The sequence below is a fragment of the Ascaphus truei genome, chromosome 2 (assembly GCF_040206685.1).
Source record: "Ascaphus truei isolate aAscTru1 chromosome 2, aAscTru1.hap1, whole genome shotgun sequence".
In the NCBI taxonomy this organism is placed as follows: Eukaryota; Metazoa; Chordata; class Amphibia; order Anura; family Ascaphidae; genus Ascaphus; species Ascaphus truei.
This window is the reverse complement of record NC_134484.1, coordinates 80,781,146-80,842,842: the sequence shown is the minus strand read 5'-3', so window position 1 is coordinate 80,842,842 and position 61,697 is coordinate 80,781,146. Positions and strand designations below refer to the sequence as shown.

At 43.8% G+C, this 61,697-nt stretch overlaps 1 protein-coding gene across 1 annotated transcript; it reads right to left on the bottom strand.

Annotated features, from left to right (window-relative positions):
• Nucleotides 1-35,622: 35,622 nt before the first annotated feature.
• LOC142481945 (carbonic anhydrase 1-like) lies at nt 35,623-44,192 on the bottom strand. Its single transcript, XM_075582987.1, has 7 exons — nt 44,034-44,192; nt 43,529-43,726; nt 42,370-42,488; nt 40,564-40,659; nt 39,975-40,037; nt 37,336-37,491; nt 35,623-35,886 (listed from the first exon to the last, which is right to left on the bottom strand). Exons 1-7 carry the CDS (start codon nt 44,068-44,070, stop codon nt 35,767-35,769), a joined length of 789 nt encoding a protein of 262 aa, XP_075439102.1. The 5' UTR covers nt 44,071-44,192; the 3' UTR covers nt 35,623-35,766.
• Between the last annotated feature and the right edge of the window lie 17,505 nt (nt 44,193-61,697).

Below are 61,697 nucleotides of genomic sequence, written 5' to 3'. Positions count from 1 at the left end.
AAAATAACTTGCATGTTAACTCTTTTGTTCCCCCAAGATTTCTATCTTTCTTACCACTCACTCAAAGGCAGTTATTTAAAACTACCTTCTTCTATGTGAGAAAGCTTCTGTTTAATGCATGAGGCTGGCATCTTGCCATCTGATATGAGGCAATAAACAAGACTGCTTTCTGGTGTGATGCTGTTTTTTTAATATTTCAATTGTCTTCTACTGATTGGTTCCGCCATCTACTAAGTGAGAATACTTTTTGATGAATGTGAACTAATTTCATTTCATGAAGTGATAAGATAAAAGTGAACCCCCTCCCCACAACTAAATATACTTTACAGTATACTGTGATAGATATTAGCAATTAAGCGTAATTATAAAAATATATATATAACTAGTGGATTAATTTGCTGCTCTCCAAATACGGTCTCCTGGTCCATCAAAATGATAATCAAAATAATTATCAAGGTGCATAGTTCATTCAGATGAATTCGTACAGTACAATGTAAGAAAAGGCAATAGAGAATCCAGGAAATGCTGTGTCTGCCTCTAAAGATAGCAGGGACTCACAGTAAACACGTCTCGGTTGGAAGATCACACATCTCAATGATTTGATCAGAAACCTACAGGCTTTCTACTTTATGTGCAGGTCCACTTTTCAAACCTTTAGAGACATAAATCCCTGCAGCTGAAGATGTTTCCTGGTTTTCCTGATTGGGGTACCCTCTGATGATATTGAAACCTAGAATATAATTTTTCCATTGCAGCACAATGGTTAACAGCTTTGGCTCTTTTTCCTCAAGGCCAGAGATCCCCGATCTGTGCCCAGCCCCTTATTGTCTGCTGCCACCAGAGGTCTCTTCAGGATTCTATTCAAGCTGGTAGGGGACTTTGATAGAGCCCCTGTATGGAGTGCAGCAGGGGATCCATGGCTTTATTCAGCCTATCACTTTAAACAATGCAAAAACCACACAAATAAACAGCCTATCTCTGTGTATGGGCCAACTAATTTCCCCAGTCCCTATCTGCAGGGCTAACCGTCAGATTGCCCGTGCAATGCGGTGCCATGTGGCTTCGCTTCGTTATGGCAACACGGTGTCATGTGACATCACTGTGCTACGTGACGTCACATTGTCATGGTAAGGCAGCGCCATATGACATTGCGGCGCCATGATGAGATGCTGCAGGAGTAGATACTGCCGAACAAGGTAAGAGACATTTACAGAGGCCCTTTGCTCTCCCTTGGCAATCAATTTAATTTTTGGGTGCAAGAGAGCGTGGCCTTTGTATCCGCGATACTCAATGCAGTGGCACAGATTGCACTGTCATCAAGCCAGCCCTGAGTAGAAGGCCTGCAAGTTTATGATATCGAGGTGTGTGATCTTCAATCCGAGACATATCTTTGCTGGAAGCGTGTTCTGGATTCTCGATGGCCTTTTCTTACATTATATGCATTCATCTGGATGTGCCTCTGATAATTATTTAATTCATAAAATGTTTTTCTGATATACTCTCGTCTGCTGCCCTGCTGCCCTGCGGCCCTGCTGTGCCCCCACATATCACACTCACTGTTCTTGCTCTCTGATTAGTCTCTTTTGTTGATTCCACAGTTCAAACATTTTACTTCATCAGGTCTTTGCATGGTGCAGTGGGATGAGGTTTTGTTTGTGTGATTTTAGTAGAATCTAGAGATGGGCAACTTTTTAGTCGACATTCAACTTCATCTAAAAAAATGCACATTCACTTTTTTTTCCTATAACCGAAGCATTCGTACATGAATGTCTGCACATTCGCATTCACTTTGGGAGGTTCAGCCTCAGGTCTATGCCATTGTGCTCTTGGGCTTAGCTTGTTGGGGATTACTGTGCGACTGCTGCTATAATGCAGTTGACTAAATTTGTTGCATTATTTAATAATATTTACATAATAAAACTTGCAGCCTTTAATATGACTGACCTGACCTCTGTCTGTGTCTAACCACTTGTCTGGGATCTACTGGCTGTCTATTGTCTACTGTATTATAGCAGTATATTAATAGTCAATTAAGTTCAAGGAGTGTAACATGTACATTACGTTTTTGCACCCAGTTTATCATCCCAGCCACTGCCAGAGTGCCAGTTCCAGCAGCAACATCAGAAGCAGCGAGTGTGACAAATTCACCTGACTTCAATCTCACAGCTACAGTCACATTTATTACTATAATTTATAGATAGAGACAAGAGACTTTTCTTCTGTGTATATAGCACAGTTTACTAGTAACTAGCTCTATAGTTTGGTAATATTGTTAAGTAGCTTGTCTGTTACGATTATAAATATACCACCGTCCAGTGTCTACACACACCTCCCGTTAATGTCACACGAGTGTATAACTACCAGCTGTAGTTATTTATAATAAGAAATTGAATAACAAATTGTATTAATTTAATTACTACTTTACACCATCTGTGTTAGATTGACGGGTTACATCACGTGTATAGTTTTTTAATATATATATTTTTTACTACTATTTGTTCATATGCTATATGCACACTACAATTGATCATACATAGTGGAGTGGCTAGTTGCAGTGGAGGGGAGAGGCATGTGGGGAGGAGGACAGTGCTGCCAGGCTGTGTAGCAGTAGGCTTGCAAGCCTAGCATACACTGTATAACATGTTAACAACATGCCTAATACCAGCTTTAGTGGTTTTTAAGAAACGTTTGGAAAGTAGACGTGCAGGGGCAAGTAGTGGGCATAGTTTTGGCCATTAATGTTAACCATTAAATAAGACAAAGAATATGGTGGTAATTGCGGCAGCATAAATTTTAACATATTACATCGTAACATCAAACCTCCCTTGCGTCTCAGCCAGAAGGTAAATGTGCACAATATGTGCACCAAACATAACGGCACAAAGATAACAAGTTTCTATGGGATATTTTTTTTTAATCTATAGGATGTTGTAGTTGGACCTAGAATGAAGCAGATTAAGGGATTATGATAGAAGATTTCCCATTTCAATCTGTATATACTCTTATCTTGTTCTCCTCTGATCACTAGCTTATCATTTTAGTATTTTGATTGCCTCTTGCCTCTTCTACTACATCTTTGCTGAACATTCACAAAATGTAAACAGTCTTAACACCCAACAGGTTTTTTAAAATAATAATTTATTGCTACTAAATTTACATTTCTTGGTTAAAGGGGCAATTCCATGTAATAGGTAAGATTCACCCATCATTAAAATAACAATGTGACTTATTTGCATCCTGTGAATACAGTATGTTCTCTTTCTCAAGGTCTGTTGAATTCAAGCAGATCAACTGCTTACTGTATGTTTATCTGACTGACAGCTTCACAATTACTATAAATAGAGTGGACCAAACAGACAACAAATCAAAGTTTGAAGAACTGAAAACAGTCTTATCCCAAGAGTATTTAAAAATACTCATAAAATACAACGTATTACTTTTACATTCAATTGTTGGGTGTTATATATATATATTAGGATCCTCACCAAGCAACCTATTTAGTTTACTGAAAACCATTCCCCGTATCTAATCTCCCTCCATAGAAACTGAAACATATTCTACAATATAATAATTTCGCTTCCAGATGGTAAGCAGCACAATGCTTTGCAAGGTATTGCTGGCCCTCTGGCAGAGAAAGCTTTATGCAAATTGTACTTTAAAAATAAAAAATTATACAAATCAGATTTTAATTTCTATTGACCAGGGACTTCTCTCAAATAATATTACCATATTAGTAATCCATATTCTTTTTGGTGAAGTGGCAAATGCAGATATTTAGCATGCTATAAAGCATGCTGCCACTAGATGGCAGTGTGAGTTCTGTATGAGTTGTTATTAAAAGTAATCAGTAGCATGTACTATTAAATCTTTAAATTAAATTAGGCGAGGGTAAATGCATAACTTGTAAACATAAATACCTTGAGAGTTATTTCTGTTCCTTGACGAACAAGGAGATATTCAAAGTGAAGGGAAGGATCAACTGTCTCAGTACGGAAGACAAAGGACTTTCACAGCTACATTCAATTTGAACCCCTTCAGTGTTACCCCAAAGGCGGGTGCCTAATGGGGTACCAAGAGCTGCTCCCCTCTGCACAGAAACAGCGTGCTATGTGTTAACATCTGCTTTTGCTTGTACTATGTGGAACGTCATCTCCACCCACTGGAATGTAAATGAGCCAGGAAGACAAAGGACAGCTGCATTCAGTTTGAACCCCTTCAGTGTACATCTGCGTCGCCCTAAAGGCGGACAGCCTTTGGCTCAGCCGAAGGACAGATAAAGGGTGTGAGCTGTTTGCTGCCGTTCGCTGATGTGAAAGCTTCTCTATTTCAATCTGAAACGCCCCAGCCCTTTTATCCCCTGTACCCAATTTTCAAACTCTATTGGTCCATGAAATGTATGTGAATTGACTGTATAACTCTGTTCATTTAATGTAACCATGTATTGTTATACTGTAACTGTGCCCAGGACATACTACGGTATTACTTCCAGGTAAAACATTTTATAAATCAATAAAATAAAAGTTCATTTGTCACTTACTGTATCTTTTATATTGCACCTGTGGACCACAATATGTGGGATAGACCACACGCACTCTAGACCAGTTATTGTTAACCGGTGTTCTGTGGAATCCTGGGGTTCCACGATCCCCCTTCAGGGGTTCCACGGTCGCCAGGGGGGGGGGAAAGCTGGGACATCTCTCCCATACTGTCCCATGCACGGCAGCACCCCCCCCCCCACACACACACATAGCTCAGCTGCATGAACCGCCCGGTCACCACTGCTATCCTTCCTCTCCCTGCTCCTGCCAGCACTGGAAGTCGCATCAACTTCAGGCCCGAGAGGAAGGATCGGGTAAGAGTGCGCTGTCAGAAAGAGTTGTGTGTGTTATATAGATGACACATTCCTGGGTGTCCCTTAATTCATAATCACATACTGTAGTACTTTGGTTTTTTATTTCTTCACTTTCACATTAATTCATTACACATGTATTTTCTCTCTTCTGATTTCACAAAAATCTGATTTTTGTCATTATCTGTACCTCTATATTTATATAGTTATAATATTGAGCTATGTTTCCTTTTATTCCTTTATTCCTATGTAACACCTTCCCTCCCCCCCCCCCCAATCGCAGATAGGGACCATGTGGGGAAATCTACACTTGTGTTACCGGGTGTGGTGCATCACCTGATAGGCTCACAGAAGGCCTGAACCTCCGCCACTGGGAGCCTGGGGTTACCTGATCCGTCGTCGAACACAGCGCCTCCACCTGTAAGGGTTCCCACCTGAGTGGGATGGTCCTCTTACAGGAACCACAATAATAAAACACGCACACAGTGTATGCTAATAACTGCTTACTATTGTAACTACTAATAATAACTCCGGTACCTGCACCACACAGAATAATGCGTATACACACACACATGGAAGTGCACAGGGTGCACACATCACCATAAATATTCCCTCCTCCAAAGTACTTGGGTGCTGGGCATCAATCCCCCGATGTCCCTTTATGTCCACACCCACCCTCATGTGTTGGAGATAGCGCTATCCCTGGACGTGTTGGTGCACTCTTTATAGATACCTGCCCGGGCTCCAGCCACGGGTGCAGCTATACATTGAAGTGGATCCGCCTGATCCAACGTGATGTCCTCCTACGCGTGGGTGAATTCCAGCGTGGATAATATCACCGCAACTCCGCACCGTCTGTGCTTTGACGGGGATCCGTCTGCAACCGGCCGGCCGCAGTCACTGCTTGGTGGGGCCTCTGAGAAGATAGTCTCTATATAACTCTGGGGGGGTCTGAGCCCAGACCCAGTAATCAGGCTGCGCACTACTGAGTGGCTTCTAACTTAACCAAATAGCTAAAGGGGCAGAACTCCTCAAGTAGGGCCTGTCCCTGAAGCAACCACAAACTGGGGCAATGGTAACTTATCTGGGGCCTCTGGGGGTAACTAGGCCTAGTGCCAGGGGCTACTGCTCCCTGCACACACACCCTAACTCACCGAGCTCCCAGCTCCAACTGACACTTTTTAAAAACTGTCTAAACTGTCATCTCTCACAGCTTCACTGGTTGCCTAGCAACATGTAACTGCAGCCTCTCTTAACTGTCCCTATTCAAAACTGCCAGCGCAGGCTCCCTTGCACTGAAAAGGCCTTAATTGCAAATGCAGCCGCCCTATTGACTCAGCCGCAGCATGTGACAATCCCCTGAGGGATACCGGGGCTATACCTATATAGAAGACTAGATATATTCTATATTTTCTATTCATACGGACAGGTTTTTCTGTTTGGCCTTTTCCTATATGCTTTAGATTACTGTATTTAATCATTATTTCATTTAATTTTTTTTTCATTAACAATTCCTTGTATCATCTAATTGCATTCTTTTACATTTTTTTTATATATAACCACACATTATATAAGTCATTGGTGCGCAAACTTTGTGTGCTGCGCCCCCCTTGCCTGACAGCCCCCGTGCTTGCGCCCCCCTTACCTAAAATCCGGCGTCAACTGACGCAGCAGGTCACGTGACATGACGTTACTTGACCCGGGACGTCATTTGAAGCACGTTGCCATGGCGGTGCATCACGTTACATGACCCCGAAGACAAGGTAGGAGACACTTGCAGAGACCTCACGCAATCCCCCGGCACTTAATTTACATGCCATGGGGAAGAGTGCGGGGCCACTGCAGCCATCGCGCCCCCACCCCACTTTGCACACCCCTGATATAAGCTATGGTGGGTTAAAAAGTGATAAAAACCCTCCACCGTACAGTGTACAGCAAATATAAATATCCCTTGTGAGCAGATTAACCTCTCAGACAGGTCTGCAACCCTGTCTTTTCCCATTATCTCTTAGCACACAGTGATTCCACTGCAGCCAGGGTAATGACATGTACACAGTGTCACCTTTTACTTCATATCCATTTTAACGTGAACCCTTATAAGCATACGCCTACTGTGTAATACTCCCTGTCACAGTCAGAACGCCAAGGAGCACTCCATTTTGCATGAAGAAGGAGATGAGTGTATCTGCCTGTCAATGCGTACTGAGCCCCAGGAAGCCTAGGATAGAACACTGAAAAAATAGCATTACAAGAGAGAGGTTGTCTCTGACACGTAGCAGATGTGAGTGAACTCACTGCATCTCAGCACAGCTGCACAAGCCAAGATACAAGTCCCTCAGATCCACCCCAGTGCTACTGTACATCCCAACTACTATCAAGGCGACACTACAAACATCCAGCCAGGACACGGGTCAGAGACACGGACACGTGTGAGTACAGCTATCACTATGAGACACCGACTGGATCTAACTGAGACAGTCATCTGTTTTTAATGCAAGAAACACACTATGTAGTCATCATACACATACTGGTATATATATATATATATATATATATATATATATATATATATATATATATATATATATATATATATATACGTGTAGAGGTATCAGTACCGTGTTAGCCGAGCTTCAATAATCAAAAAATAAATAGATGATACCGTTCTGTGGCTAACGAAATGCTTTTATTTGTGCGAGCTTTCGAGATACACTGATCTCTTCTTCCGGCGATGTTACAATGAATGAAGCAAGGATAACTTAAAAACAGTGTCTCTTGGAATGTTATCTGTGCTTGTCCTTCCCCCGGTGTGGATGTGTTTTATGGCTAGAGGTGTCAAAGGGTAACTGAAAGCTAGTGAAGAAAGAGTGTGTATGTGTATCAGTGTGAATAAAAATGAATGGAGAGCCCACAGTATAAACATATATATATATATATATATTGTATTGTATGTCTTTATTTGTATAGCGCCATTAATGTACATAGCGCTTCACAGTAGTAATACACGTGGTAATCATATAAATAAAAAATAAATATAAATAACAAGTCATTGGAATAAGTGCTTCAGCCAAACGTAACATTTAATATATATTATTATATATTTATAATACACACACGCACATACACATGCATCTAGCCAAGCTGGTTATGGATACACAAGTATAATTATACAAAAGAGCCCAGTAGAAGAGAGGGATATGATGCAAAGAGGTATAGAAAAAAAAACACAGGAATGAAGAAACAAATAGAATGAGCAAAATCTATATAGAGAGAAAGAAAGAGACGAAACACCATGATGCAACTCACACGCTAAGAAAACCATTCACTGAAATATAAAAGCTTTCTCTTACATGAAAAAAATCCAGAAAACATTATTGGGGTTTCATTTTTCCTGAGCTAAGCTTCATGTAATTTTACCCACAATTACACCGCCATTACAGTACATTCATTCTGCTGTAGCAAACATAATACATGTTTCATTCTCCACTCTTATGTAGCCAGTTCCCGCTTGGTTCCCCTTACATCGCTGCGGCTGCGGGGGAGGCTGCGGCTGGTTGCGCAGGCGCTCCGGTGCAGGGAGCGATGCGGTGGGAGCTGCGGGCAGTCAGAGGGGCGACCGGGTCGCCGGAGCTCCTCGGTGGGACACTGCTCAGGACACCGCCATCTTCTGCATAGCCGCGCATGCGCAGAGGCTTCTCAGTAGCTGCGGCCATCTTAGGAAATACTCCACAGGGAAACTACACCTCCCAGGATCCTTTGGGGTGGTCCAATCTTGGGACATGGCACAGCCAATAGGGCTGTTGCATTCACGAGTCCCAGGGAGTACAGTTTGGCGCGAAGCAGGACCACGCTTCAGTCGGAGACAGGGAGATGCAGAGATGTACATTTAATACATTTCAACACAATAGTACCATGACAATATCCACTCGCAGCTGGAACCTGAATCTAATGTGAGTGGTACATGAGCTACCTCAGTAGTAGTGGGCCGGGTCGGGCTTCTTGACCATATTGCCCTCACTATCACGTACCTTAACGGAGTAGTGGCTCAGTGAGAAAAGACACTGACTTTGAAGCAAGGGAACCTGGTTCAATTCCCGGTGTCTGCTCCTTGTTACCTTGGGCAAGTCACTTTAATTTCCTGTGCCTCAGGCACCAAAAACATAGATGGTATGCTCCACGGGGCAGGGACCTGTGCCTGCAAAATGTCTCTGCAAAGAGCTATGTAAAACTAGTAGCGCTATACAAGAACATGCTTATTATTATTCTACCTGACTCAGAGATATACTCCACTCTGTCTAGGTGCGCTGCGGATCTCCAGAAACCCGCTCGCCCGGCAGCAACCTCTCTGCACCGGAGGTAAGAGGAGTGGGAAACCAGAGGAGACGGGGGACCTGGCTACATATCATTACTCTTACGCCACCCCGTCTGAATCCTGACACTTAGGGGTCACACGCGACTCCTCTCTCACATTCGCCCCTCACATTCAAAACATTTCTAAAACTTGTCGCTTTTTCCTCCGCAATATAACAAAGATACGCCCTTTCCTCTGTTGCTCGACTGCTAAAACTCTGACTCAGGCCCTCATTCTCTCCCGTCTTGATTACTGTAACCTCCTGCTGTCCGGCCTTCCTGCCTCTCACCTGTCTCCCCTACAATCTATCCTAAATGCTGCTGCCAGAATCACTCTACTCTTTGCTAGATCTGTCTCAGCATCTCCCCTCATGAAATCCCTCTCCTGGCTTCCGATCAAATCCCGCATCTCACACTCCATTCTTCTCCTCACTTTTAAAGCTTTGCACTCTTCTGCCCCTCCTTACATCTCAGCCCTAATTTCTCGCTATGCACCATCCCGATGCTTGCGTTCTGCTCAAGGATGTCTTCTTTCTACCCCCTTTGTATCTAAATCCCTCTCCCGTCGTAAACCTTTCTCACTGACTGCCCCACACCTATGGAATGCCCTTCCCCTCAGTACCCGACTAGCAACCTCTCTATCCACCTTTAAGACCCACCTTAAGACACACTTGCTTAAAGAAGCATATGAATAGCACTGTAGATATTCTGAACACATGATACATAAAGCTTGGCCCCCTGCAGACGCACTTACCAGAACTCCCTCCTACTGTCTCTGTACGTTCTCCCTACCTACCAATTAGACTGTAAGCTCCTCGGAGCAGGGACTCCTCTTCCTTAATGTTACTTTAATGTCTAAAGCACTTATTTCCATGATCTGTTATTTATATTATCTGTTATTTATTTGATTACCACATGTATTACTACTGTGAAGCGCTATGTACATTAATGGCGCTATATAAATAAAGACATACAATACAATACACCGTGGCACGGCCCTGAGGAAGGTCTCCCTGTGGGACCGAAACGTTGGCATTCGTGTAGACAGTGTGTTTTCCAATACATTACCTTTGGATTACTCCTTGCTGTATGCTGTCTCCTTTATTGGTTCTCGGACTGATAACTATACTATGTATATATACACATATAAAACAATTCTTTAATAAGTACAGTAATGCTGTGGGGCTCTGAATGAACTGTTGTACGCTTTGTAGAGAATATTTACATTTTCGGACAAATTTTGCAACAACAGATTTTTGTGTGTTAAGTGCATAGTTTTTTCTATAATAAACAGGTAAATGAGACCCTAGCAGATATATCAATTAACATATTTTGCATATTTATTGGGTGGCGGAAGCGTATAGATTTGATTGCAATCAAGTAAGGGGTTAATATTAACTAATTGAATGGAACATTGCAGAGGAGAATGTTGAGTGGACCAGCCATGTGTATTAACTCTGGTGCATACAGTATCTAAATCACGTGATCACAAGTGTGCTATTTGGCAGATGGTAAATAGGGACGGATTGAGAGGAGATATTGTTTATTTGAGGGACCTTTGTGAAGTGAAAAGTGGGCCAGCTAGAGAGCTGTGTCTTAATCCTTGTCACGTATACAGGTCACGTACTCATAGGTGTGCCATACCTGACAACTTGATAACAATGCAGTGAATTTGACTGGAGTGGCTTTAACCTGCAATTTGCAGATCTTATGTTTGTCTCAGTAAGTCAATAAGAGAAAACCAGATCAGTAGGTTAAAGGGTGAATTCGATGGGCATATCTCTTTTTTCAACCTATTCTACTATGGTACTATATAACTTTGTGGTTTAAAAAAAATCTTTTTTATAGGCATTACACTAAGACTTTATAGCCTGGTTTATTTGGCTTGTCTTATCTCCACATGACACATAATATACAATAAAAAAATAAATCATAAGAGAAAGCTAAATAGGAGGGTGACGTGACAAAAAGGTCCCACGAATATTTTTTCTAGAGCTCATGTTTTACATTATATAGGTACAGTCATGTGAAAAAGAAAGTACACCCTCTTTGATTTCCATGGTTTTACATTTCAGGACATAATAACAATCATCTGTTCCTTAGCAGGTCTAAAAATTAGATAAATACAACCTCAGATGAACAACAACACATGACATATTACACTGTGTCATGATTTATTTAACAAAAATAAAGCCAAAATGGAGAAGCTACTGTATGTGTGAAAAACTAAGTACACCCTTACTGCTTCCATAGGAATTAAGATGCTAAGTAGCAGACAGGTGCTGCTAATCAAATGCCCTTCATTAATTGATCATCAGCAAGTGTGACCACCTCTATAAAAGCCGAAGTTTTAGCAGTTTGCTGGCCTGGAGCATTCAGGTGGTCAACACAATGCCAAGGAGGAAAGACATCAGCAATGAATTTAGAGAAGCAATTGTTGCTGCCCATCAATCTGGGAAGGGTTATAAGGCCATTTCCAAACAATTTAAAGTCCATCATTCTACAGTGAGAAATAATATTCAAAGTGGAAAACATTCCAGACAATTGCCAATCTTCCCAGGAGTGACCGTCCCAGCAAATTTACCCCAAGATCAGACTGTGCAATGCTCAGAGAAATTGCAAAATACCCAAGAGTTACATCTCAGACTTTACAGGCCTCAGTTAGCATGTTAAATGTTAAAGTTCATGACAGTACAATTAGAAAAAGACTGAACAAGTATGGTTTGTTTGGAAGGGTTGCCAGGAGAAAGCCTCTTTTCTCTAAAAAGAACAGGGCAGCACGGCTTAGGTTTGCAAAGTTGCATCTGTACAAACCACAAGACTTCTGGAACAATATCCTTTGGACAGACGAGACCAAAGTGGAGATGTTTGGCCATAATGCACAGCGCCACATTTGGCGAAAACCAAACACATCCTATCAACACAAACACCTCATACCAACTGTCAAGCATGGTGGTGGAGGGGTGATGATTTGGGCTTGTTTTTGCAGCCATAGGACCTGGGAACCTTGCAGTCATTGAGTCGTCCATGAACTCCTCTGTATACCAAAGTATTCTAGAGTCAAATGTGAGGCCATCTGTCCGACAGCTAAAGCTTGGCCGAAATTAGATCATGCAACAGGACAATGATCCCAAGCACACCAGCAAATCTACAACAGAATGGCTGAAAAAGAAAAGAATCAAGGTGTTGCAATAGCCCAGTCAAAGTCCAGACCTCAACCCGATTGAAATGCTGTAGCTGGACCTTAAGAGAGCTGTGCATAAACAAATGCCCACAAACCTAAATGAGCTGAAGCAACGTTGTAAAGCAGAGTGGGTCAAAATTCCTCCACAACGATGTGAGAGACTGATAAAGTCATACAGAAAACGATTGGAACAAGACTAAATTTTTAAAGCTTCCAGCGACTGAGCTCCTGATTAGAACCAACGCTAACACCACCCTAACCCCTGTCACTAGTTTTAAATACATGGGCTTATGGTTTGACTCCCACTTAACATTCGGGATGCACATTGATACCCTGACAACCAAGACCTATGCCAAACTAGGGGTTCTTCACAGGAACAAATCCTCCCTAAGTCTCTTGGACAGAAAGCGTATCGCACAGCAGATGCTAATGCCAATTATTGACTATGGAGACATAGTATATGGTTCGGCACCTCAAACCCACCTTAGCAAACTTGACACCCTCTACAATTCATTTTGTCATTTTGTTCTCCAATGCAACTACAACACACATCACTGCGAAATGCTCAAAGAACTAGATTGGTCATCACTCGAGTCTAGGCGCAAAGTTCACCTTTCCTGTCTTGCCTTTAAATTCTTTATGGGCAAGCTACCCAGCTATCTGAACAAGCTCATCACCGCTACCACATGCAGCACTTATCACCTGAGATCAGACTCGAAAAGACTGTTCATGGTCCCAAGGCTCAACAAAGTATCCGGCCGTTCCTCCTTCTCTTACAGTGCACCCCAAAACTGGAACAACCTACCAGAGACTCTCACATCCACCACCAGTTTAAGTTCTTTCAAATCTAAGGCTGTCTCACATTTTAATCTGGTCTGTAACTGTTTCATATGCCCATAATATATATTTTCTTTAACAGTGCATGCAATGTCTTGTATATAATGTATACCCTGTTAATTTATGTAACTGTACAGTAGTTGTAACCATGTATTATTTGTCTGAACTCTGTGCCCAGGACATATCCACTGCCTGCTTACAATAACCATCCGGTGTTGCAGAGTGCATATTCAATCAACTGTGTCCTATTGTTTTTATGTTTATGTACACCTATTAACTTGCTATTAAATGTTTTTAACTTTATTAGTTCCTAATTGATATCTCAGCTGTATGTTGTCTTTATGTTGTTTGTCTCTTGTGTAACAGTATTACGCTATGTATTGTGCTTTCTTTATTTCAAAGCACACCACGAGGAGTCATTCCTGATCATCCAAACAGACCTGGTTTTATATCCTTTATATTTGGTATTGTTTGCACAGGCGCCTACTGATACATATTCCTTTCCATGTTCATGTTCTGACCAGGGGGTCAGTTTGTTGTATCACCGGGCAGCCCCTTAAGTGTGTACCACGGTCCACACCTTAGGTGTTAAACATCACATATTGTATATTATCCTTGTTCTTAGATTAGCGCTACCTGTTTAGCTGTTTGTTCTATGTAGTTGTAACCATGTATTATTTGTCTGAACTCTGTGCCCAGGACATACTTGAAAACGAGAGGTAACTCTCAATGTATTACTTCCTGGTAAAATATTTTATAAATTAGGGTTGGTTCTAATCAGGAGCTCAGTCACTGGAAGCTTTACAAATTTAGTCTTGGTCCCAAATACCATTGTTACAATCTTGTCAGTGTTTAAAAACAGTTTGTTTTGGGAAATCCAGTTTTGGAGTCTCAAAAAGTCAGACTGAAGTATGTGTTGAAGGTCAGAGAGGCTATGGCTGTGTGCATATAGGATTGTGTCATCTGCATACATGTGTATTGAGGCTTCCTTACAAGCTGTGGGAAGATCATTAATGAACACTGAGAAGAGTAGGGGCCCAGAACAGAGCCTTGCGGGACACCACAGGTGATATCCAGGGGGTTGGAGTTAGAGGCTGAGATGGACACATGTTGGGATCTTCCTGATAGGTAGGACTGAAACCAGTTTAAAGCATGCTTCCCTATTCCAGAGCTCTGGAGTTTGTTAAGCAGGATAGCATGATCAACTGTATCAAAAGCCTTTGCAAAATCTAGGAATACTGCACCAGTGAGTTGTCCCCGTTCCATATAATCAGCCCCGAAAACAATATATAAACTTTTTGCATAATACAATAAAAACAAATATTGGGAAAATTTGCTAGCTGGCCACTTTTGTGTTACAAAAGGGCTTATAAACCTACAGTACCACTAGACTGCATTCATTGCCCTTTCCAACCAAAAGGCTAAACTTTATGTAGTATCATTGGCACCAAATCAGTTAATTATAAACTAAAAAACACTTTCCCCATCTACAAAAAGGTTTTCCATGATCTTCAGACTCAATGACCCCCTGGAATTACTTCATAAATATAATTAAATTGCCTCAATTGAGGTCTAATCCAGGGCCTGATAGCCTATCTCCACCCTATGCCTTTCGTGTCCCTAGTTGAGCCATATTCATAGCATGTCTGCATTTTTTGGATAGCGTCGGGCACCTTGTTGAGGATTCCTCCACGTCGCCATTGGAGTCCCCACAGTTCCCTTGTGCCTTCTCACTGTCATTTCCACCTGGGTTGAGCTCAGCTGAGGTCATACAGACACAGGGCTTCACTGCAGAGATGTGTCATGCCTTCTCCTGGTTGCATTTTGGGACTCCAGCCAAGTAGCTTTCCCCACCTGTGAGCAGGTTTTATACACTGCGATTTTACTACTTATGTTAGTGAGTGTGCATTTTTAAGGTTACTCCAGCCTAGCATTTGTAATAAACTGTATTACACTATGGGTTATACACTTCTGGATAGATAGATCGTCAGATACATATAGATACAATTATACATATATAGTTAAATTAACTATTTTGTAATTTTAGCAACTTTTTTTAATAGAGGAAGAGAACTTGCAGAGCCAATTTAATTTGATAATTTTGTTGTAATGTTCAATGATTACGGAATTGCTGTATGGTGGTGGCAGTGTGCATTGTGATGCCTATGTAGAAGATTCTGATATATTTCTCACGCAGAGAATTTTCTACAGATAGATACAGGTATATTGGAATTTTTGAAAAGTATTTTTTAGCTTGTTTGATATATTTAAGTTATTTAAAAATGTACTGGGCAAATGTATTTAGCAGGAACTAGTCAATCATAAATTATGTCACGCGTTGATTGTCAAAGCCCCAAACGTGCAAATCTCCTCTTGTGTGATTTATTTTAGTTAAATCCATAGCCTTCAGTACTTTAGGACTTTGAAAACACTGTATTCAAATGGATTTTTCTCAGAGATTTGTAAATTGCAGGATCCCAATTGTACAAAACAAGAGAAAAGTGGTAAAAAATACATTCAAATTGGTCGCTAATAAAATAAATGAAATACCATATGTTTTACTGTAAAACTAATGTTAAATGGCTGAATGACATTATTCATCTTATTTACTGTATGCTGCACAATATTAATTTTATATGGATTATTCATGTTATCATAATGAATATATTATGTGCCAAGATATTCCACAGTTCTGTAAAAAAAAAAAAAGGGTTCCAAAGACAATACCATGAAAAACATACAGAAGTGAGGAAAAGTATCTGTTGAATAGCATTGTAGGAAGAATGGGTACTGTACTTTTATAGTGAAAATCTGATAACTTCCACTGATATTCAGCAGTATGGGAGCACTTTGAGGTAGCGGGTTATACTAGTTTTTCAGGGTTATTGCCTCGGTGAAGGAGAGCTGCGAGGTGTCACAGGAGGGTATTAATTCCATATAGATGATACAGTACTTTTGTACATGGAAGTTGTCAAATCTGAGCAGGAGAAGTACATGTGCAAAAGAGCCACAACGTGGAGGGGGAAAGGACGAGAGGGCGAGAGGGCGAGAGGGCGAGAGGGCGAGAGAGCAGTCTGTATTTCTCAGTCTGTATTTCTCAGTCTTGTGAAATGAAAACATTATTTGTGAAATGTTTCCAGAATAAATGAGGCCCATACTTCGTTACAACTGAAAGATGAATAACCCTTAATAAAGTCTCTACTGATAACATCATCACATTCACTGACTGCAAGAAGATAGATGAATAAGCTTATTGATTTTTAGCACACAAACAAATGTGTGGGTACAATTTTCTACCAGGTTTGGAAATTGATGTCTCATAAATGGATCGATTTTTTCATCAAAATGTGACAATAAACTCTCTTTTATTTAATTGGGCCAGACCTTGGCTATATCAATGGGGACAAAATCTGATATAATGGTGCATGCACACCAGATTGTTCATTGAGCACAGAACCAAATGTTGCATTTTCCTCTCTTTCACCCCTTTTCTGATTGCTTCTATATTGCCTTTCACATTGTCAGAACATTTATAACACTTCCTAAAAATACTGTAGTTGCATAACTCATATTCTTTACATTTGGGTCTCCCAAACATCACTTGCTAGGCTTAAACTACAGTTTCCAATTTTCTGTATATATACACAGGTTCTTAATACTCACTGCTATTTTTAATCTTATAGCATATTGAATGTAAGAAGTGCTACGGTACTTGTTTGTGTTAGTTGAACAGCTTACTTTTGTCATCTGATATCAAGACAAATAATAATAATAGCATGTTATTGTATAGCGCTGCTAGTTTTACGTAGCACTTTACAGAGACGTTTTGCAGACACAGTCCCTGCCCCATGGAGATTACAATCTGTTTTTTTTGTGTCTGAGGAACAGGGAGATAAAGTGACTTGCCCAAGGTCACAAGGAGCTGATACCAGGAATTGAACCGGGTTCCCCTGCATCAAACTCAGTGCCAGTCAGTGTCATTACTCACTGAGCCACTACTTCAGCCTAAGACTGAGTGTTTATGGATTTCTTGATGAATGTGGAGATTCAGGAAGAAGATAAAATGAGTTAAATGTGTTGGGGAGAACGATATAGGAATACACGTAGACAGAAGACTAAGCAATAATGTGGGCAGTAGCTGGAAAGGATACCAGGATATTATAATGAATAAATGCAGTATAGAGGAAAGGAAACAGAGCATAAACCACACCTTGAATATGGAGTACAGTTTGGGCACCTGGTCTAACCATAAAAAAAAAGACATTACTGAATACCTGTAGAAAAAAAGTGCAATCTTGTAGGGGACATAATTAATTTACAAATCTATCCCAAGCCAGTGCAAGGATCTTTCAAGAGCTTTTCATCACAGGGACAGTACAAATGGCACAGGGTTATCCCTTGAGAATAAAGGAAGGGAAATTTAATTTGCAGTATAGTAAGAGCAGCCAAATTAAGAGTTTACGACACGTGGAGACTGTGAAGGCAGATACAGTAGATATCTAAGAATTGATTAGACATCTTTTTGGAATGGAAAGGTATAAAAGGAATATATAACTCATAAATATAGGATGGGCATATGGCGAATTAGAATTTAGAGGTGGAACTCAGTAGATAAACAAATGTAGCATACAACTTTGATCCCATAATAGCACACAATGTACTGGTATAACTTAGAGTATCACAGCTTCCATAGGAATTAATAGTAATGTTGGCTATAATATCACTGCATATACTGCAGTATGCCACAGCAAATACAAATTAAGCCTGCTACGTCTCTGTCTATTTCACCTACTCTGCTATGTTTGTATGTTATCTGGTGCTGATACTTGTAAAGAATGTTGTTCAATACAGTACAGCATATTGAAGAAAATACTAGGATAAACAAAACAAGGAAAAACCAGACCGGCAGAAAAATCACAATAGAAAGCGGCATTGACCATCATAACATCAATAGTATATAAAGATTTGTGTAAACAATATTTGAACCAGCAATACTTGTTTGTCACTCTAAAATCTCTAATACAGGAGCAGGAGATGAAATGCCTAGAGGCATTTGGTCCACAGATAATATTGTAGCTTGGTAAGGAAATAGCTTTGTAATGAATTGCTTGTTAATTAAGCAGCTGTTGGTTTAGTCTATTTCCAGCATGAATAGTAAATGGCAATACAGTATATCATCTCTTATGTAAGACTAACGGTGCAATCTCTATTCGATTTGAAACCTTTGATTCTAATAATTCCTGTATGGTGTACGTGTATAACAACTCATACTTTAAGGGAGAATATATCAAATTAGACCAATGTACAGGATTAATCACTATTATTAAAAATACATCTATCCGTCTCTTTCGATTTCTTTCACCATCACCTAAAAAACCTGGTTGTAGAAGATTCACTATGAGGTAAATTGTACAACTTTTATATGCAGACGTGATGTTTGATCTATAAATTTAAGATATGACAGGAATGGTAGAAGTACAGTAAATACAGTCACTAGATAAGACAAAAAATTAAATCGAAAAGAACATTTTATTTAATATTTTTTTTTAAATAATGGAATAGATCTATCTGTCGTGGGAGACAAGGAAGAATACACCAGGGATCAACTCGCCAGACAGAACTACAGAGTTAATAAAAGGGAATTGATTGAAAACCAAGATCCAAAACTGTCAATACAGAAATACACAGTCGCAACTGGGGAATTTTCTGCAGGTCTAGGTGCAGGGACCTCTATCAGGAGATTTCCCCATACTGTTCCCACACACTGGCCCACAGGAATTGGGTTGGACCTGCACCTTATGCCTGGAACTGGCATATCAACAGCAATATCTTCGGGTGCCGTTCAATAACCTCTTCACTTTCATCTGACTCGGGGCCTCCTCCCCAACTTTTATACCCCATGGCATAACAAAGATACATTTAGGGGAGGGCCAAAGCCAGCTGCCTGCAATATTACTTAGCCTCTGATAGGTGGGTTTTACTGCAACATTAAAAGAGTAACATGAAAAAAGTTGCATGGAAAGGTCACTGGCCGTTTGCAACATTTCCAGCTGAAGACAAAATGTACCCCTGGTCCCTGAAGTGCTGGAATCATGCTACATAATACATAGATATCCGTAACATAATACAAATGTATTATGGACTGGTAGGGGTAAAGGCTTAGCCTTTATTAAAAGCAGTCACATCTATCCCTACGTCACACTATCTTATTACCGTAAAGTAAACGAAGCTTGGTTGATACGTAAACATTTTTTTATTGACCAAACTTTGAGGGTAATTTCTAGCACGACTACAAAAATATAATTTATCATGAAGGCTATAAAGTGATGTAGCTAATGTTTTCGCTATCCATTCACAAAGCTGTTCAATAATTTACTAAAACCTATAATATAAACATAATAACTTTGATACAAATACGGCCTTGTTTAAATGGTAGCACTTGTACATCTCACTTTTCAATTTTTTTGTCTACTTTTGCATTTTAGACTGAAAAGGATTTTGCAATTGTGTATATCTGAATATTTTGGTGGAATAATATTTCCTCTCGCTGATAAATGGTCTTGTTTTGTATACTGTATATACGTTTTCTGATTTCTGATTTCAACCATGCACTTTATAATTGTTTAGTTAGGGTGGAGGTGTGACAACACTATTTATGGTTTCTTAAGGGTTTTGTCTAGCGATGCAACTTTTTTTTTCAATGTAAGAAATAATTAATAAATTCATTGTCATTATTAGTATTAAGGTTTTCTTGAGTGCACTTCTTTTTCTCAGTCTGTTTCTCCCTTTTTTTTCTTTATTTGAATTTTATTAGTCTTTGAAAATTGCAGCACCACACTTATTCCCAGATTAGGGCGAGGGTTCAATTTCCTCTTTTCTTTTAACCTGTTGCGGGCTCCTGTTTTTCCTTTTTTTTTTTTAATACCCATTTAAAAGGTACAGATGTTTTAATATATGTTAGATCATTCATCTTTCACCTCATAGCCAGTCAAATTACTGTAAATTATTTTGAACTGATAGAGAGGGGGGAGAGTCTCAGTGCAGGTGTGCTCTCTACAGCGGTCCAGGGTGCCTCCCTGAATTAGAGAGTCCTGACACTGCTGTCAAGCAGGCTTTTAAACCCTGTTAGTGAGCCAGCTGGAAGCAGGGTTGCCACCTTCGACTGAAGGCCAACCCAGAAATTTTATTTATTTTTAAAATATAGCACTTACCTCTGGCGTCATCCCGACATCCTCTGGTGTCCTCCCGGCATCTTACCCCTGCAACTCTCTTCAATATGGCTGTGCGGCGTCAAATGACGCTGCGTTGCCATGAAAATGGGACGCTATGTGTTGTCACAACGTCACGCAGCGTCAAGTTGCCATGACAACGTGGCACCACATCAGGTCGTGATGGCACATAGTGTCTCGTTGTCATACCAATGGGTGTCACGTGATGTGCTTACATCACGTGGCATTCCTGTTGAGATGGCAACGCGGTGCCATTTGATGCCATGCAGCCATGTTGCCAGTAGTTACAAGGGGAGATGCCGGTTGCCACCACCCGGAGGTTTACCAGGTAAACCTGTAGCCCAGAGATACGTGGTCAAAACTTGTGGTCTCCGGGTGAAACCCGGAGTGGTGGCAACCGTGGCTGGAAGCGTTTTTATTACCTCAGTCTGTTCTCCTGCTGAGATTAACCAGCTCCCTGCCGAACTCAGTAGCTAGAGATAGCTTTTCCAGTAAAGCCATTAGGCAGGGAAAACACCCTGTCACAGGTATATATACAGCTAGATTATTTTTGAAGTAGTCCTGTGTCCCAGTCACCCCAGTGTAATTGGTGTGGTATGGATAGCTGCTTAGTAAATCTCCCCCTTAGAGGCTTATTCTATATAATCGGCCAATCGGTCAATGTTCAGACAAAATTAACCTGATCTTCCACTTCGGTGGATATAGAATTAGCCCCTTCTTCTGATATTTGAATTCTCTGATCCAATAAATGATAGACACATTGTAATGAAAATTGTAAATCAGATAACATTTTAAAACTGGGATATCCTAACCCCGAGCTCTTAAGTGCTGAAACATGAGTTTCACATAAATTATGCATTTAAATGTGGGTTCTTTATATTTATAGGGTGAAGGGCACAATGTTCTGAGAGTAATATTGCCCTTTATCAGTTACTGTGTTAACATTCCTAAGCTATGAACATCTATGATCATTCAAGTACTCAAAATGTAAATGACCTAAAATGACGTCAGCAGGCTTTTATTGAGCAAACGTCTCTTAGCAGATTCTAGCACATGACTAAAATAGTACTAGCATAATATAATTTCTGGAGACTACGAAGTGTCCCTAATCTTTTCAGTATCTATACATAAAGTTGTCCAATAATTTACTAAGACGTAATATAAAATGTTCTCTTCAATATGTGTTACTCTCGTAGTTTTTATATAGATGCTGCCCTATTTAAAGGTACAGATGTTTTAGTATACAGTATGTTAGACCATTCATCTTTACATCACAGCCAGTAACATTACGTAGTTAAATTTAGTTGAACTGAAATGTATTTGGGGTACATCATCAATTGTAAATGTTGATCTGCAACATTATTGTGACTATACAGTTTTTTACACTTTACAGTTTGTGGCGTCAAGTGGCTATTGTCTATTTGTTGGAGATTCAGATTTCGTCAGTGCCTCCAACATTTTGACGGAGACGTCATCAGTGGCGTCTTGAGGAATGATCACATGATCGCAATGTGCCAGAGTTCCTTTGGCACTGAATGGGTTAAATTTTCATTTTTGTTATATTTTGAAATATTTTTATAGGCGGATTTTTTTTGGAGATAGACTTGCAATTCAGCAGTGTCTCTGTCTCTAGTTGTATATTTATCCCCTCAAACCTCCTGCCAAAGAAATTAGGGAGACGCGCTTGTTCTGAAAAAGGAGCATATCGGATGTACCCTATTAGATATGCTAATGGTTATGCAAAGTAAATTTGAGTCCCACTCTTCATTTCTAGAATGATTTCCACATAGAGTTGACAAGCCTAAGGCACCTAGCGATGGGAATGGTATACTGGTGTCAGACCCAACAGGACAAGAAGCCACAACCACTGATTTTCTAGAAAACAGCTCTAGCAGTGTGAGAAAAACCAGTTGCTGGGTAGCATCACTGCCCCATAATACTGTGTTTATTATAGAAATGTCTTGACAGTAAACAAGAACAGTCATACTAAATGTCCCCTTTCTTTATATTTTTAACTTGCAGATGCAAAGACAATTTCCATGGAGATAATGAGTGAACCCAACCCAAACCTGACCCATCTCCCTCACTCATTCTCAGACCGAGCTCATTCCACCTACCATCAACTTCAATCACCATGGCACCCAACTCACTCAACCTCAGACCGCGCTCACATCACTTGCATCAATCTCAAGCAGCCTCGCACCCATCTCACTCAACCACGGATGGAGCTCACCCAACCACGGATGGAGCTCACCCAATCTCGGATTGAGATTACCCCTATATCTAGCATCAACCTCAAGTTCACCCTACTGGGGACTGGGCACACTGCACTTGAGAACCAGCTATCCTCTGCTTTGGACCCAGCGTGCCGCTCTTCAGACCCACCTGACCTGACATCCAGTGGACCCCACTGCAGACTTTGTTCAGGGATAGCATGGCATTTTCAAATAGGTTTTTGTTTGACTATTGTGTGTGACTGCATGCCTTGCACATCTGTTGCCAGATCTGCACTGATTGTGCACAGGTGAGCGGGACCAGTGAATGGACTCACTGGGAAAAAATGGACCTTATGCATGTTACAGAGCATGAACCATATGGATGTCCTCCCTGGTTTACCTGTCCTTGTGTGTGCAGCAATAAAAGCCTTTCTCTTCCATTTGGGTTCGCTTGCGCTGATTATCGTCATACTGCAGTGGCTCCGGATATCTCTTCCTTTTCATATCGATGGATGCCCTCAATTCGCTTAAGGATAAACTAATGCTTCAACCTCAAGCAACCTCACAGCCAGCTTATTCAACCTAGGATGGAGCTTTCCCAACCAATATTTGAGAGAACCACATATGGAGGAAGCATCTTCTGCCCCCCATGTGCATCAAAGCAACCTTCATGATATCACCAGATCACATGTATCATGATGGAGCTATGAATAGCATGTATGTACAAACGGGTTGCTAGACAACCAAATGCCATAGGCTAGTTAAACCCACATAGATTCATATTGCACAGCAAATAGGTTAATACCTACCTACCTGTATACACATAGCCATGAGAGAACAGTACAGAGGAGAAATAGAACAACATATTAACATAATGGTAGCTGAGTGCACAATTTAAGACAAACTGTGCTAGACCTATATGAAAAGAAAAAATATGTTTCTCAATAAATATATAAATCCTAATGAGTGGAACTTTGTCACTAAGTCTAAAACATAGTAACATAAGTAAACATATGAAAAATGAGAATAGTGAAAATTGAGAGATTTGACACCCTAACCATAGTGCCTTTTGTACTCTAGTGTGGTGTTTTACAGAGGACAAATATTGTACATTTCTTCTATACTCTATTTTTTATATGCATCATTATTGTTCATTGTATCATGGTTTATAAAAAACGACAACTTTTATGTGCAGATATAATTTTTCAAAGAGTGCTGGATATCCATCTACTGTATACAGCATTACATTCACTATGTGGTGTTTTACTGTGTTTACCCCACATATTACCACTTAGGTGTATTGGGATTGCTTAGCAACCAGCCGCTCCCACCCATACCTCATCTCTACTTTGACACCATTTTCATTCTCACAAGGTATGTGACTGCCTTCACTTCTGTGTCTTCTTGAGAAAGGTCCATGTATTATTTTTATTTAGAAAATGTTTTACCAGGAAGTAATACATTGAGAGTTACCTCTCGTTTTCAAGTATGTCCTAGGCAGAGAGTTATGAATACAGTACATGGTTACATTAAATGAACACATTATACATTATATTTAAAGACATTTCATGAACAGTTAAAGATAATATATGTTATGGGCATATCTAGCAGTTACAGACCAGATTAAAAAAATGAGACAGATGAAGTTTTGAAACAATTTAGACCGGTGGTAGCTTTGAGTGTCTCTGGTAGTCTCCATTTGTGAGATGCATGGTAAGAGAAGGATGAGCGACCGGTTTCTTTGTTGAAACTTGGGACTGTGAAAAGTCTTTTGGAGTCAGATCTCAGGTGATAAGGGCTTTGTGTGCTAGGGGTGAGAAGCTTGTTCAGATAGGCGGGTAGCTTGCCCAGAAATAATTTGAAGGCACGATTGGAAAAATGTACTTTGCGCCTAGACTCAAGTGACAACCAATCTAGACATTTGAGCATGTAGCAATGATGTTGTTGTTACATTGTAGGATAAAGCAGCATATTGAGTTGTAGAGGGTGTCCAGTTTGCTAAGGTGAGTTTGGATTGCTTTACCATTTACTATGGGGCTTATTCTAGTAGCTTCGATGTTATCACTGTCAGATCGAACAGTTTGGCATGACCCTACCGAATAATCTGACATTTGTGTTATCACGGTTATTCAGAAACAATGATCGTAAGTCAGAAACCGTGAGGGAAGAAAATACAACAACCCTACTGCCCCCTCTACTCCCCACACCCTCCCCCACAACACATACAGTACAATAATGGGCAAAATTCCTATTATCAAGATATGGATAATAGCACATTTGCCCATTAAAAATAAAACAGTACCCAGCCAGCATAACATAAATTAAAGTTCTACTTACCCCTGTCAGGATGAAGGCTGCTCTGGTCCTCATCACCATCTTTCTCGCCTTCCTCTGCATCTTCCGTGGGCAGTAACATAAAAAAAAAAATGAACTACTACCAGTAACCCCTTAATTACCTTTGTGGTTAGTAACCGCTATGGTAATTAAGTTGTTACCCCCCTCCCTGCTACTCAACTGGGAAGCCTAACCATCCTCTCCGGGCAACAACCTCGACCCCCCCATCCCCTCTACCCATTGATTGTCAATGTGGTAAACCATGCCCAAATAGATGTATTGCCAAAATTGCAATAAATGGGCAACCTAAAAAAAAAGAACCACTAAATAAAACACATTACATTTAAAAAAAAAACTAGCATTGCACAATAAACCAATTGATTGTGACAATATGTGCATGGGTCCTGAAGCAGGATCGCTGTATGCAGAAACACCAATGAGGCGGCCAAAGCAAAAACTGGAAGTGACACGATTAAGCATTACCGGAAGTGACGCGGGACCAAGCAGAGGTGACGTCAGATGCCGGAAAGATCCAGGAGGGAAGCCCTAGAGCAGCGTTGCGCAAACTTTTTCAACTGCGGCCACCTTCCAGGGAGCCCCCCTCCCCCGAAGGCACGGCTTCAAATGACGTTGCGATTCACGTCATGTGACCCTACATGTCATTTGACGTGCATTGCCATGGCGACGCATGACGTCACATGACCGTGGCAAAATTTGATGCCGCGTTGCCATGGCGACGCGTCGCCGAATACCCGGCTGCCAGTAGGTAAGTGAGGTTACAGAGGTCTCACGCCTCCCCTGGCATTAAATTAAATGCCTGGGGGAAGAGCGCAGGGCTTCTGTAACAGCCCACGCCCCCCCCCTGCAAATTCTCTCGCCCCCCCCTGGGGGGCGCTCCCCCAGTTTGCGCACCGTTGCCCTAGAGGGATACCAGCATAGATACACCGCAACAAACCCGAATCGAATGAGGCAGTTGAAAGATACAGACAGACCCCAGAGATTCCTGCCAGCGATATCATCAGTCTTCCCCACATATCTACATTTTCATGTACAAAATGTGAGTACATTGAGTCCATGGGGGTGTAGCCCTCTTTCCCACCACCCTAAGTGAGGTTGGGGTGGGTAGGTGTATCTGACTACTTATCAGTGTGATGCGGTACCTGTTTGGCATCCAGGAGAGCTGAGCTTCCGCCACAGGGAACCTGGGGTATGTACTTACACTCGGTGCAGCGCCTCCACTGATGAGGGATCCCAACATGGTGGGAGTGTGCCCTCACCAGAACAACCATACAGTAAATACACACAGTGTGAAATAACAGTATTTACTGAGCATGAACGATAACTTCCATGAAACTCTCTTTGCATAACATCACTACCTCATATGAATAACATTTGCATCACCCTGAATGCATACCATCCCCTCACCCACATGTCCATCAACACATCCCCCTCAGTCCCTTGAGTGTCCACAACAATAAAGACCAGTGTGAGTGTGAGGGATAGCGCTTCCCTGTGTTGGGGCCCGGTGGTGCACTTAATATATACTACCTCCCTGATCAGTCCTGATCAGGAAAATCCTTGGAATTCAGCAACACCGCACAGTGATCCCACGCCATGCTGCGCTGCTCTCATGCAGGAATGGATGCACTCGCTGACTCCACAGGGTCCACACAAAATCTTACCTTCCCATCGGGTTTAGGGACCATAACTAGTGGACTACACCACTCACTGCATGATTCCTCAATCACTCCTAAGTGTAACATTTCTTGTACCTCCTTCTCTACCAGGGCCCTACGACTTTCAGGCAACCTATAAGGACGGGAACGTACTTTTACCCCAGGTGCTGTCTCGATCGCATGTGAAATTAAGTTAGTTTGCCCTGGTAAATCAGAAAAAACATAATGGAATTGTGTAATTATTGCTAACAAGTCCTCTTTTTTGTTCAGAGGACAACTGTTTACCCATTGGGATTTTATCGTCACCCACGATGTTCTCCCGTGGGGGCTGAGGACCCAAGTCCATTTCCTCCTCCACCGGGTGGATGAATAGAGCCTGCTGTATCTTCCAGGGTTTCAGCAAGTTCACATGGTAAATTTGTTTACCCTTCCTGGACCCTGGTTGAGCGATCTCGTAATCCACATCACCAGTGCGGCGGAGTACTTCGAATGGGCCCTGCCATTTGGCCAGGAGTTTACTCTCGCAACTGGGTAATAATAACATCACCTGGTCTTCCGGGTGAAACACTCTCATGCGAGCATTCTGATTGTAATGTCTCTCCTGACTGTCCTGGGCTGATCTAAGATTCTCCCTAGCAAAATGGCCGACCACATCTAGGCGCTTTCTAAGGTCTAGTACATATTGCAGGGTATTCTTAAAAGGGGACCGCTGTTCTTCCCAGGACTCTTTTAGGAGGTCTAGGATACCCCGGGATTGGCGGCCATAGAGCAGTTCAAATGGAGAGAATCCCGTGGAGGCCTGGGGAACTTCCCGCACTGCAAACAGCAGAAAAGGGAGAAGTTAATCCTAGGCTCTCTTCTCTGAATCTACAAATTTCCTCAGCATCCCTTTTAGAGTTCGGTTAAATCTTTCCACCAATCCGTCAGTCTGTGGATGGTAGACCGATGTCCGAACAGACTTGACCTCTAGTAACTTTAAGACATCCTGCATCAGTTTAGCCATAAAATTTGTACCTTGGTCTGTCAACTTAACCTGGGGAAGTCCAACCCGTGAGAACAGCTCCAACAACTTGTTGGCTACTTGCTTCGCCGTTGCTGTTCTCAGGGGGAACGCCTCAGGATATCTTGTTGCATAATCAACTATTACAAGAATAAACCTGTGTCCTTTCGCAGAAGGTTCTAGAGGTCCTACCAAGTCTACCCCAATCCTCTCAAAGTGGACTGACACCAAGGGTAGAGGAACCAAAGGGGCTGGTTTTTGTCCCTTTGGACTAGTTAGCTGGCACTCCGGACATGCCGCACATAACTTAGCAATATCACTATGCATCCCTGGCCAATAGAATCGGGACGAAATACGGTCCAATGTTTTATCCCTGACCAGGTGACCACCCCAAGGGACAGTATGGGCTAGAGTGAACACAGATTTAACAAATGCCTTGGGAACCAATATCTGTCTGGTGACCTCCCCTGTTTGTGTCTGCCTATTCACCCTATACAGGATATCATTTGATAACTCAAAATGGGCGAATACTATCACCCCCTGTGCATTCAAAATTTGCTCATCAATTTTTACCACCTTATCATACGGTATCAGGGAGGTATAGGTCTGCTAAATCTCCAGGGCCCATATCCCCCTCCCTCTGGCCATCCCCAGTCATCACTTGTGACTTCTGGCTATTAGAATGGTCACCTTGAGACCCAGATTTCTGCAACCAGTCCTGTTTGTCACAGCGTCTCTGCTTCCGAGTCTTTTGAACCCGGTGTCTACTGGGAAAAAGGTCTGCCGAGAAGGGGTGCAGTTTGCCAGGGTTCTCCTGAGCCATAAAATAAGGCTCCTCATAAGAGACTGGAGCCATTAGGTCCAAAAAGAAAAGCCAGTCCCGGCTGAGCACAACGGGGGCAGGGAGCCAAGGAGCGACTCCTACTTCGAGGTAGGCCTCCTGGCCTTTTACCTGTAGCTGGATTTTGGCCATCGGATACCGCTTTACATCGCCGTGTATACATTCTATACTCCATGGGGAGTCAAATGAACACACGTTAGGCGGTAACAGTTCCTGGAAGAGTTTTCCCAGAGCCCGAATCTACAAGGGCCTGGACGTTTTTTTCCCCAACCTGGGCTGGAAGTAGCCAGGGCTTGTAACTTTCTCAAGCGACGGCCGAGGCGACGGCCCTGCTGAAGGAACAATCCATCTGTGGACAGTCCATGTGCTTGTGGCCTTGTTCTCCGCAGGCGGAACATGGAGAGGGTTCCCTCGCAGGAGGGTGTTGCGGATAGCGCTCCGCTGGACCGGATACTGGAGACCAGGCATCTGGTGGGTCCTGTGGGCAATGTCCTCGGAAGTTCCTCTCATTTGGCGACTAGCCAACATCATGAAGGGAATGAGGGTCTCGGCGGGGACCAGCATTTGGACTCCGCCCTTGCTGGAACGACTGCTCCTTTCGTTGGACTTGGCGGTTGCGTATAAACGGGCCGTAGGTTCCCCGTTGATCAGACCTCCCACTTTGGGCGTCCGCAAGTGCCGGTGGAGTCGGATCCGTCAGGTCCAAGACACTCGCCTGCTCCTCAGCCCCAAGGAAGTTCTCCACGAGTCGGACCGCCAAAGCTAGGGTTTCAGCAGCGTGGCGTTTTACCCACAAGCGTGCAGAAGGGGGTATTATCTGTAGGAATTGTTCCAACACCACCTGCTCAAGAATTGCCTCCTTAGTGCACTCCTCAGCTTATATCTAGCGCGTACACAAGTCCAATAATCGCTGAGCGAGGACCCAGGGTCTCATCTTAGCAGTGTACCTCATGTTCCGGAACTGCTGTCGGTAGGTCTCTGGGGTCAGACCTAAGCGATCCAGTATGGCGGCTTTTACTTGTCCATTGCCTGATCTGCAGGGAGGCCCTGATATGAGGCCTGGGCTTCTCCTATGAGGAGCGGGGCCAAAGCAGTGGCCCAGCGATCTGCATTCCAGCCCTGAGCTACAGCAACCCTTTCAAATGTCAGTAAAAAAGCCTCTGGATCCTCGTTCAGAGCCATTTTCCTCAGGAGAACTGAGGGTTTGTTTGCAGGTTCTGGATTGGCAGACCCCTGGAATAGGGTCAGCAGCCTGGCCATCCGCTCATCCTGTGCTGCCTGTAGTCTTTCATCTCTCTCTGCTTGTAGCCGGGCCTGCTCCTGCATTAACTGTCCCTGCTGTCTGGTCTGCTCACACAGAAACTCTTTCAAAGATTCTTCCATTTTTCTCATTCTTGTGTGTGTGTGGCCCTTTAACTGCAGGGGCCTTTTGAAAATCCCGGCACTTCTGACACCATATGTTTCAGCGTACATGCAACTACACACGCGGGTTCTTTGGATAAGGCTTATTTATTTTAGCCTTAAAACATACAGCACATCAAAAACAAATAGCTTCTCATCAGCAAACAAAAGAAAAATAGCTTTTTCTTCAGCAGACAAAACAAAAATAAGTTTCTCTTTAGCAGACAGAGCAAAAATAAGGCAGCTACTCTTTTGTATGCAGGAGACAAACAGTTCATAAACCATGTACTTTTCAAACAGACCTTGTACAGTATCAGTAATCTCTTCAGTAACTAACTCCTGTCTCCTGACCAGCTAGCTGCATGTGTGCACATCCTGGTTTTTTTTAACACATCTTGATTAGGCAGCTGGGATTCAACTAATTGCCATGAGCTTCCCAGCTGAAGTTAACCTCATCACTGCTGCACTGCAGACTAAACATATATCTGCCAGGTATATAGCTGCTGGCTTTAATTTACCCTGTCACAGGGCTCTACAAGAGGAAATCTGTGATGCCATTTTTCCTGGTTGCTGTGCTTTTTTCTTATCATGAAAGTCTAGGTAGGCACTATCTTCATATACACACAAGTCTAGCATCTCCTTATTATCAATTTCAAAAGGTAAATTCTCATGGGATACCTAATTATTGCATCTAAATGTAACACCCTTCCCCCCCCCTTAGTGAGATAGAAGGGGGATATGGTGTTCATGGTGTTCACCTGCAGGTATCCAGGAGCCTGGGCCTCCACAGGGCAGGGAGCTTGGAGGGTAGATATTCTCTTTCACAGGAAAGGGTGCAGCGCCTCCACCTGCAAGGGCTATGTCAGGGGCAGGGGTGACCGCTTGCAGGAACGTGTAGATCAGTAACTTATTACAGACTGCCAGGGACTTTGAAAACTGGTTGAGGTTTATTGTCTGCAGGATCAGCATGAACAAACAGTAACAATCAGGACAGGTTTTAGCTCCCTGTAGGTCATCCGAACTAGCCCCTCACACTACCCCTCCCATGTGTAGGCTGGCTTCACCTCCTCCCATGTTAGGGTAGCTGTTCTTTGTCTCCTAGCTCCAGGACCTCACAGTTAGGAATCTCCCTCCTCTATGCTCTGTGCAAGGATTAAGGCTTCCCCTTTATTCGCCTGCCTGATGATATGGCTGGCTGCTCTGCTTGCCTTCCCTGGGGTCTGTACTCTGGCACAACTGGGCCCGACTTAATCCAGCTCACCTTCTCCGGCCTCTCTTCACCCGTACATTCCTAATCCTAAAGGGCGGTCCCCCAATTTATATACCCTGGGGGTGTGAACCTTTCCTTCCCAAGTCTCTGGGCAAAACAAAGTGTTGCACAGCATCACCTCACTGGTCACATGAGCTACTAGAATCTTCCTAGCTCTGAGTCATGTGCCAGGAAGCTGCAACATTGTAACATAGCTCTGAGCTAGCTCTCATGCAAGACTAAGTGCAAAGGGTTTAATTCTTACACTGCCAGAGTGTTGTCCTAGCCTGCATGCTAAAAGGGTCTGGTTTTAGCAAGGGGGCTACATAAATATATGAATAAGTGCCTTAAACTTTTTAGAGCACCATGCTCCTGTTTAGGAATGTTTTCATCCCCTTTCTCAAGGTCTGTTGAATTCAAGTATGCCAGTTACTTATGTTTATCTGATTGACTAATGACAGCTTCATAATTACTATACATACTGTACAGTGGACAAAACAGACAACACATCATCTCTAGGTTAAAAGACTGGCAGTCTTATCAACAGAAGCCATTAGGTACACATGGTAAAAACACTCCAAAGCTTTTCTTTACTATGGTAAAGTTAAAAGATTACAAATATACATATTATAATTTTAAAATGACAATCATCTACATTTATCCTAATAAACATACCACTGTCTTTCATTTACTTTAATCCTAGAAGGGACTTCCCTCTTATCAATTTATTACTTCTTAACTGAATTGTTGAGCGTTGTATATATTAGCATCTTTAATAAAACAGTGTATTTCGTTTAGCAAGGCTCATGACACTGTATGACACATGCTCATGACACATGCTCATGATATTGTAGAGTTGTATGTGTTGCAAGTAAAGATAAGTTGTTATACCACCGTGTGAATATTCATTCTTTACTATGTGTTCCTTGGAAGGGGTTATCCAACTGTGCTAGGATCCTTCTCAGGTGGAGGCGCTGTCATCAGATAAACCACCACCACCCCAGGCTCCCTGCAGCGGAGGATCAGGCCTCCTGTTAGCCACGCAGCTAACACACCACAGGTAGTTTCCCTAGACATGGGGAGGAAGGGGGCTACATGTAATTTGAAAGACAAATGTACAGTACACAGATCAGATTGTAATATCTTTTTGTAACACTCCACACAACAAAATTTAATCAGGACGCAGATAGAATAAAGAGAATTCTTGAACGACATTGGCATCTACTGCAGGATGATCCAATTCTAAAAGAACACTTATTGTACCAAACCATCCCAGAGTGATCTTTTAAAAAAGCAGGTAACATTAAAAATAAATTGGCACCTAGCACTTTTAGATCCTCTGGAACATCAGTACAATCCAATTGGCTCACCAGTACAATTGGCTTTCATAAATGTCATTCATGTAAGGCCTGTTCGAACGTCTCACGGGACAAAATGAATTTTGATTCAGCAGTCAGTGGTGAAAGATTCAGTATGAAGCAGTTTATCAACTATTAATCCACATTTGTAATCTATCTGCTCCATTGCCCATGTAGTCTCCAGTATGTGGGACGCACTTGCAGACCCCTGCGAGTACGCATACTGGAGCACATGGGCAATATTAAAAAACAACTTCAAACCCATAGTGTACCAAGACATTTCCAACTGAAACATAACAGGGATCCTACAGGCCTTATTTATCGGGCTATCGAGCACGTTCCTCCATGCTGGCGGGAGGGGGGGGGGGGGGGGAGGGTGGTGATAGACTATTGCAAAAAGAGACCTTTTGGATTTACAGACTTAAAACACTTGCCCCAAGGGGTTTGAACGTTGATATTAATATCGGTGCTTTTATTTAATAGTTTGTTTCCATAGACTGATGTGTCCTGTTTTTCTGTCTTGATCCTTTTTTCAGAGCATTAACTTTGCGGTACACTTCTCCTGCCATATATATATATATATATATATATATATATATTAATATAATTCTCCTGCCATATATATATTTTAATATTTTAATATATTTTTAATATTATTATTGTCATTTTTAATATATTCTTATATGTTTTGTTGTTTTTATATTATTTTATATTGTTTTTTATATTATTTTATATTTTAAAGTACAGTCCCAACATGTTTTAGTTGTATATTTATTTATCTATCCACTTATCTACCATTTGGTATTTTATTTTAGTTTAATTGCCTAGCGTGTTTCCATCAGTTGATTTTAAGTTCTATTTTATTGTGATCACATTTTGACTGCCTATCACTTATGCATGCATACTATGCTAAGAACTATGCACTTAGAGCTTCAATCAGGACAACAGTGCCAGATTGGCTGTAACAATCTATCCAACAAGCTGCAGTAACTCCGATCTGATTAAGACTGCTATAAAGCTCCACTCCTCTCCACAACCACCAAACCTGACGAAGGAAGTATGCTTCCGAAACGCGTAGTTCCTGGTGGAGTGCGGAGCCTTTTTGACCTGTGACAGCCACCGTAGTCCTCGCAACCATCCCGGAACCAGCCCTCAATCCGGACGCGGAGCAAGGGACTTTCTGCAACCGAGACTGTTCGCCTGGACTGCGAAGCTTATCGTTTTTATTTTTATGTAAGTTCACACAGTATTTTCCATTCCGTACTGTCGTGTAATAAATTACCTTTGTACCATATACTACTCTGGTCTTTCTCCTTCCCTGGGTTTGCTGCGAGTCAAATATCAGTCCATGCACTAAAGACGCAGACACCTAACGTCGGAAAGAAGCCAGCAGTAAAGAACTATCTGAGTGTCCTTCACTTGTACATGCCAATGTAAGTGTTTATAGCATTACCATTTGGTTATCATCCCCTCCTGTATCCCCTGTTGTAATATATACCGTCACTTAGCTGATACAGTACTACTTTTGCCCTCCTCTGCTGATCTATCCATTGCAACGAGCTCCCCACGAACCATAGTGACAAGAGGGAAGCAGCCTATCGTGTGTACAGATTACATCTAGTGATCACTACGCCTGCTATTGGAGAGAAGCAACTAAATAAAGACACAGTTGAGTGATCGTTACTCACACACGCCCGTGTGAGTAAATATTCTATTTATCCAGACACCTCCCCAAAGAAAATATCCTTTTATACCTATTACCCAATCATTATTCATATTGGGCCACTGTGCCTTTTCTCTGTTCCACTGCGACCACTGAGGACATCAGGTGACAGTGAAAAGCATCCAATTGTGGATAAAGATAAAGACAACACTGAGGGTTTTCGTTCACACATGCCCGTGTGAGTAGACTTAGTTCCTATTATAATCCAATACCACCCTCACCTTTAAAATTGTTTAAGATTGTTTTTGGTACTTAATTCATATTCTCTGTTTTCTCATTTGTATGCGCTCATCTCCACGACCATTCACATTGTAACACTCCTTGCCCAGTTCCGAAGGAGTTTACATTGAGTTGGATGTATATACATGGCAAGGCTGAGTCTATCGTACATTTTCAGGGTGCTAGATCCATGCAGGCTGGGTGTGGATATGCAGATAGAATAATAATGGACCTTCTTCACATCTGTTGATAATGCTCGACTTACAAAAGACAGATTTCTCATAGACAGTAACTGGTGGCAAACAATATGGTTACTTTGTGCTTCTTCCCCTGGTAGCTCTTATTCCTACACTGGGGAGGTACTTAGGCTTGTTTCCCTTCTTATTGGTTAGATTGGCAATCTCCTGCAAAGCTTCAATAATGCCCTAATTCAGGTGGGCCCCTGCTGGGTAGAGCTATATATACCCTTCTATTTCCCTATAGTGACATCACTGGTCACAAGATACAGTAGAGGCAACGTTTATTCTAACATTTGCCGTAAACTAGCCGGGTTACATTCTGGGTATGTGCTGGGTATGTGCTGGGTATGTTCTGGGCTAGTTTGAGGCACGTTTAAGGCATTTCTGCATTGACTAACGACCCATAGGATTAACACAGCAGGGATCCCTGGCAGTCCAATTCAGTTTGAATGGGACTGCCAGGGACCCCCGCTGTTAATCTGATAGGCCATTAATCAATGCAGACATGCTGGGGCTAGTTTAAGGAAAGTTTAAGGCATGTATTCAGAATGTACCTGGGTGTTTCCTGGTTTTTTTGGGGAATTGCCACTGGTTTTTGTTCGAATAAGAGTTGCCTCTACTGTATACAAATGAGTGAGCACCCCCTTCTGCATAGGGTGATCCCATACAGTTAACCCATTAAGGCTGTTAACCCTTTACATGAACTAGTAGTCCCCAGATGGGGGTCTACATAGTGATCAGGGACTCATCTCAAATTCTATTTCTATGTTAATAATCCATATTCATTTGGTGAACAGGTAAGTGTGTGTAAATTCATGACAATAGCCTCTCTGCTTAGATGGTGCTAATGATACAACACATTTTGAATTCCTGTTATAAATGATTATTGAGACCTCAAATAGCATGTACACATGAAGTGTTCTTGACTGATCATTTTATTGTTTTAGTTCCATTGTATATAATAACATTAACATGCACCTATTTCTTTGCTATCATGTCACAGTTGCTTATTAAAAGAGACTTCTTATTGTAATGTGTACATTTTCCTGTTTCTTATCCTTTTAATGAAAAGAGGCTTTCAGTTCTCTGCCCTTTAGAGGCTGGGTAGGTCGATGATTGGTCAGAATGGGACAAGCTTTTTCCCCGTCTCCAGAAGACAAGAGGCTGCGGAATTGGTTTATCTAAGATAAAAGGAAAATAGCATAAATAAACAAGTGACGGGTGTATTTATATAGATACAGTACATGAAATGCTTGATAGTTCAAGAAATGTAAAACAAAACCTTTCAATATCTTTAAGCATGTGTAAGTGTATATTATTGCACATATGCTCTGTGGTGGACACTGTTTTTGTGCAGTTTGACAATTACTGGGGTATGTATCAAATAGATACATTTGCAAAGGTGCAAACGGCGTCCTTTTCACTAAGCAACACTTTGCATCAGAGCATCAAGGTGCTTGCCAGCTCTTTCTTAGTTCTTAATACATTTATTAGATGAACTGGAATAATGGGTAATTCCATGTACTCCAAAACTGCTGTTCGGGCACAATCCCCCATTGATGCCAATGGGAATTTCTGGTCGAACAGCTGATTTGGAGTGTATAAAATATACCCCTAAAAGTGCATAAGAATAAGTGGGGCAATTCCCATACAGTATAAACATTGCATACATTCATTGCATATAGTGCAAGATTGATCCACATTTATTTGACATTGTGATAATGTATCTCTGGGTACTAGAGCTCAGTAAAATCCGCTATTTCCACTTCTGTGGAATGTTAGCACTTTTGCAGAATTGTATCTCTTACGCCATTTGCAGATTTTCACAAAATATTAACAGATTTATTGCAGGTGCGTCAGCGTGTTAGCCATGCCCCTTTTCACATGCAGCTGGTGTCTGGACAATGGTGTCTGCTCCCACTGGCACGTTGTGTATGTCACACTGCAAAGTGCCAGCGCCGGCATTAACGACCGCTACATTTGTATATTAACTGCTGATTTCTCCCCCCCCCCCAATTTTTTTTTTTATTGGTTTGCTATTTAATTCTGGGGATTCTCCGTCCCCTCAATTTATGAACAATCCCTCAGCCTGTCCTGTTTTACACGCAATTTCGGCCAAAGAAATATGTCTCAGTTGGTGCTATTTTACACGTCATTCTCAGGATTTTTTTCGCCCACAGATCAGTAAGGGTCCCTCAGTTTATACTTTTAATATAGTCATATTGCCGATTTGTCACTGTTGCCAATTCTAGGCAAATTCCACAGAGATACAGAAAATGTAGAAAAACCTGCAATTTTATTTTCAATTATACTGAATAAATGAAATGGCTCACAACTTTCTGCAGTGAAAACAGAAAGTCCACAGTTTGCTATTATTGCACAGATGGAATATTTTGTAAACTCAGCTCTGTAGGGTACTATGGATGCAGCAGACATTACCTCTCCCATTAACGTGATGCATTTGCATTAACTTTGGTGCATTATTTAACAGCAGCGCTATTAAAAATAAGAGTTAATGAACATGTTATTTATGTCATTTTGTGCAATTTCTGTATCTCAAGTAAATTATGTATAATTCTTCTTGGGAATATTTTCCAACATATTTTGTTATGTTTCCTTTTTAGTAATACCTGCTCAGAACTGGCATTTATGGGCTCTTTGAAGATAATCCATGTGACACACTCATACAGAGGAGGGTGAGTCAATGAACCATGGTAGGTCCAGTAGTCCAGGGAACCAGGGAGCAGAGTTGAAGCATCAAAATTGGTAAAGTCAGCTTCTTGGCCCTAGAAGAGAATAATAAGATATTAAATAATAATCAATGAAAATAGTTCGAACCATTTTCAAATGTCTTACCTGTTTCAGTAAATAGACTAGAATAAAATGATATGGTCTACGTTAAGAAAATGTGTTGGTTTTTATGAGCCTGGTTATTAAAATCAGCATTACAAATGTAATTTTAAGAAATATTAGCAGCTAGTTGCATCAATGTACCATTGATTTACGTATCCCCACACTAACATTGAAAGTTGCAAAAGATTCAGGCTTACTCAAGCAGAGAGATGAGTCAGATAGATGTGCCCAACTATTGGGATTAGGCTGGATAACGGCATGGTAAAAGTATGCCATAATCAGACTTTTCCCTTTGTTTATTGCAGCAATGACAACCTGCCTCCATGGCATCCTGTGACTAGATTCCAGTTCTGGTTAATGCAGGACTATTAATAACCAGAATGCTTTGGGATTGAAGTTAGAACACAAGGACTGCACCAAAGTCTCATGATGGCAGAGCCATATTGTCCATAATGTTAATGGTTCTCTTTTATGTTATGTATTTGTAAGTGTAAGGGGGTCACCCCCGGTTCCCCTGATCTTCCTTTGCCCCCTGCCTTACACCTGTGGCAGTGGAGGAAGGGGACAGCGACTTCTCCCGGCGGGCACCGCCCTCTTGGTTATGGCGCGAGCTTCATCCATGCGCAGTAAAGATCGTACACGCGGTCCCCATAGAAAAGAGCTGTACCAAGAACTACAATTCCCAGCAGCCTCTGAGGACTGCACTTTAACCCTTGTCACAGGCAGCATTGAAGCCAATAGAGCTGGCAGATTCTCATGCTGCAGAGTTGCAACAATGTTGTGTGCAGACAGGATTTTTGTTATTCAGAGCGAGGAGCAGCCAAGGGAAGGAGGTAGGGTACAGGAGTCAGTGACTCCCTGTACTAGGCCAGCAACCCCCAAGGCCCGAGATAGCCCTGAGTCGCCCAGTGGAGTGAGTGTTGCCAGGGACAGCCCTCAGGTTAGGGACCCTGTCACTTGCATGAGTTGGAGCTGGGGAGCTGTGAGGGAAGGAAGGGTGCAGGGAGTGAGTGCAGCTCCTGCACCCAGATAGGTACCCACATCCCAGGTAGGCCCCAACTCCCCACCAGGTTAGTGGGTAATTGATAAGGGATGGCCCAAGATAGGGACGCTGCCCTTAGTGTCAGTGTGCTCTCTTGTCAGGGTCACGGCTGTCAGTGCCGTGAGGTCTGACAGGCAGGCAGGCACAGTGTTGTGCAGCACGTTGGCTGCAAGCATCCAGTGGGTCACAGCTTGTTGCTGCAGGCGCTGGGACCAGTTAGTTAATAGTGAGGCAGAGGGGACTCGGGTAGTACGGGAGGAGGTAGTGCGGGTGCAGGGGGTCAGGGACCCCTGCATAAGATAGGCTACTCCGTAGGCCATAGGAGTTTTCCCCAAAGCTATTCCAGGTTGCTGTGCTGTAGGGACGGCCTATAGTATGGCGCGTGTCACTGTAGTTCAGAAGGAACCCCATATAGAGACACAGTGGACGCTACGCCACCGTGCAGCGAGTGGGCGCAGTTCTTCATTGTGGCTGTTGCAGTCCTCCGGGTGGGATCGCCCTGGAGGTGGTTCCGGTGTTCTTTGGTCGCCGGATCCTTTGCGAAGCCAGTTGGAGATCCAAGCACCGGAGTGCTCGGGCAGGTACTATTAAATCAACAAGTGCACCAACGGGCCCTTAGTTTAATAGTGACTGCGCAGTCACCCATATTCTCTCTCTCTGCAAGAGTGCGGGACATTGGGTGGGGATTCCAGGGACACTGGGTGGGATCACTTGGTGTTGGGGAAGCTCCCTGCGTGACGCCGCAGTCAGTGTCTCCTCCCGAGAGGGACACCCGTTATTCTGTGTATGGTATTTGTGTTGTATGCTGTTTCTTATGTTCCCAAGTAAACGTTCTTATTTACTATACAAATAGGTGTGCGAGTTATTTGTATGTGTCCTGCGAGGAACCACTCCCCCTATGGTGGGAGCCATCGCAGGTGGAGGCGCAGCACCGAGTACGCGGTTACTCATAGTATCATATAATTGCCCCAGGTTCCCCGTGGCGGAAGCTCAGCCCTCCTGTGAGCCAACAGGTAAAGCACCACACACCAGGTAACACTGTATGTTCTCCGCACCCACACTATAATCTGCGATTGGGTGGGGGAATACCCGTTACATAAGAAAAACATGTGTGTTCTGTTATAGAGATGCAGAAAAACCTGCAAAAGTCAAGGCAGTTCAAGGCAGTTCAGGACATGAACTTTCTTTCACATCTCCCTCACAGAGGCATGCTAAGAAAGGACATTGACTGTGTTCTTATTTGTTCTGTAATTTTTTCAGTTTAAATAAAACAAAACCTTTGTGGGAACAGATAGGATATTCGGGAAAATTCACATTGTACTACTTCTACTAATACAGCAAGAGGGTCTGTTTGCCGACAGGTTATTTTCTTACCTTTGTTTTAATGAGATTCAATGCACCAACAACTTTTTGCAGGCCTGGGTGGGCATTACCAACCTTTAATGCAATAGAAATAAACGGTGAATTAATCATTCTTACAATTAATAAAAGAATCTAATTTAAAATGTTTCAGATTTGTGTTTTTAATGTGTAGAATGTAGAGTGGAAAGCAATGAGAAATGTCAACACCACAGAAACACCCCTTTAACTATACTGTGTTACTGCTGTGAAGCGCTATGTATGTTAATGGTGCTATATAGATAAAGACATACATACATTCCCACCTCTTTAATAATGTTTGCACATTCTGTGCGCTGAGATGCTTCCAATGCTTCTATTTGTTCAGATTGTATATGTTTGTGTAATATCACAGCATACTGTATTTTATTGGTTGGGGCCATCAGTCTGATCATTTTTCCAACCAATACATTCTATAAAGTAACTTTGAGCTAGGATGGAAGAATAGTATTTGTACGACTGATAATGTTAATCTATTTCATGACTAGAAAAATACGTGGTCCTAATTAAGTACTTTAGTAGTTTGTGTATAAATGAAAACAACCCACCCTGTAATATAACTGACCTTTAGAAAAACGGTAAGAATGACACATCCATCAGGATTTTTAGCAGCCTCAGCAAAACTTGAATACTTGTCTGAGTTCCAGTGAACCAGATGTAACTGAAAAACAATATCAATTATTTTAAATGTAATTCGTTTTCTACCAGTGATGCTTTCAAAGTGGAAGACAATATTAAATCAGTCACAATGAGAGTATATATTTGCTCGAAATAGTTGACAGTTTTAATTAAACAAAGTAAAACCGGTATTGAGTAGTTGAATAGCTGCTAGCAACTCTCAGAAATCAACGCATATTGGAAAAAGGAAATTTCAGACAGCAGACATGGGTTTAGTACTGAGCTTAATAGTACATACAACTTACATGTTTTTTTATTGAAAAAATAAAACAAAAACACAAACTATACTTTATCATGCCACACTTTTTTGTATCATGAAACTATTTGATGGTGAGGTACTTACTGTAGCTTTTTCTTTGTATCTTTGCCTTTTCAGTGTAAATTAAATCGAGACTACTGTAAGATTCTACCCTGTTTCATTAGCTGTGGCACAAAAGCATCAGAGATTCATTTTACAGAACATATTTATATTGTCAATGTGTATACACAAATAATGTGAAACTGTGTATTTTAATTGATTGTATAACTGGAAAACTTTAATGTAACGACATATGCATAGCATGCTACCCTTCCACTCCCTTCTTTTTTGTGTACCCCTTCCCCATTGATTATTTGTATTTCATACTGTATGTGAAAAAATTCTGAAATAAATAAACAGTTAAAAAAATGCACACAATCTTTTGTTTTGATTTAACAAAAACTCTGAATTTACACTCTTTCCCTTTTAAATGAATTCTAGTATAACATACAGTAAGTCATAAAAAAATACTTTTTTTGCTTTCTACATTGCTGTTCTACAATCAATTCACAAGCAAAGCTGCTCAGTGGACTCTCTCATAGATACAGGTAGATAATCTTGAAACTTTATGCTGTATTCCAATATTGGAAAACTAACAACAAGTTAATAGACTGGGATAAAGACGGAGCTTTGAGTATCTACCCCTTTGTATGTAATGCCTGATGGAGGTTCCAAAATCATGCTTCCTCTGATTTGCTCAATTAAGAACTAATTATATTATTAAGATAAAAACATCACTTATATTGACTTAAAAGCTCACATCTATAATGATAAACAGTTGGATATCTGGGGACCAATATTGATATAATAAAAACTAAATAATGCTACTCTGTTCTTTAAAAAAAGGTCCAAGTCAGTTCTGTAAATCCTACAATCTTATGGGTTGCATGGGGTTAAAAGGTAACTGAAGATGAAGATAATAACTGTGTATGTGGGCATTTTATATTATTTTACGATTTTACTAGTTTGTCACTCATTGGAGAGTTGCCGCAGGCCAATGTAATTACCCCATTAATCAGAAACACAGTGGTCATTAGAAAGCCAGTAATATTTTATGAATGCTGTCTGTTCTTGTTGGTCATGATGGGTGAGAGTAAGCAAAAAGTAAAAAAAATGTGAAATATGAATGAAGAAGTATTTAAGTTTTGAATTTGATTGAATTAACTAAAACATTCAGAGAAAGAAGAAAATGGTAAAGTAAGGAAGGGACACTGCACAAAATAAAGATTTATTTAGAGAAAGAAGGGTTGGTAGCAATGTTGGTTCTTTTTCCCCCTGTGTTCAAAGCCTATAACGTACCAACTAAATGTTGGTCCAATAAAAGGTATCACACTTCCTACAGTACTGTTTCTGCCTTCTGTATTAATTTACCACATTAATTTCAAGATGTATTACCTCTGATGCATATCCTTTTCCATCCACAGTGTGTTCTGACCCATAGTCATTGGTAGGACCCCAGTGGAAGTGGAACTGGTTCAATCGGTAGCATGCTTTAAGAGGCCCCCCTTTTACCACTGGAAATAACAACAATTTAGCTTACAACGTGCCACGAACAATACAAGTTCAATTAATTATTGTCTTCAGCAACCAAGGGATAAGGTGAATTACACTAAGTCTTGTTGGTACTTAATTTGTATAGAGACATGAGAGTAACTCAAAACAGATACTGTAAACAAAAGGTACAGTAATACAGATATGAGAAGTTTCGTAACAACAATGGATAAATCTGTTATGTACTTATACATTAGATACAAGTGGCCGTGCTAGTCCAGTTGCGATTATGCAAAATAAATGAGTACTCATTTATGTACTTACAGTATACAAATGTACAGTTCCAGGATTCCACCAATGTACTGTATATTTGGAGGCTAGAAATGATTGGTTGCTATACATGATTTGCTGCATCCCTATCCTATGAACCAATATAACAGTATTGTTTAGAAGCCCAAATATAGATAATGCTGGACGTAGGGGCATCTTTTATTTGTATAAATTATGTTACTGTGTTTATATAAACTGGTGCTATTCTCATACGATAGTATTTACTTTCCGAAGTTTGTCCTGTAACCATTTAAAGTTAATTTAACCCATCATAATTGAAAGTTTATAAATGTTGGGATTACCTACCACTCATTACTTTGTAATGCAGCCCACAAAAAAAACTATTTTGTGATTGAATTAGGATGAAGATAAAACATTGCGTGCTGGATTATGGTGATGGGAATGCTTCCATGGTTATTTCACCAGTGTAATTCTTTTTAAGAATGTTTCTTTTTTTGTAATTCCTTTTAAGAGAAAGAACCTGAAGAAACTATTCTGACAAGAGATTTATGAAATGGAATGAATTGCATTAAATCAATAGAAATGCCACAGATTCCCCATCCGGTACCTAAATTATCTATAGCATAACTATTGGAAATGCTTCAAATTAGTATTAAACCAGTTGAATTAAATATGTGTAAAATAAATTTAGGAATAAATGCTAATTTTTTTTTTACAATAAATCGTTAAATAAAGAAAACTATTATATAGTCAAAATAAGTTATTACTGTACCTGATAAATTCCCCTTGTCCTCAGAGAGCACGTGAAATGAGTGTCCAATGTTGACTATGGATTTTACAGCATTCGGATTGTAGTTAATACTTAGAGACTTCAGTGACTCATCAGGCTTCGCTTCTTTGCTTTTAATATCAATTGGAGATTGAAAGTTTCCTTGAGCAATTGGATAAAGTTTGTGCCAATGATCAGGTCCTATAAAAAATTAAACATGTTTCAATAAACAGTACCACAGAACAGTCAGTGTTATACTGTTTATGCTGTGGATATGTTAAACCTTATATATAAATAAGGCTGAAAATTATGTGTATATTTTAACATTGTTACAGCAGCTTTGCTTCTTATTTTGTCCCTTTTGACAATGTACGTTATTGTATGAACTACTAAAGATTTCTGCTGCACATTGTTACTATAGAATACATTATCATCTGTGGTATATACATGTTTTGTAATAATGTTATGCAGTTTGATCCATACATAACATTAGAAGAGTTCTACATACCATTTTGTGCATCATATCCCCAGTTCTCAGTGCTCATGGTTCTAGATTTGAGGCAGCTGCTTATTCTCTATGGCAGTAGCAATGCAAAGTTGTTTCAGAGCTACTGTACTTGATATGTCTTACTGCCTTCTGTGTGTCAGCTTTTATAAGCTCGATGCTAAGACTTTATAGTCTAGTTTATTTATCTTGCCCAATCTCCACGTGACATGTGATGTACAATAAAATAAACAAATCACAAAGTAGACAATTTACTGTAGATCATAGAAAAATTATTGCTTTGGAACTAGAGTGCTACAATAAATTGCATGGCTATATTTTAAAGGTTCCTTTGGCAAGACAGGTTTCCAACAGTGTTATAGTTCACACAAGTTTAGAAATGTAATTGAAGAATATTGTAGCATATTAGACTTTTATACTGCTATCCTGTTATACTACATTTATTGGCATTAGAAAAATGTTGTCTCTAAATGAGCAGATACTGCAAGTAAAATACATTTAATACAGCATATATTGTATGTAACGGGTATTCCACCCCACCCAATCGCATATATAGTGTGGGTGCGTAGAACATGTGGTGTTACCGGTGTGGTGCGTATACCTGCCGGCTCACAGGAGGTCTGAGCCTCCGCTAGTGAGAGCCTGGGGTGAATCCTCTGGAACGTATCTTCTTTCAGCGCCTCCACCTATGCAGGATTCTATGGAAATGTAGAATGACCCTAACATAGGAACCCACTCAGAAACCACATACACCAGTATTATGGATAACAGGTTTACTGAATGAACAAACACTTTACTAACACACATATAAGACATTACACAACATCATAACCTTATGCTATAACCGTATCACCTTCTGCCCAATGTCTGGTGTTCCCACCCAGTGTCCGGTAATCCCCACCAAATGTCCCGTACTCCTACGGAGGTCGTGGGTGACTGCGCAGTCACTAAGAACTACTAGGCCTGTTGGTGCACATAGGATTCAAAGTTACCTGCCGAGCACTCCGGTGCTCGGGCCTGCAACAATCTTCTCAAAGGGTCAGACGTGCGATGCATCCGTCTGATCCTATCCAGGTGATATTCTCCAGAACCCCAACGTGGGTCCAACCGCTTCACGGGAACAGCAACCGCCGCTGAATCCCTATCTCTCTAACGGGCAGTAGCGTGACAGGAACCCTAACCTAGGGCCTGTCCTTGATGTACCGCAACCTGAGGTGACTTGGGGAAAACTCCTAGGGCCTGCGGGGTTAATAACCTACCCCCCTCCCCTACTACCCCAAGTCCAGAAACCTCACTAACCACTAGCTCCTAACTCGCTAGTACTACCAGCCTGCAGCAGACACACAGCTCTCACAGTCAGCCTGCAGACTCCCACACACGCTGCACACACTGCGCCCAGTACATGCAGTGACAACACACACACAGTCCTATTTGCCAGTGCACACAGCATTACCCGCTGTGGCACTGCAAAACCTGCACCTTACACACCTAAGGGTGACCTCCCTATCTAGGGCCGTCCCTTATAAATTACCCACTAACCTGGTGGGGAGTTGGGGCCTACCTGGGATGTAGGGGACCTTACGCGATGCAGGAGCTTCACTCACTCCCTGCACCCTTCCTTCCCCTTCAGCTCCGCTGCTCCAACTAACTGCGTAGCTGCAGTCCACACAATGTATCTCCTTCCTCCAGGGCAATCCTTCAGCCCTATTGGCCACTATGAGGCACCTGATGCCTCTCTCGCTAAGCACTATGGGAATTGTAGTCCCGGGGCACCTATAACAACATTGGGGCCGCGTGCGCTCCTTTCCTGTGCCTGCACTAACCCCTAATGGCCGCCACAACCTCTCACTAGCTATCCCTATTCTCGCGCGACTCTCCTGCGCCTTCCCTGCCCTCACGCAACTGTTCCCTGCCCTCGCGCGATCTTCTGCGCATGCGCGACTATCTCGGGCCGCCGGGGACTCACTGCGCATGCGCGACCCGGCTCAACATGGCGGCGCCCTATCCGCTGGGAGCCCTGAGACGCGCGTGCGGCTTTGGCAACCGGCCGCACGCATCCCCGGCAACCCCCGAGCCGGGACCTGACCGCCCTCACCCGCGCGATTGTCTTGCGGGGCCGCCTTGTGACTCGGCGGTACCCGCGATCGCGCACTAGGGGAGGGGGGTGCTGGAGTGCTGGGGAGATCTGGCTACACTCTCCCCCTGGTGGAAATTCCAACGTCCTCGCTTGGAGAACGCCATACCCTGACATAAGGTTACACAATAAAAAATTGCATGTCATAATTGGTACACTTATCAGGTCGACTTTACACCTCAGATTACATGGTATATCACACTCAATAATCGAGACCAGCTGAGACCATTTGTGGGGTGCCCCGAACTGAACATGTGGGGGTACCTCACCTTTGCGTCCGTGAGCCTCCCCCAGAAAAAATTCTTGGAGAGCACACTCTGGAGTGACAGTTACTGGCTCTTCGCTACTTCCTCCCCCTGGGGGAAGGAGTAGCACAACGTCTTTTAAGCAGGCCTTTACCCGGTCATCCGCGGCTTGGATGCGGTAGACCAGGAAGCCAGGACCTTTCCCGCGGTCCACTACCTGAGGAATGGGGCGCTCCTTTTTGGGCTTAAAGGAGGCAGCTTTCCCTAAATCTCTCTCCACACAGTCTTTGTCCCCATATTTTTGCGAGGCTTCCACTGAGAAGCGAGCACTGAACAATGTCTCTGTTTCACCTGGCAGGGGGTAAAGAGTAGACATCTTACCACGGCGGTGAATCACGGTGGCCAACAGGTCCTCGGGGACGCTGTCAGTTCCCACCTTGGCGGTATCGGGACCTGTCCCCAATTCTTCTGGGACAGTCCACTCACTGACTCGAACTTCGGGAGCGTTGGATCCCAGTCCTGGGACCACTTGTGCCGGAGCGCACGGGCTCACGCTCCGCTCAGGAACCGTAGCTTTGGCATTCTTCACGGCCACCTCCATCGGAGTCTGTGGGGAACAAGGGGGTTCCTTACCACTCGGCTGGCTGACGATGGGCTTCTCTTCTTCCGGAAGGATCGGCGGTAGACACTGGTCCAATCTCTCCTCTGGACAGCTACCTTCTAATGAGGACACCTCCACCAGGACGCAATGCAGAGGGGAGCCCTACGCCCGGGCGACCAGACTTAAGGAGTCATCGTGCTCCGCGGTCACCTGGAGGCTCACCCCCGACACCCCTGGGGCAGTCGACTCACCCTTGTCGTCTGTAGGTACTGGTCCCAAGCCTAGGACCAATGGTACCTCTGTAGTAGGTCGGACTGACCATCGTAGGGCACACAGGCTCACAGCAGAGTCCGCAACATCGGGATACACCTCTTCCAGGGTACACGGACCCACAGCAGACTCTGTATCCTCTGCATCACCGCTGGGGTGGTTCGCCGGTAGGCGCATCGCCACCGATGGGAATTTAACCTCTTCCCCGGAAGATTTCATGATCGAATCCTCCGCAAGGTAGTCACCAGATTATTCTGTAATACAGCCAGTGGGTGTTGGTACGAAGCTGGCGTGCTCCGGTACCTCCACTGCGGTCGCGCTCTTTTCCGCCAATGATTCACTTGGCTCCTTAGCTGGCTCTGTAGGCTGGGGTACAATAGGCATCAAGAAAATTGCACCGCAGCAATCACATTTGGGTTCCCACGCCAGTGCACCTCTAGAACTGTCACAGGTGGGACTAAAACACTGTATCTCCCTTTCTCCGCCTACCTCAGTCGTCTTGAAGTCTAGCGGTAACTGGGACATGTCAGCTCCCTCGGCATAGGCTTCTTGCAGGCAGGGGCACATTAGCATAAGGCCATCTATTCCTGGCGCTCGCCAGGCCACATACACATTGGGTGTATGTCTTGACAGTCTATCTCATCCTCAGACATCATCTCATCCTCAGAGATCAAAGAGTCTATTACTGCATCGACGTAGGTTTGAAGATCACAGTGCTTGCTCCCCCTGGTGGAATCTGAAGGAAGGGCACTTTCTACAAGGGAGTGGTTTTGGCTCTGCACTAAGTCACTCACATCACAGGGGAGGGGCTCTGATTTTCGCGCCAATCCCGGACAGATTGTTGCAACATCTTTCTGTGCAGGTTGGCAGTCAGCAGCATGTGCGCTCTCCTGATTTGGCGGGAGACGCCATTTTGCTGGGTCGGCATAGACTAGGGGGTACCCTTCTGAGGGGCCCCCGGGCATGAACAGTGCGGACGGTGCCTCTGCCAGGCATATATCCGCAGTGTGGGTTACTACAAACAGAATGGTTTTCCATGTGGACGTGGGATCTTGTTCCTCCTCTAAGACACATGTACACGGCCACCCAGGAATTTTACTCATATACTCCCGGACTTTAACCGCGGGTATAAGAGCGGGAATGCCTCCTACCGCCACTACCTGGCCAGGTTCCATATACTGCCTCAAATCCCAGGCAAGGACCTCGTCTCCGGACTTCACAAACATGGCGACAAAAATAGGGACGGGACAATTTAGAAAAAAAAATGGACAGGGCACCCCAGGTGGTATCTCAGCAGCGCCTCCAAATGTAACGGGTATTCCACCCCACCCAATCGCATATATAGTGTGGGTGCGTAGAACATGTGGTGTTACCGGTATGGTGCGTATACCTGCCGGCTCACAGGAGGTCTGAGCCTGGGGTGAATCCTCTGGAACGTATCTTCTTTCAGCGCCTCCACCTATGCAGGATTCTATGGAAATGTAGAATGACCCTAACATAGGAACCCACTCAGAAACCACATACACCAGTATTATGGATAACAGGTTTACTGAATGAACAAACACTTTACTAACACACATATAAGACATTACACAACATCATAACCTTATGCTATAACCGTATCACCTTCTGCCCAATGTCTGGTGTTCCCACCCAGTGTCCGGTAATCCCCACCAAATGTCCCGTACTCCTACGGAGGTCGTGGGTGACTGCGCAGTCACTAAGAACTACTAGGCCTGTTGGTGCACATAGGATTCAAAGTTACCTGCCGAGCACTCCGGTGCTCGGGCCTGCAACAATCTTCTCAAAGGGTCAGATGTGCGATGCATCCGTCTGATCCTATCCAGGTGATATTCTCCAGAACCCCAACGTGGGTCCAACCGCTTCACGGGAACAGCAACCGTAACCGCCGCTGAATCCCTATCTCTCTAACGGGCAGTAGCGTGACAGGAACCCTAACCTAGGGCCTGTCCTTGATGTACCGCAACCTGAGGTGACTTGGGGAAAACTCCTAGGGCCTGCGGGGTTAATAACCTACCCCTCTCCCCTACTACCCCAAGTCCAGAAACCTCACTAACCACTAGCTCCTAACTCGCTTGTACTACCAGCCTGCAGCAGACACACAGCTCTCACAGTCAGCCTGCAGACTCCCACACACGCTGCACACACTGCGCCCAGTACATGCAGTGACAACACACACACAGTCCTATTTGCCAGTGCACACAGCATTACCCACTAACCTGGTGGGGAGTTGGGGCCTACCTGGGATGTAGGGGACCTTACGCGATGCAGGAGCTTCACTCACTCCCTGCACCCTTCCTTCCCCTTCAGCTCCGCTGCTCCAACTAACTGCGTAGCTGCAGTCCTCACAATGTATCTCCTTCCTCCAGGGCAATCCTTCAGCCCTATTGGCCACTATGAGGCACCTGATGCCTCTCTCGCTAAGCACTAAAGGAATTGTAGTCCCGGGGCACCTATAACAACATTGGGGCCGCGTGCGCTCCTTTCCTGTGCCTGCACTAACCCCTAATGGCCGCCACAACCTCTCACTAGCTATCCCTATTCTCGCGCGACTCTCCTGCGCCTTCCCTGCCCTCACGCAACTGTTCCCTGCCCTCGCGCGATCTTCTGCGCATGCGCGACTATCTCGGGCCGCCGGGGACTCACTGCGCATGCGTGACCCGGCGCAACATGGCGGCGCCCTATCCGCCCGGCTCCGGGAGCGCTGGGAGCCCTGAGACGCGCATGCGGCCTTGGCAACCGGCCGCACGTGTCCCCGGCAACCCCCGAGCCGGGACCTGACCGCCCTCACCCGCTCGATTGTCTTGCGGGGCCGCCTTGTGACTCGGCGGTACCCGCGATCGCGCACTAGGGGAGGGGGGTGCTGGAGTGCTGGGGAGACCTGGCTACATGTATTTGATATAATTGGCTTGGGAAGCTTTAGGGACAAACATTTAACAAAAACTCTTCATTTTTCCACCACTTCATCATTTTTTCCGACCTAAACTCTTTTCTTGTGTTATGCAAATCCCTTTGGCATGATACAATAGATGCAAAGATGCTTGGAAAGGTGAGTGTTTGGGAAATTACATTATTAATCACCCTGTATAACAGCAAGATAATCAAGTAATGGATCGTCCATACTTTATGGGCCACAGCTAGTTATACTAAAGGTTTTAGATTTTTAACTCTTATGTGTATTTATAGTACAATAAATAAAAAACAAATGTTTGCGCACTTAATATATTATGCTGTACAGTGATAGAAGACCACAGCTGGGTGGACAAGGTTCACCAGCATGGATGCTAAGGTAGAGATGGGCAAACCTGTCGGACTCTAATTCATGAATTTTCCAGGGCTATTCAGGCACAATCCGCTCTGCACGCTGAAATCTGAAGTCGGATTTCATCCACTTTAGCGCACTTGGATTCTTTAAAATCTATCCATGGTTACAAAAACTTTGTCCCGACCAATGCAAATAAGAAATGTATTTTTATGACTCAAAAGGAAGCACATATAGGGGAAACATTACAGATGGAAGACTGGGAAGACATATGGAAGGCCACAACCTATGGTTCCATCAACATACTTATAAAAGAAAACAGGTACAAGGTCATCTATAGATGGTACCTATACCCAACCAGACTTCACAAGATCTACACCTTGGCTTCTCCGCTCTTACATTATTAATGTCCCTCCCTGATAAATGGACCAAAACACTACAGTATATTGAAAATAATGCCTTATATTTGCATGATGTGTGCCTGGTTCTACCTGCAATCCACAGAGATTACCTTTGTCTCAGTACAGTGACAAGAGAAAACCACGTGTGTTAAAGGTTGAGCTCAATGCACATACTGTATGTCTTTTTTCAACCTTATATTACTTTATGTTTTCTTTTATCTTTTAATTGGTGCAAATATAATGCAATATACTGTACTGTAGAACTGTGGCAGTGACAGTAAAAGGTTTCAGTAATATAATTTTCTAGCACTTATTATTGACATTATATTGGTTATGTGTAGAGGCAGGGCCTTTTCAATAAACTCTCTAATTTCTGATTTGTCAAAAGATATCAGACCTCTTCCCCGGAGAAAAAAACGCAACTTTTCACTTAATTTAATAAACAAAATATCGGAAAAGTTGTCAGAGAAAGAAGCAACTGAGAAAACAGCGCCATTTTCTTTCTAAACATGGTCTTGCCTTTATTTATTGTTTTCGCTCTTTTCTCTCTTCACCACAGGTATATATTGATATTTAATATATACTTAGCATAATAAATAATTATTTAATTAACCACCAATACAATATTGGTCATCATGCATGCCTTCATGTCTGTTACGACTAAAGAGTTAATAATCCTAACTAATCTATCCATTGCATACCATGAGGGCTAGTAAGACATTACTGCAATGCCTTTCTAGCTGCTATGGCATGCAATGGATTATCCCTTCACTCATCAAGGGGCCTAACCTTTCACCTGGGGCAACTACTGTACCTCCATCACTCGACCCACTATCCCCATCCCAAAAACCTCACAGCCCTTCATCTTGCAATGGATACTATCCTATTAGCTATGCACTACATATACAAAATAAATATATATGAGACACACAAAAAGAGAAAAAAGCAAGTCCTCTATAAAGCACTCAAATTGACAAGAATAGTATGTGAAAATGCAAAAATGGACTTTAATGGCAATTAACAGAATACACAGACAAACACATAAAAAATAAGAAAAAATGGTGATACCGCTATTCTCCTACTGTAACATATATACTGATGCCCAAGGTAAATAAAGAAAAGGAACTATATAAGTACAAATGGTGTATATAAATTCCCTAATGCTATAAATATAATCCAATTACCAAAAAATAAATTATACCTCAAAAGTAAATAATGACGGTCACAGAATGTTAAACTAGTACTAGTAAGTACTAAGGGAGGGGGCATGTCCTTGGCTGGATCAGGGCTGTGTGTGTGTGTCTCTGTGCGTGTGTGTTATGTGAGATTTGATGGGGAGATGTGCCAGCGGGGGAAAGGGGAGATGTGCCGGCAGCAAGGGGAGATGCGGCAGCAGCGAGGGGAGATGTGCCGGCAGCGGGGGGAGATGTACCAGCAGGGGGGAAGGGGGCAGGGAGATGTGCCGACAGCAAGAGGAGATGCGGCAGCAGCGCGGGGAGATGTGCCGGCAGCGGGGGGAGATGTACCAGCAGGGGGGAAGGGGGCAGGGAGATGTGCCGACAGCAAGAGGAGATGCGGCAGCAGCGCGGGGAGATGTTCCGGCAGCAAGGGGAGATGTACCAGCGGGTTGGGGGTGGGGAGGGTGGTAAGATATGCCGGCAGCGAGGGGAGATGCGGCAGCAGCACGGGGAGATGTGCCGACAGTGGGGGGAGATGTACCAGTGGGGGGGAGGGGGGACGGGGAGATGTGCCAGCAGTGAGGGGAGATGCGGCAGCAGCACAGGGAGATGTGCCAGCAGCGGAGGGGGAGGGGGGCACGGGGAGATGTGCCGGCAGCGAGGGGAGATGTACCAGCGGGTTGTTAAGATGTTCCGACACCGAGGGGAGATGCGGCAGCAGCGCGGGCAGATGTGCCGGCAGCGGGGGGAGATGTACCAGTGGGGGGGAGGGGAGGCGGGGAGATGTACCAGTGGGGGGGAGGGGGTGGGGAGATGTGCCAGCAGTGAGGGGAGATGCGGCAGCAGCACAGGGAGATGTTCCAGCAGCGGAGGGGGAGGGAGAGCGCGGGGAGATGTGCCAGCAGCGGGGAGGGACGGGGGGGGAGATGTGCCAGTAGCATGGGGAGGGGGGGGACCGGGAAATGTGCTGGCAGCGGGGGGCGGGAGGGGGAAGGAGGATGTGCCGTCAGCGAGGGGGTACAAAAGCTAGTATATATATATATATATATATATATACATATACACACACACATACACACATTAAATATAAAGTTTACTATAAATAAAGTGATAATTACAAAATTTCACAACCATTTAATAAACTTTTTACAATAATAACCCCTTAGTAGCCCAAGTGGCAAGCAATTCATGAGCAACCCAAGGCTAACTGGCCAATTTGTGTTCCAAATGGGTTAATATATATCTATCACTCCCTTTCTCCCCTTGTATACTATAGAGGCTAGAGGCAACTACCTGCTGGAAGCACGCTCTAGACTCAAGAAACTTCTCTTTTCAGTGAGTACCTACCCACACAAGGGTGTTTGTTTCATTATACTGTACTTGCAGCTTGAATGTAGACATTATTTTATATGTTGCGCTAGTGGTTGTCACCTACTAATGGGGAGTAGAACAGGTACACAGGCACAATCTGTGCCCATTATCCATCCATACATCCCCACCTGCAGTAGGATCCCCCATATTTGAGCTCAAAGAAGCCATATATATCTACTACAAGATCACCTGTATACTTATGTAGCACTGTTTCCCCCACCCTCTGGGAGCTACATAGCTTCTGCTACCTAGGATGTGGTGCGAGTACCTGTAAGGGTCAGGAGAGCTGAGCTGATCTGCGGTGGTATGGAGATCAGGACAGGCTTTTGGTTCATCTGGGTTCTTCATCTGTGGTTCAACACTTCCAGCTTTGGTGGGCTCCACGTAGAATGGAGGCAGTTCCCCTGAAACACATCTCCATACACCCTGCTACTGATTCAGATCCATATTATAAACTACATTAGAACTAAGATGTAACACACTGCTTGTCATCCCTAGGTTAGGTTTATTGTTTAGGATTTTATGCCATTTGTATAAACTAGTACCTATATTGATAGACACCCTCATATATATGTGTATGTATTTTTTAAGTTGGTCTGTGATATGGACATGTTGTTTATATTCCATCATGGTATCTGTGCTATAATATTGAGTAAATGTCCTGCAATTGTTTATGTCCATCTTGCATCATGGAACCCCTTATAATATTAATATGTATTCCCATACTATAGAGAGTTTATATATATATGACGGAGCTCCCCCACTCTTATATAATTTTGAAGTACCACACTGTATAACCTGTGGTAAGAGATCAATTGTGAATTACTTGATTGTCATGCCCCCACAGTTCTGTCATGGGAAAAATTCTCTCCCCCTAAAAAACATACCTATGCCCTTTAAACTCTTCCCTGGTGGGCTATATTAAAATATAGATCACATTACAGAAATTAAGTATGCCTTAAACCTGTCCCACTTGGAAACTATTCTAACTACACTACTATGAGCCTAAATTCTTAGTGCAAAGAAATAAAACATCATTCGAGCATCAGTTATCTAATTGGACCACCCATTCCCTCTAAACATAGAGAATTATTTGTTCCTTTTACCCCACATGGTATGACAGGTTAAACCATGCCAAACCACATAAAGATATTTAGGATTCCACTCCTGTTAAAAAATGAGCTCCCTTATATATATGGATACAAAAACAGTGCAGACCAATTGATTTTACAAGTGTTTTATTGATTAATTAATTAAAAACCAATTATGGAAGGTATATAGAGATAGTTGAGAGGAGGGGGCGGTACACTCCTGAGGAAGCCACACACCTGGCGAAACGCGTAGAGTGGTAGCCGTCCTGAGAGGAGAGAGGAGAGATCTGGGAGGTGACACTCACACAGCCGCGACCGGAAGTGACGCATCGGGACTAAGCGGAAGTGACGCATCAGAGCAAGCAAGGCAGGACCATCGACCGGTGAGAGAGCTGGAGTCTAAGTCCTCTGCAGCACCTGTTTACACCCAGCTAAGGGAGCCGAATAGCCCACACAAGAGGGTATCTACGAGGGGACTAGACTGGCGAGACAGCGATCACCAGCGGAGGTGAAAGGTCACAGAGAGCGGTGGTCCACACGCAGTCACACCGGAGGAGGCGGGTGAGCCTGGAGCTAACCATTTTCTCTCCTCAAATCACTATCAGTGTGATACATGCCTTAACCACTTGTTTTTATTGTAAGTGTTTATTTTAACCCTATAAAGTCGAGTTTTTTATTGTTACTGGTCTGCACTATGGTATTATTTCTTTTACATATACACTGCTGCTGAGCTGAGAGTTGGAGATCCCACTACCTGGTTAAGAAATCCTCATAGCAGAGACCATTGTGTGTCAAAACCGCTCGTTTTTGACTTACATCTTGTAAGTAGGCAACACATAGGAGCCAAGACAGAACACATATATACACCCTTTTATAAACTGTCTGCACTTAGATTGTTTTTTGTTTTCTGTTCTATTTCCCTTTATGCTCCCCCTGGATTGCAGTTGGAGACTGATTCAGATCCAGGCAGGTGTAAAACTAGAACAGGCTTTATTAGGACATTCACTGCATAGATGGCATTACAGCGGTGCAGGTCTTAGATGACTCCAGACATCTAGATGGTGCATAACCTCAGAGAATACAGTGTCTCTTCTGTTAGATCAGATGTTCCCCCAGCCCCTAAGGACTGGGGGTGGGCACGCATATCCCTGATGGGAGAGACTCAAACTGTAGCCCTACTGCTCTCGTCCTCCTCCAGAGCAGGACTGAATAATTGGGCACTCCTCCAAAAAACATAGATTGTAAGCTCCCCGGGGCAGGGACTGTGTCTGCAAAAATGTCTCTGTGAAGCGCTACGTAAAAAACTAGCAGCACTATACAAGAACAAACAATTATTAATTATTATATAAATGGAAATGGAACTGCCAGGGACCCCCGCTGTTAATCCGATGGGCCATTAGTCTGTCTGCAGAATTGTTGCAGCATGTACCCAGCATCTTTTCAGCATGTACCCAGTACCCAGAGGCAATCACCAACAAAATCCTGGGTCTTGTTGGTGATTGCCTCAGATTGGTTTTAGAATACTCGTCGGCACGACAGTAGTAATAAACACACATCAGCACAATATATATAAAAACACCTCATAGAGGCTAATATGCTGATTAGACAAACTCATAAAGTCAGAGAACTTAGAATAGAAAATCTCATATGTATAACATATTACTGCATGGAAAATATAGGGACATAATTGACTCCTGTTGGAGTCTTAAAGAAACATTGCATAAACCCTTATAGTCATTAAGGCCATGCGGCATAAGGGATCCCAACTGGGTGATCTACCTGAATTCTTTTTTAAATAGGGATTTTTCTAGATCTCCACCCATAATACCAAGTCTGCAACCCCGCCATTCACCATTATCACCCAGCACACAGCACTTCCACTGCAGCAAAGTCACCTTTTGCTTCAAAACCATAAACATGGTTCCCTATATATATATATATATATACAGTGTTCGACAATCCTATACATTTACTCGCCCGGGGCGGGTGGATTTAACCCCCGGGCGAGTAACTATTGGCCCAAGCAGCACACGTGTTTTGTTTTTTAAATTTTCATTGCTCGCGCTGAAATTTCCCTGCTCGCGCTGGCTGAAAAAAAAAAAACTCCCCCTACCTGACAGATGATTGGCGCGCGCTCCCAGGCTTTGTGGGCGCGCAGCCAGGCTCTATATGAGCCAGCCCCCAACGAGCGGCCATTTTTTTCACATGGAGGATGGAGGACACAGTAAGTATTATCTGTGCCTTCCTCCACCTCCCTCCCCTCCCCGGTGCTCCTGCTGCCCGCAGTTATGGTGATGGGAGCTGGGATGCCCCCTCATGCCCCCGTTCCCCCCCACCGCTTCCCCCCCGGTCCCGTGTCAGAGAGCGCGGCGGGTGATGGGAGCGGGGGATGCCCCCTCATGTCCCCGGTTCCCCCCGGTCCCGTGTCAGAGAGCGCGCCGGGTGATGTGAGCGGGGGGTGTCCCCGCTTCCCCCCCCCGCTTCCCCCCCCGCTTCCCCCCGGTCCTGTGTCAGAGAGCGCGCCGGGTGATGGGAGCGGGGGATGCCCCCTCATGTCCCCGCTTCCCCCCCGCTTCCCCCCGGTCCCGCGTCAGAGAGCGCGCCGGGTGATGGGAGCGGGGGATGCCCCCTCATGTCCCCGCTTCCTCCCCCCGCTTCCCCCCGGTCCCGCGTCAGAGAGCGCGCCGGGTGATGGGAGCAGGGGATGCCCCCTCATGTCCCCGCTTCCCCCCCCCCCCGCTTCCCCCCGGTCCCGCATCAGAGAGCGCGCCGGGTGATGGGAACGGGGGATGCCCCCTCATGTCCCCGCTTCCCCCCGATCCCGCGTCAGAGAGCGCGCCGGGTGATGGGAGCGGGGGAAACGCCCTCATGTGGGAGCGGAGCAGGAGATGGGCGGGGCAGCGTGGTGGTGCTGGTCGCGGCCTGTGTGTGTGTATATAGGTGTGTATAGATGTGTGTGTGTGTATGTGTGTGGGAGTGTGTGTATGTGTGTGGGAGTGTGTGTATGTATGTGGGAGTGTGTATGTATGTGGGAGTGTGTGTATGTACGTGGGAGTGTGTGTATGTACGTGGGAGTGTGTGTATGTATGTGGGAGTGTGTGTATGTATGTGGGAGTGTGTATGTATGTGGGAGTGTGTGTATGTATGTGGGAGTGTGTGTATGTATGTGGGAGTGTGTGTATGTATGTATGTATGTGTGTGTGTGTATGTATATATATAGGAGAATGTGTATGTGTGTATGGGAGTATGTGTGACACCAGAGGTACCTCCCCCCCCCCCCCCAATCAGTCAGTCACCCCTGCCCCGGTCAGTCAGTCACCCCTGCCCCGGTCAGTCAGTCACCCCTGCCCCGGTCAGTCAGTCACCCCTGCCCCGGTCAGTCAGTCACCCCTGCCCCGGTCAGTCAGTCACCCCTGCCCCGGTCAATCAGTCACCCCTGCCCCGGTCAGTCAGTCACCCCTGCCCCCCTCTCTCTGGTCTCCCCCTGTCTCCCCTCTCTCTGGTCTCCCCCCATCTCCCCTCTCTCTGGTCTCCCCCGTCTCCCCTCTCTCTGGTCTCCCCCGTCTCCCCTCTCTCTGGTCTCCCCCCGTCTCCCCTCTCTCTGGTCTCCCCCGTCTCCCCTCTCTCTGGTCTCCCCCTCTCTGGTCTCCCCTCTCTCTGATCTCCCCTCTCTCTGGTCTCCCCCCTCTCTGGTCTCCCCTCTCTCTGGTCTCCCCTGTCTCCCCTCTCTCTGGTCTCCCCCGTCTCCCCTCTCTCTGGTCTCCCCCTCTCTGGTCTCCCCTCTCTCTAGTCTCCCCTCTCTCTGGTCTCCCCCCTCTCTGGTCTCCCCTCTCTCTGGTCTCCCCCATCTCCCCTTTCTCTGGTCTCCCCCCTCTCTCTGGTCTCCCCCCTCTCTCTGGTCTCCCCCCTCTCTCTGGTCTCCCCCCTCTCTCTGGTCTCCCCCGTCTCCCCTCTCTCTGGTCTCCCCCGTCTCTGGTCTCCCCCATCTCCCCTCTCTCTGGTCTCCCCCGTCTCCCATCTCTCTGGTCTCCCCCGTCTCCCCTCTCTCTGGTCTCCCCTCTCTCTGGTCTCCCCCCTCTCTGGTCTCCCCCCTCTCTGTTCTCCCCCCTCTCTGGTCTCCCCCCTCTCTGGTCTCCCCTCTCTCTGGTCTCCCCCCTCTCTGGTCTCCCCCCTCTCTGGTCTCCCCTCTCTCTGGTCTCCCCTCTCTCTGGTCTCTTTCTCCCCTCTCTCTTTCTCTCCCCTCTCTTTCTCTCTCCCCTTTGTCTCCTTCTCTCTCCTGTCTCTTTTTCTCTCTCCCTCCTCTCTCTTTTTCTCTCTCCCTCCTCTGTCTCTTTTTCTCTCTCCCTCCTCTGTCTCTTTTTCTCTCTCCCTCCTCTGTCTCTTTTTTCTCTTTCTCTCTCTTCCTCTCTCTCCCTCTCTCTCTTCCTCTCTCTCCCTCTCTCTCTTCCTCTCTCTCCCTCTCTTCCTCTCTCCCTCTCTTCCTCTCTCTCCCTCTCTCTCTTCCTCTCTCTCCCTCTCTTCCTCTCTCCCTCTCTTCCTCTCTCTCCCTCTCTTCCTCTCTCTCCCTCTCTCCCTCTCTCTCCCTCTCTTCCTCTCTCTCCCTCTCTCTCCCTCTCTCTCCCTTTCTCTCTCTCTCCCTCTCTTCCTCTCTCTTCCTCTCTCTCCCTCTCTTCCTCTCTCTCCCTCTCTTCCTCTCTTCCTCTCTCTCTCTCTTCCTCTCTTCCTCTCTCTCCCTCTCTTCCTCTCTCTTCCTCTCTCTTCCTCTCTCTCTCTCTTCCTCTCTTACTCTCTCTCTCTCTTCCTCTCTTCCTCTCTCTCTCTCTCCCTCTCTCTCTCCCTCTCTCTCCCCCTCTCTGTATCTGGATATCTTATTTACCCTATATATCTTAACTGTCCTATACTACACCAAAATAACCTATACTGCTTTCTTCCAGATCTGACTCAAGCTTCACACGGAATCCCCCCTAACCCAGAAGACAGGTAGGGAACACATCCCCTCCAACTTATACCATTGCGGGAATGAGGTACCTGGACATTGAGTGACTGCGGATCAGGTAAGATCCCAGGCGGGATTGCTGCTTTAGATATTGTGAAGCGGGGACGTCCAGACACTGGTTAAGGGGTTCAGGAAACTAGTCATCCACACCTGGCTTTTATTTCTAGATCCGACACTTACACACACACACACACACACACAAATACATTTGTCAAAAACGAATGTTGTTCTGACTAGGAATTTATTAAATGTATTTTAATTTTAATTATATATTTTATTTTAAAGCGGGGTTTGGGGGCGGGACTGGGGGCGGGACTAGGGGCGGGGTTGGGGGCGGGACTAGGTGGCGAGTAGATTTTTTGGTTGGGCGAGTAGATTTTTGGGTGATTTGTCGAACACTGTATATATATATATATATATATATATATATATATATATATATATATATATATATATATATATATATAGTATATAGTGTAACCCATATTCCCCCCCCCCAATCGCAGATAGGGTGTATATGAGGGGATCTATATGCATTACCCAGCGTGGTGCTTTACCTGTTAGGCTCACAGGAGGCCTAAGCCTCCGCCACGGAGAGCCTGGGGCACGTATGACACAATATGAACAACCTCGTACTTGGTGCAGCGCCTCCACCTGCGATGGCTCACACCAGAGGGGAAGTGGTTCCTCGCAGGAAATTATATATATCACTCCACACACAGTATGTAAAACAACCAATGACTTTACTTGTGAGCATAGGAACCGTACTTTTGCATATAATCAACAGGTGTCCCTCCCTAGAGGAGACACTTACTACTGCGTCTTGCAGGACGCTACCTCCACCTCCACCAGATGATCCCACCCAGTGTCCAGTAACCCCACACAGTATTACCCCACCCTCAAGTGAGAGAGATATGTGTGTCTGCGCAGCCACTATGTCCCGTGTGAATATGATATGACTCGTTGGTGCACTTTTGATAACCTGCCGGGCACTCCGGTGCCCGGGCCTGCCAAGGAACTACACAAAGGATCCTGATGTCGGCTGTGTACAGGAACTACCGTCCGGGGCGATCCCACCCGGATGGCTGTGGCAGCGACCGCGAAGGTCTGAGCCCAAACCTCTGAATGGACACGCAGCGTCGGCTGGGTCCCTAACTGACTCTGGATAGTAAGTGGCAGGGTCCCTAACCTGGGGCCTGTCCCTGACACAACTTACTCTACCGGGTGACTCAGGGCTAACTGGGGCCTTGGGGGCTGCTGTCTTAATGCAGGGAGTCACTGACTTCTGCACCCTACCTCCGTCCCCTAGCTTCTCCTGGCGCCAACTAAAGTGCTCCTCCAAACCCCGCGAAATGTATCTCTTTTGGTCTGCAGGGCAATCCTTCAGCCCTATTGGCTCCCTGACTACCAGCCGTAAATACAGCATTAGTAACTTCTGTGTTCATGAGGAAACAGTGTTACATATATATATATATATATATATATATATATATATATATATATATATATATATATATATATATATATGTAACACTGTTTCCTCATGAACACAGAAGTTACTAATGCTGTATTTACTTATATATACTATATATACTATATATATATGCAAATATAACTGTATGCTCATCTGCATGTCTTAGGCAGGTCTGCAACCCCGCCTTTCCCCATTATCACCCAGCATACAGCACTTCCACTGCAGCATGGGATTCTGGGAAATGACATGCAAATGAGCACACAGTGTCACTTTTTGCCACAATAACCATTTTTAACATGGTTCCCTATAGGCTTAAGCTTGCTGCATGGTCACAGCTTTGAGCACAGCCAGGGTTAAGGTGCATACCCAGAAAACCACACACAGACAGCTGTTTCAACCTTGATGGGTCTCATCAGTGTGGGGTTGATTTTACTGGGAATGCAAGAGAGGCTATGGGATAGGCTAAACCATAATACTGAGTTAAGTTATGGTGAGTAAAAAAAGTGACAAAAACCCTCCACAGGAAAGCAAATATGCAAATATAACTGTATGCTCATCTGCATGTCTTAGGCAGGTCTGCAACCCCGCCTTTCCCCATTATCACCCAGCATACAGCACTTCCA

Excerpts from the sequence above, each read along its gene's own strand:
- LOC142481945 (XM_075582987.1), bottom strand. The coding sequence starts at position 44,070 with ATGAGCACTGAGAACTGGGGATATGATGCACAAAATG. Across the intron at positions 43,727-44,033 it reads GGGATATGATGCACAAAATG|GACCTGATCATTGGCACAAA; the intron begins GTATGTAGAACT and ends AATTTTTTATAG. Across the intron at positions 42,489-43,528 it reads GGACAAGGGGAATTTATCAG|TGGTAAAAGGGGGGCCTCTT; the intron begins GTACAGTAATAA and ends TGTTATTTCCAG.